The 72,089-nt window shown below is 42.6% G+C and overlaps 1 protein-coding gene across 1 annotated transcript; it reads right to left on the minus strand.

The window, feature by feature from the left end:
• Positions 1 to 324: 324 nt before the first annotated feature.
• On the minus strand, positions 325 to 38,560 carry LOC137764652 (TIP41-like protein). The gene is made up of 2 exons (XM_068543692.1): positions 37,949 to 38,560; positions 325 to 417 (listed from the first exon to the last, which is right to left on the minus strand). The coding sequence occupies exons 1-2, from the start codon at positions 38,558 to 38,560 to the stop codon at positions 325 to 327; spliced, it is 705 nt and encodes a 234-aa protein (XP_068399793.1).
• Between the last annotated feature and the right edge of the window lie 33,529 nt (positions 38,561 to 72,089).

A 72,089-nucleotide genomic window follows, 5' to 3' on the forward strand; every position in this document is an offset into this window, starting at 1 on the left:
ACAAATAATGGAAGAAGAAAAAAGAAACCTCTTCCTGGAGCAGATTGCTTTGCCCGAAATAACCCTGTAACAAACGGGCTGCTGAAATACCTCTTGATCAAACCTATGAACATTTGTAGTATTTTACGTTGAGCTGAATAATTTATTAATGTTTAATATTTCACAAGAGTAAAGCAGCAAACCTGATGAAATTTTCATATCTGCTATTATAAGCTAAATGGATTGTGAGATGCAGCTGGGAGATGCTGAGTGCCTGAAGCCCGGTGTGCACTCCCTCTGTCCCATCAGCAGGCCGAGGTGGCTGGGGTAACTTTCCTCTGCCCGTTACCCCAGAGGTGGCTGGTTAACCCACAGGTCCTGTGCGTTTGGGAGAGCCAGGCGCTTGAAGTCGTCATCAGTTTGGTTGAACAGCAGGCCCTGTTTAGGGGGTGATTTCAAGGGCCAAACCTCTCCCTTATGCCCCCAGTTTTCCTCACTCCTCTGTTTTTGATGCCTGAATTGTCCATCATTAGGACAGATTGCATTCTCTGTGAGAGAATCAACACGCATGGAAAACGTGGCTTATAATTAATAACACCATTATATTAAATAATAATATAATAATCTGAAAAGGAATATATATATATGTATAACTGAATCTCTTTGCTCTACACCTGAAACTAACACAACATTGGATAAGATTCCAAATAACCAAAGCAGTCTTGAGAAAGAAGAACAAAACTGGAGGCATCATGCTCCCTGATTTCAAACTGTATTACAGAGCTATAGTAATCAAAACAGTATGGTATTGGCATAAAAACAGACACATAGATCAATGAAACAGAATGGAGAGCCCATATATAAACCCATAAATATATGGTTAATTAATTTATGACAAAGGAGCCAAGAATATATGAAGGGGAAAGGAGAGTCTCTTCAATAAATGGTGCTGGGAAAACTGGATGTCCACATGCAAAAGAATGGAACTGGACCCCTATCTTACACCATACACAAAACTTAACTCAAAATGGATTAAAGATTTGAATGTAAGACTTGAAACCATAAAACTCTTAGAAGAAAACTTAGGTGGTAATCTTGACATCAGTCTTGGCAATGAATTGTTGGATTTGACACCAAAACAAAGGCAGTAAATGTAAAAATGAACAAGTGAGACTACATCAAACTAAAAAGCTTCTGCACAGCAAAGGAAAATCATTCACAAAATGAAAGGGCAACCTACTGAATAGTAGAAAATATTTGCAAATCATGTATCTGATGAAGGTTAATATACAAAATACATAAAGAACTCATACAACTCAATAATCAATAGCAAAAATACAAACAATCTGATTAAAAAAAATGGGCAGGGGGTCTGAATAGACATTTTTCCAAAGAAGACATACAGATGGCCAACAGGCATGTGAAAGGGTGCTTAATCATCATCCTTAGTCATCAGGGAAATGCAAATCAAAACTACAATGAGATATCACCTCACACCTGTCAGAATGGCTAATATCAAAAAGACAAGAACTAGCAAGTGTTGGCAGGGATGTGGAGAAAAAGGAACCCTTGTGCACTGTTGGTGGGAATGTAAGTTGGTGTAGCTATTATGTAAAACAGTATGGATGTCTCTCAAAGTATTAAAAATACAACTGCCATATGATCCAACAATTCTACTTCTGGGTGTATATTTATCCAAAGAAAATGAAAACACTACCTTGAAAAGACATCTGCACCCCCCATGTTTATTGCAGCATTATTTACAGTAGCTAAGACATGGAAGAAACCTAAGTGTCCATTGATGGATGAATAGATAAAATGGTTGTGGTACATGTACCACATATACACAATCGGATGTTATTCAGTCATAAAAAAGAATGAAATCTTGACATTTGTGCCAACATGGATGAATGTTGAGGGCATTATGTTAAGTGAAATAAGTCAGACAGAGAAAGACAAATAACGTATGATCTCAATTATATGTGGAATCTGAAAAAAACAAAAAAACAAAAAAACAACCCAATCTCATAGATACAGAAAATACTTTGGTGGTTGCCAGTGGTGGAGGGGTAGGTGGTGGATGAAATGGGTGAAGGTGGTCAAATGGTACAAACTTCCAGTCGTAAGTAAGTCCTGGGGATGTAATGTACAGCCTGGTGACTATAGTTAATAATACTGTATTACATATTTGAAAGTTCCTAAGAGTAGATCTTAAAAGTTCTCATCACAAGAAAAAATTCTGTATGTTATGTATGGTGAACAGATGTTAACTAGACATATTGTGGTAATCATTTCGTAATATATACAAATATTGAATCATTATGTTGTGCACCTGAAACGAATATAATGTTATTTGTCAATTATACCTCAAAAAACCACCTGTGAATTATCATAAACTTAATAATAGGACGCTGATTAGTCTCATCAGGATAATCTAAGTTAACACCCTATTTTAAGGTAGCGATGTTAATTCCCCTTTGCCAGGTAACCGAACCCATTCACAGGTTCCAGGATGAGGACGTGGATGTCTTGGAGAGGCCATTATTCTGCCTGCCACACATGGAAAAACGAGAAAGCACTGTAAGGGCTAAATCAAAACCGAAATAAAGATGGAAAACAGCCCATCACTCTCAACCAAATACAAAAAAGTTTCTTCTGATCAAACAACTCCTCTTTGGAACATCAGATTCCTGTTCTTTCTGTTTGCCCAGTGACCTCATGTGACCTCACCGGGGTGGCTACTGTCTGGGAATTCTTGACCACAGTGTGAATATACTGCTGGCCCTGCACCCTCCCCCCTTCTCCAAAAGTGCCCATCGCCCCCCCCCCCCACTCCCCACAGCAGGACGAGTGAGAGCACCACAGTCAGGCCTGTTCTCTGCCAGTGCCCCTCCCTTGAGGCTGGTGATGCTGAGAGCTGCACAAACCACCCCCAAATCTCACAGTCCCTCCAGAATCAGGCAGCTCTCTTCCAAGGGGTGACTCAGGGACCCAAGCTGCTTCCATCATATGACTTTGCCACCTTTTGCTATAACAAGGCTGGCCTGATGTCACTCAGCTGGCAGGTGGGGGAAGCGTGTGGGAATAATGAACCCCATACTCAACCAGGTCAGTCCGAAGTGACATGTATTACTTCCACCCACATTCCAGTGGCAAGACATAAGGTGCCGCCCAAACGCAAGGGGAGCTGGGAAATGTAGTCCCCGTGCCACCCAATCGCAAGGGGAGCTGGGAAATGTAGTCCCTGGCTGGCTCCCCAGCAACAACGTGGAACTTGGGTCCGTACTGGTAGGTAGCCATCTCTACTCTTCTATCTAATACCAAAACCTTCCCCAACAGCGTCTTTGACTCTCCACCTTCGGGAGAGAAACTGCATAAACGAATTCACCCTCTGACATTAATATATGATAACATTTTATTTTATGATCACTCCCAGAATATTTATTGTTTTAAAAAGAAAAATAGGAAGATGTCTCAAAGCAGTAACTCTAAATGTGGAGGACCACAACATTGTAAAGCAATCGTACTCCAATAAAGATATTAAAAAAAAAATAAAGGTGGAAGAGGTATTTTGGAATTGGGGGCACAGTGGGGGAGGGCATTTCTGCTATCTTAGATAATTTGTAGAGGAACACGCATTCACCTGTGTGCTAGGGGGATTCAGCTTCAAATCTCCAAGGCTGCCCATATCAGACAGGGGACAGAATACACCCTTTTCATAGGTTTTCAAACAAATTCCAGCACAGTTGTGCCCTTATTGGCTCTGTAGGTCCAGAGGCAGAGCTGCTGGCATCCACCTGGTGACCAGCTTGATGGGCGACACTGCCCAGCTCCATTCGAGGGGGAGGGAGATTGATCGGTGCCTCATCCATTTCCCAATGCTGATAGATTCACTCACTTGGGCCAGACATGCGTCTTCCGCTAGGCAGTAAAAATGTCAATAGCCGCTCCCTTTTTACTCTTCTTTCCAAGCTGGAGACAAGCTTCCATTAAATCCTTAACCCATGCTTTTTTGATTAAATCAAATTTACAGCCACTGGAGAGGGACAGGGTTTCAGCCACATTCACCTTGCCTTCAGTGAAGTGCTCTGGACTTGGCTTTTCAACAACTCTCAGTATTTTCTGCCTTACAGATCAGTTTCCAGGCAAAGCCAAGGACAGGTCCTTGGCTAAACTTTGGATAAAGTGAAGTTTTTCACCTTCTCTGTGGACCCTGGGTCCCCAAGACACAGGAGGGGGTGGTGGCATTGCAGTGAGAATGGCTCCTTTGGACGGAGGGCAGGTGACATCTGCCTCAGCGTGGTGACATTGGAGAGAAGGTGGATGACAACTGGGAGAGGCCAGAATCACTGACTTTTTGGTCATTTAATTTAAAACCAACCACGTCTAAATGTCTGTCATCCTCAAAGACACAGAGCTGATAGACTAATTTATACTTGAGTATGAAGGGCTAATGATAGTTAATGTTGTGTATTGATTGCTTACTCCATGTCAGTCACTAGGCTAACCAACTTACACATGACCTCACCTAATACTTCCTGTAAGCCTCTGAAGAAAGTACTATGATTATGCTCATTTTACAGATGAGGAAATTAGGCTCGAGAAGAGGATAAATAACCTTCCCAAGGTCACACACCAGTGAGTGCCAGAGGAGCCAAGATGTGAATCCCTAACCTGGTTCCAGAGTCTGTTCTCTTGCCCACCGTCCTGCTGTGTAACTGCAAGAGCTTCTTTGGAAAAGAATCTGGAAAAAAATGTATATATGTATATATATGCATATATATATATATATATATATGAAACTGAATAACTTTGCTATACACCTGAAACTAACACAACATTGTAAATCAACTATACTTCAATTAAAAAAAAAGTGAACTGAAAAAAAAAAGCTTCTTACGTCGTTGCTCCCAGGAATGGTTGCATTTTAAAAGGGTCAAGAATGAGGCCAAAGAAATAAAGCAATAGTGGTGGCTGTGTGACAGGGAGTTTTTTAGCTGGAAGGTCTTTACACACCTATCTTTCAAACCATACCAAGCTTTTGGTGCAGTTTGCTGTCTATTGATAAGCCCAGTCTATGATCACGTCCAAGATGGAGTATGTCACCCTCATTCTTTTTTTAATTGAAGTATAGTTGATTTACAATGTTGTGTTAGTTTCACATGTACAGTGAAGTGATTCATATATATATATATATATATATATATATATATATACACACACACACACACACACACACACATTCTTTTCCATTATAGGTTATTACAAGATATTGAATATAGTTCCATGTGCTATACAATAGGCCCTTGTTGTTATCTATTTTATATATAGTAGTGTGTAAATATTCATCCCAAACTCCTAATTTATCCCTCCTTGTCTTCCCCTTTGGTAACCATGATATTGTTTTCTACATCTGTGAGCCTGTTTCTGTTTTGTAAATAAGTTCATTTGTGTCATTTTTTTAAGATTCCACATATAAGTGATATCATATGGTATTTGTCTTTCTCTATCTGACTTACTTCACTTAGTATGACAATCTCTAGGTCCATCCATGTTGCTGCAAATGGCATTATTTCATTATTTTTTATGGCTGAGTAATATTCCATTGTATATATGTACCACATCTTCTTTAACCATTCATCTGTCGATGGACATTTATGTTGCTTCCGTGTCCTGGCTATAGTGCTGCAGTGAACATTGGGGTGCATGTATCTCCTTGAATTATGGTTTTCTCTGGATATATGCCCAGGAGTGGGATTGCAGGATCATATGGCAGCTCTATTTTTAGTTTTTAAAGGAATCTCCATACTGTTCTCCATAGTGGCTGCACCAACTTATATTCCCACCAACAGTGTAGGAGTGTTCCCTTTTCTCCACACCCTCTCCAGCATTTGTTATTTGCAGACTTTTGGATGATGGTGCCACCTTCATTCTTGATCCTCAGAAGCGGAATCAGAGGAGTTGAGATTAGTTTTGAGCTGGTCATGAACAGGGTGAAAGGAATGAGGAGAGATGAAGACGAGCCCCGTCACCACCCTTCACTCTCTGAATTAACATTTTCCCCACAAGAGTGTTGGTGCATTTTCATACTTTTAAAAAACCAGCATTGAGCCAGATTTTTCAATGTGTGATTACATGGGACATCCTTCCAAATGAGTATGACCACTAGGGTAAGACTACGATGTTAGCTTTGCACAGTGGCCCTTTCTGGGAGAGCACTTAGAGCCCTCACTTGGGCAGAGAGCCTTGGGGGTGGGGGCCACTGGGGAACTGAGGCGTGATGGCCCCGCCCCTTCCCAACCACCCTGGCAGCCTCTCAGGGGGAGTCTCTACCAGTAAGAATTAGCAAACAGATAACGTAAGAAGTTCCCTCCTAAGTACCTCTGGGGACATTAAGTCATTTGCCCCTGCAGCCTTATAGGGATGACAAAGGCCCAGTGGTTAAAGGTGCTGAAGGAGGTCAGAGGAGGACCCAGACTTAGTCTGGGCTGAGGTGCCAGGGCTGGTGGTGAGTGTGGAACGTGGCTGCCTGTGGGACCAGGGCTGCAGCTGGTGGCGGGGACAGAGGGGGAGGAACCCAGGTGTTGACTGTCCTGGTGTCTGCATCTGCTGCCACCTTCCTCTTGAAGCAGCTCTGGCCTGAGGTGAGCAGCCAGCCATGGAACAGGGGCGTCAAGGGTTTGGACTGGATCTTGCAGACAGCCATCTCTCTGTGTGTGCTGATATGACCTTTCCTCTGTGAACGTACACTCCTGGCATCTCTTCCTCTTCTTGTAAGGACACGGGTCCATTGGATTAGGACCGACACTTATGACCTGTATAGGGTTGTGCACAAGGACGTCAGGCCAAGCAGCACGGTGGGGGGCTCTGCTGGCCTAGACTCATACGGGCAGAGCCTGCGCGGAGCAAAGGGCCCTATTTTCTGATTTCCCTACAAGTCTTGTCCCCTCACCCTCCTGTGTCCCCCCGCCCCCTCCCCCAGGGCAGCCTTGACTCAGAGGAGGGGCCTTGATCTAATTTACCCAAAGGCTCTACCTAGACTAGCTCTGCTCTTGGTTTTGGGCATCCCAGACACTGTACATTTGGGATGGGATCCCAAGAAGTGGTGGGGGGCAAGCAAGGGGAGTGTCCACAGCTACCGTTGACCCCTAGATGGAATGGCCATTCTTGAAAAGGGAGCAAGATGTGTAGAAGTGAAAAATGTGAATTGCAGGTGTCTTGGTCTGCTAGGGCTGCCATAACAGTACACCACAGACCAGGGGGCTTAAGTGACAGAAATTTACGTTCTTACAGTTGTGGAGGCTGGAAGTCCAAGGTCTGGCTACTGACAGCATTGGTTTCTGGGGAGAGCTCTCTCCTCGCCTTGCAGATGGCCGTCTCCCTCTGTGTCTTGATATGACTTTTCTTCCATGAATGTACACTCCTGGCATCTCTTCCTCTTCTTGTAAGGACATGGGTCCTATTGGATTAGGACCCCACCCTTGCGACCTCATTAACCTTGATAACCTCCTTAAAGGCCTGATCTTCAAATACAATCACATTGGGGGCTAAGGCTTCAACATACGATTTGGTTTGGGCAAATCATATGTTCCATTTTTTTGATTTGGGGGGACACAATTCAGTCCATAACAGCAGAGAATGCCTGCAATTCTGTTAGTGTTTTTCTAGTATCAGTGATGTGTGTATGTGTGTGTGTGATTCCAAATAGACTGCAATCTTCCAAAGCAAGTCCTGTGTTTGAAAAGTCATTTTTTTTTTTTTACCGCTGTCCTCCTAGCCCCCCAGCCTTCCACCAGAGGGCCAAACACAGGAGGCACTAAATAAATGTGTGTGAACCAACCCCCAGTGAAGCTTCCTGGTGGACACGTGTTGCTAAGGCCAACCCTGACCACTCATCCATGACTTTCTCAAGATGGGATAGCAGAGGCCAGGCTGGAGAGAATGCTCTGATTGGTTCACTTTTTTAAAAAAAATTTTTATTGGAGTATAGTTGATTTGCAATATTGTGTTAGTTTCAGGTGTACAGCAAAGTGAATCGGTTACACATATACACATATCCACTTTGTTTTTTAGATTCTTTTCCTATATAGGCCATTACAGAGTATTGAGTAGAGTTCCCTGTGCTATACAGTAGGTCCTTATTATCTCTCTTTGAAGGAAGGGATGGAACTTTCAGAAGGGAAATGAGCTCTCATTTCAGTCAATTCATACTCCAGTCTCACTTTGTTAAATAACAGTAGTTATTCAATAGCCTTTGGAATTCATATGCTTCACATTTAGTGTGTCCAATTATACTCTTTATGGCATGCCTGTGAAACTTGCCATTTTCACCATTTGAACGTTGCTTTGACATGATCTCGGATGTTATCTTACTCCATAGGGGAATGGGCCTTAATAGCCCCCAGACTCCAGTAATGAGAAGGATGAGCCAAGCAGGAAGATTTTATCCATCCGCATAATTCTAGAATGTCCACCTACAAGAGGTACTAGAGGCAGCAGACTTTTCCCTTATTCAAAAACTTTTCATTCGACTAAAAATGAAAGTGTCTTATTTTTCCTGATGGTAAACAAAATTGGTAGTCCTTAAAAAGTGTAAACAATGAAGAACGATGCAAAAATTAGTGAGTTGGCTCATAATTCGGCCACCCAGGAAGAGCCTCTGGAGGTTTGACTGTGTTACCATTTGATTTTCTTCCTAAGACCATGCATGTGTATGTGTGCGTCCACCCCACGTTTTTCATAATAGAATTGGATTATATATGCTCTAAGTGGTTTCCCACCCCTCACTTTATAAATTTATTTATTTATTTATTTATTTATTTATTTATTTATTTATTTATTTATTTATTTATGGCTGCGTTGGGTCTCTGTTGCTGCGCGCGGGCTTTCTCTAGTTGCGGCGAGCGGGGGCTGCTCTTCTTCGCGGTGTGCGCCTTCTCATCACGGTGGCCTCTCTTGTTGTGGAGCACGGGCTCTAGGTGTGCGGGCTTCAGTAGTTGTGGCACGTGGGCTCAGTAGTTGTGGCGCCTGGGCTTAGTTGCTCCGAGGCATGTGGGATCTTCCTGGGCCAGGACTTGAACGGATTCTTAACCACTGTGCCACCAGGGGAGTCGCCCTCCCCTCACTTTAAAAAATCTTTTTATTATGAAAAATTCCAAATATATACTAAAACAGACTGCATAATATATTACATCTCCATTTGTAACTAATCTTTTTTTTTAAAAAATTGAAGTATAGTTGATTTACAATATTATATTAGTTTCAGGTGGATGACACAGTGATTCAATATTTATAGATTATACTCCATTTAAATTTATTACAAAACAATGGCTATATTTCTCTGTGCTGTATAATGTATCCTTGCTGCTTATCTATTTTATACATAGTAGTTTGTATCTCTTAATCTCCTACCCGTATCTTGCCCTTCCCCCCTTCTCTCTCCCCACTGGTAACCACCAGTTTGTTTTCTACATCTGTGAGTCTGTTTCTGTTCTGCATATACATTCATTTGTATTATTTTTTTAGATTCCACATATAAGTGATATCATACGGTATTTGTCTTTCTCTGTCTGACTTATTTCACTAAGCATAATATTCTCTAGGTTCATCCATGTTGCTGCAAATAGCAGAATTTCATTCTTTTTTATGGCTGAGTAATATTTATTTGTGGCTAATCTTGTTTGATCTGTATTTCAATTTACCCCCACCCCAGATTATTTTGAGGCAAATCCTAACCATCATATCGTTTAATCAGTAACTACTTCTCCCTACAAGATAGAGACCCTTCAGAAATAACAATACCCTTATCATACCTAAATAATTAACAGCACTATCTTAAAATCCTCAAATATCCAGTCACGGTTAAAATATGTCTAATTGTCTTATAATGATTTGTCTGAATCAGGATCAAGGTGTATACTTGCAATTGCTTTGGTTATGTCTCTTCAATCTTTTTAATCCATAGCTTCATCCTTGATTTTTTCTCCTTACAGTTTACTTGTTGAGGAAACTTGGTCATCTGTTCCACAGAGTTTCTCAGTCTGGATTTTGCTGATTTCTTCCCCATGGTGTCATTTATAATGTTCCCCTAAATTGCTAGTTTGATCTCAAAACTTGATCAGATTCAGATTCCATTCTTATTAGTCAACTCTACTTCATAAATGGTATTGGGTACACCCCTCAGGAGGCACATAAAGTCTGGGGTCTCTCTTTTTGTAATGTTACCTAGATCTATTATTAGGGTCTGATTTATGTCCCCCACTCCTTTTCATATGTTGAAGTCCTAACCCACAGTACCTTAGACTGTGACTGTATTTGGAGACAAGGGGGTTAAGTTGAAATGAAGTCATTAGGTGTCCTTATACAAAGAGGCGGTATGGACACAGACACACACAGAGGGATGACCACGTGAGGACACAAGGAGAAGACGGCTGTCTGCAAGCCAGGAAGAGAGACCTCAGAAGAAGCCAGCCCTGCTGATGCTTTGATCTTCTTTCCAGCCTCCAGAATTGTGGAAAAATAAATTTCTGTTGTTTAAGCCACCTAGTCTGTGGTATGTCATCAGGGCAGCCCTAGCAAACTAATACATCTATAAATTCATTAGACAATATGAAATGGTAATACTCTAATCCTACCATATCTTTTTTGTTTACCAGCTAAATATTTCTGTAAAGATAAATTTCCCCTCAACCACTATTTTTTTACCCACAGGCATAATTAGCACAGGAAGAGCAAGATAAATGCTTGATTCTTTTCCTTTATGTCCCAGTTTTCAAAATAATGGGTTGGTTCCTTGTCGTCCTCCCAAAGTGAATCATGATTTTATTTTTCTTTTTTGTTTTTAGTATCAAATAGATTTAAAAGTATTTGATGTGTTTCAGTATATCTTTCTGAACATAATATATCATAAACATCTTTCTATGTCAATACAGTTCTAAATTATTAGTTTTAGAGACTACATGGCTTTCCCTTATAGGATTGTATTAGGATTTATATAACCATTGCTTACTGTTGGACATTTACATTACAACACTTTTGATTTAGCATTTCCACTCAAGTTTAGTCTTACCCTCACAAATAAATGCATTTTTCCCTGAAGCAAGGTAATACTTTCCCTAATTTATTTGGAAAAATGAAATTAGTAGATTAATTTTTAATGATGACCATGATATGAAAGGCAGTCTGGTTAGTTGAGTGGCCTTTTTATTGAAGTTTGAAAGATCTTTTCTAGTCTGTCTATTTGAAATATCCATACCATGGGTGAGGGGAAAATCTCTTTTTTTTCTCGAGGTTTGAAGTTCTTCATTAAGGACAAAAGATAAAATAAGATTGGCAATTAAGCTCAAATAGTAATTAAGAGTAAAAACTGATGGTGGCAAGTTACTGTTCGATATATCCATCTTTGCTTGCATGGTTTCATTTTTTTTAAAAATTAATTAATTAATTAATTAATTAATTTATGGCTGTGTTGGGTCTTCGTTTCTGTGCGAGGGCTTTCTCTAGTTGCGGCGAGCGGGGGCCACTCTTCATCGCGGTGCGCAGGCCTCTCACTATTGCGGCCTCTCCTGTTGCGGAGCACAGGCTCCAAACGCGCAGGCTCAGTAGTTGTGGCTCACGGGCCCAGTTGCTCCACGGCATGTGGGATCTTCCCAGACCAGGCCTCGAACCCGTGTCCCCTGCATTGGCAGGCAGATTCTCAACCACTGCGCCACCAGGGAAGCCCATGGTTTCATTTTTGAAAATCAATGTTCTAGCTTTGAAAGAAACCACTGCTACCTTTGCTAATCCTCCCTAGTGGTAGGGGCCATCAAGTCCATGGCCAACTTTGTCCATCAATGTGCAGATGAGGTCAGCTCTGGATCCATCCTGATGTGCCTGGATTGTTCCGTTCATGCCTGTTCTGAAGCAATTCCTCATAATGTCCCCTTTCACTCTCAAAAGAGTCCTGGTGTGGACAAGAAATTATATAATCACCCTAGATATTAACGGTTCTGTTTCCTTCTATCTATTCGAATTTCTTGGTGTCCCAACTTCCTCAAAGACAAGAGAGGGCTATGGAAGAACAAGCTTCTTTCTGTCCACCCAGAACTCCCCTCTCCCCACAATCACATGGCTATAGTTAGCTTCCCCTTTTCTTGTTCATTTTTCGTTTAAGCAAATTTCTGCTTCCCATATTTGTTTTATTATAGTCCCTTCAGTAGTAAACAAAGCTGTCAGAACAGGGAGAAAATTGCTGTGTAACAGAGATCCGAATAAGATTTGGTCCAGATGGGGAAACTGAGGCCGAAGGGGCATGGTCTGAGCCAAGGCAACACAACTGGGTAGTGACAGAGCAGGACAAGGACCAGGGTCTCTGAATTTCTCTGCCAACCCATCTTGGCTAATTCGTCCTTTTAATAAATGCCAGGCTCTTTGGCAAATTTGATGTTTTGAGGAAGGTGGGACCCTACCTGCCTTCTCCTCACTTTTGCCATCAGGTGGCGAATTAGAATGAAAAGAAGCCTCCCATCTAGTTCTGTTACAGGTGCTACATTTATTATCAAGTCATATTTATTAGAAGCAGGCAAAGAAGAGTTCTACAGCTTCTTTTTGTCAGCTCAGGTCAAGTCTACACCCAGTGCTTAGGCTCTTTGACAAGCACCTTGCATAAAAGGTCCACTTAGAGGCAGAGGCAACAGTATTCTGATGGTAGACTGAGAACTTTCTAGTTGGGTCGGGTGACAGCATCTTATGCTGAGGGCAGTGGGAGAACATACCCTAGACCTGGGGCCACAGGTGAAACCTGTTGGGTTTGACAGATTATTTCTTGCAAGGACACGAACTCCCATCAGCCTTCCTAGCCAAGCACGTTCCTTGAGCACCATACATTGAACCAGTGCAAATGTATTTCTAACAGTGGAGAGAGGATGGTTCACAGCAGGCCTGCAATCTAGTCCTTTCCTTTGGGCAGGGTGCTGGGATGCCTCTGGGAAAGGAAGAAGGAAGGTAAAAGTTCTTGTAGACATGCTAATTACAAGTCACTCATGATAACATTAGTGGTAACTAACAGGGGAGTCCTTACCTGTGGAATGGTGTTAGCAGGATGTACCTGGTCTGTGTTAAAGTTGCTTATGGAATCTATGGATTGATGGTGCATGACTCCCTGGAAAGTGTCGAGTAGGCTATGTGACAATTTGAGTGTGAAAACAGAGATGTTTCCTAACCTAAACATCTCCCTTTTGCATGAGTGATGCAGCCACGTGCCATACTTAGAGACCTCAACTTGCTTGTTAATGTCACAAGAAAGGATCTGGGGAGATTATGCTGGGGGGACCCCAGACCTCTTTTTGCTTTACTTGTGCCTCACAATTACTTGTATTTTTGAAAGACAAAAGTATCAAAATTTTTGATACTGGGTAAGATTTCTGATACTTGTGAGCCTTATTTGACAATTTGACACTTTATGCTCTCATTCTTTAGGCTAAATAACGCACCCTCTGGTATAGATACAGATAATTTCTGAGAGGCAAGACTTTACTCAGTTCTGGAGTGTGGATTGATTGATTGATTGATTGATTTTTATTGTGTATTTTTAAAAAATATGTTTTATTGAAGTATAGTTGACTTACAATGTTGTGTTAGTTTCAAGCGTACAGCAAAGTGATTCGGTTATCTATCTGTCTATCTATCTATCTATCTATCTATCTATCTATCTATCTATCTATCTCTCCACTCATTTTTATATTCTTTTCCATTGTGGTTTATCACAGGATATTGAATATAGTTTCCTGTGCTATACAGTAGGACCTCGTTGCTTATCTATTCTATATAAAATAATTTGCATCTGCTAACCCCAAACTCCCAATCCATCGCTCCCTCATCCCCCTCACCCTTGGTAACCACAAGTCTGTTCTCTGTGTCTGTGAGTCTGTTTCTGTTTTGTAGATAAGTTCATTTGTGTCATATTTTAGATTCCACGTATAAGGGATATCATGTGGTATTTGTCTTTGCCTGACTTCACTTAGTATGATAATCTCTAGGTCCATCCATGTTGCTGCAAATGGCATTATTTCATTCTTTTTAACGGCTGAGTAATATTCCATTGCATATATGTATCACATCTTCTCTATCCATTCATCTGTCAGTGGCCATTTAGGTTGCTTCCATGTCTTGGCTGTTGTAAATAGTGCTGCTATGAACATCAGGGTGCATGTGTCTTTTCAAAATATGGTTTTATCTGGATATATGCCCAGGAGTGGGTTTGCTGGATCATATGGCAACTCTATTTTCAGTTTTTTGTGGAACCTCCATACTGTTCTTCATAGTGGCTGCACCAATTTGCATTCTCACCAACACTGTAGGCGGGTTCCTTTTTCTTGGAGTGTGGATTTATAATTAGATGATTCAAATGTTCTTCAACCACCCCTGGGTATAGATTACGGTTAACTTGTGTACATATATGCATCATGCCGTTCATACAGAGATATTTTAATGCATTTTACAGACAAAATAACATTACCAACGCAGGATTATGTCTCTTATGATCAGTAGAGATGGTGATGAACAGGAATGTCAGTCGCATTAGCATTGGCAGTAAGTACCAATTGCTTTGTGGTTGTTCTGCGCTGAGCCCATTACATATATTAGCTCTAGTTCAATAAACCTGCAAGGTCTCTGTTCTCATTTTACAGATGAAAAAACTAAACTTCAGAGAGCTTATGTCACTTGCCCAAGGTCACATCAGTGTGACCTCAAGTCTGTGCTACAACACTGAACTTCCCCCCACCACTGACGCAAAGTACTGGGGTGAATGCGACCTGTGGTCTTTGGTAGTTTTAGCATTACAGTGGCTTTAAGGAAGTTAACTGTGCATTTCATTGCAGGGTCCATATAACAAATACTGCTTTCAAATCTGTGATGCTTAGCAACGCTATCCTGCCAAGCCCAGTGGGACCATGGACCTATCTACATGGAAATTTCATTCAGAATTTTGAGAGTTGAGATCAGAGCTGTTAGACAGCAAAGCTAGAACAGTTGTAATGACAGGTGAGACAATCCACCAAAGGTTCTCCTTCCTGGCACCTCTGACCTTGACAACTTCCTTTCCCATGCCTGGCTAATACCGGAATGAAGAATAAAGGTGAAGCACTCCAACAGTGCCTGCCAGGGAATGGTGTCTGATAGATACTATGATTTTGGGGGATTAGCTTTGCATGTAAATTCATGAACACACTGGCAGCTGTATCATCTGGATGTTTTCCAAACCCCTCATTGGAAGAGATGTACTATGGGGGCAGGGAGTTTCTTATAGTCACTGCTGCTGTATCTCCAGTGCTCAGAATACAGCCTGTCATGGGGCTGGTGCACAGTAAATATTTATCAAATGACTCATCTCCCCAGATAGGCATTTTGTTCTGGGCTGAATATCTGTGTCCCTCCCAAATTCATATGTCAAAGCCCTCAGTCCCAATGTGATGGTATTAGGAGGTGGGGCCTCTGCAAGGTAATTAGATTTAGATGAGGTCATGAGGGTGGGGCTCTTCTGATGGTATTGGTGCCCTTATAAGGAGGGGGAGAGACATGAGAACTCTCTCTCCTCCATGCTCACGCACGGAGGAAAGGCTGTACGAGGACATAGCGAAAAGGTGGCGGTCTGCAACCTAGTCAGACACCTGCTGGCACCTTGATCTTCAACTTCCAGCCTCCAAAACTGTGAGAGATAAGTGTTTGTTGTTTAAGCTGCCCAGTCTATGGAATTTGTATAAAGCCATCCAAGTGAGGACACATTTTGGACCTCAGACTGTTTCCACTCAACCCAGTAAAAGCCCTTGGGGACTGGACTTCTCTCCAGCCCCTTCAGGCGTGTGTTAATCTTGTCTTCCAGCCTAGACAGCAGGTAGCTCAAGTGCAGGCTGCAGCCTTCTGCAGGATCCCCCAGCTGTGCCTGCATTTGGGGCACCCCCTGAGCACTCGGGGAATTTGCAAATGCCTTGCCCGGGGGATGTGTGACTGTAGGCACAGACCTGGGCAGGCTGGCAGAGTCCGGCTGCATGTGCAGGTCCCGCGTTCCCAGCTGCCTCAACAGCATGGCTGGGGGAAGGCTTGTTTGGGGTGGTGATGCGGTGACCTTTCTCTCAGCAAATAGCAATCCTGCTTCCCTTTCTCCATCCCCCTCTCATTTAATTTACAGCCTGTGCAATGGGGAGAGAGGGCTGGGGAAGTAAAGCCATTGATAAATGTGCCTCACTTCTTTGAGACGTCAGGGGATATAATAGAAAAGGCTTCATCTTCAGCCCAGGGTCCATGCCGGTGTGTTTGAAGCAGCGTGTAATTTCATTCGATGACCTTTCCAGCTCACAGATGACAAGTGAGGTCGAGTGTATGTTTTACACTTGTTTTTAAAGCTGCGAAGGGCAGAGGATTGGGAGGCGGGATGAGAGACTAGTCACACGTCTAAACTTCTCTCTTGTTGCCAGTGGACCCAGGCCCTCTCTTTCTGGGTGATGTGCTCTGCTGCGACCTTGAAGGTCTGAATGACTTGCTTTTGGATCCCAAACCTGAGTTGTCACCAGCTCTCATTTTGACCAGTGATAAAATGGCCATATGACTCATTTTTTCCAAATGTGGACACTTTGGAGAATGAAACAGAGTGTTAAAGACATGGGACAACAGGTGAAGCCAGGACTGTCCTGGGCAAACTGGGATGGATGGCTACTTAGCCCGTGACATCTAACATTTAATATGTGCAATGAAAACTTCAGGCCACCTCTCTACTTTCAGAAGTTTCCATGAACCCATGCAACAAAGGAGAAAATCTTTCCTATGGGCTGACCTAGGGGACATTGTTCTTCTCACAGATATGGACTGAGGAGATCTCTGCTGGGGATGCAGTCGTAAAGAAGACAGCCACGGTCCTGGTCTAGTGGTGCTTACAGTCTAATGCAAGTGTGGCCTCAGATGGACAAAAGATGGCCACGCATTGGGCTAAGTGCTTTGCCCAACAGTGGTGCAGCTGGATGGGGACAAAGGGGGGGCAGTTGCCGGGGAAGGCAGTGGGATGGGGTGTGGCAGCAAGGGCAGGCCCATTGCTCCAGGGCTGTTAGCCTTCGTGCGGAGAGGTGAAGAAGCAGTATAAGGCACGGTTCCTTTCCCAAAGAACTTACGGTCTTGTCGGTGGAGTTAGATGCATGCACGAACAGTCCTGGCTGACCCGCACTGTTTAGGGTGAGGACTGCCATTTCGTGGTGTGCCCTAAGTGCACTGGGACTTCGGGGGGGCGAGGGGGTGAGGGGGTGAGAGAGTTCAGGGAGGCCTCAGAGGAAGACAGCCAAGCGTGGGAGAAAGACGCGACTTCCAGTTCTGGCCATCATGCTTGACTTAATGTCACGCAGCAAGATGCCTGGCCTCTCCCACAGCGGTAATAGCTACCGAGTGCCTGCTGGGCGGGTCCTAGCTTGTTCATTGCTCATCCTCTGAGCAACACTCAAATAGATGCTCTTATCTCCATTTTAGAGTTGAGGTTCAGAAAGAATTAGTGACCTGCCAGTGATCCCAATGGAGGTAACAAGTAGGTTTGTATTTGAACCTAAGTTGATGTCACACCTGCGCTCACACGTATTCCACTAGTCTAGTGGGTCTCAAACTATGAACTGGAAGCAGCAGAGTCAGACTCATCTGGGACCTTGTTGGAAATGCAAATTATTTTTTTTCTTCTTTATTCTTTTTATTTTAATTAATTAATTAATCTAAAATTTATTTTATTGGAATATAGTTGATTTGCAATGTTGTGTTAATTTCAGGTATACAGCAAAGTGATTCAGTTATACATAGATATACATTCTTTTTCATATTCTCTTCCATTATCGTTTGTCACAGGATATTGAATAGAGTTCCCTGTGCTCTACAGTAGGACCTTGTTGTTCATCCATTCTATACATAATAGTTTGCATCTGCTCATCCCAAACTCCCAGTCCATCCCTCTCCCACTCCCCCTCCCCCTTGGCAACCACAAGTCTGTTCTCTATGTCTGTGAGTCTGTTCCTGTTTCATAGATAAGTTCAGTTGTGTCCTAGTTTCGATTCCACATATAAGTGATATCATATGGTAGTTGTCTTTCTCTGTCTGGCTTACTTCACTTAGTATGATAATCTCTAGGTCCATCCATGTTGCTGCAAATGGCATTATTTCATTCTTTTTAATGACTAAGTAATATTCCATCGTGTACCTGTGTGTGTGTGTGTGTGTATAAAAACATATATTTATGTATCTGTATCTATATATCTCACATCTTCTTAATGCAATTGTCTGTTGATGGGCACTCACGCTGCTTCCATGTCTTGGCTTGTCAATAGTTAGCTGGCTGAATATTTGGAACGTAGTTAAGGGAAGGTTCAGAGTGAGGAGAGCCGTCTGCCTGGTCGGGGGAGGGGCATTTTGGATGACTGGGCACCACACAACCAGCTGCTGCTGCTAGCAGGGCAAGGAGCCATCCTCCCATTGTCTTTAAACTCCATCTTTCCCGTCTGTAGGAGATGATCATGATCATTATTACTGGCGAGACACCTGTTCGGTGTAATGAACGTGCAGTTTGCTGCAATCAGCAATGAGCAGCTCCTTGTAATTGGCTCATAAGAATGACAAGGTGTTGAAAGCGCAGTTAAGCCCTTTCCAATTCACATGTGCCATTAGCAGGAGCTCGTTAAAGTCATGAACGAAGAGAAAGTGTAAATAAAGAAGCCTGCCCTGTGTAATTACAGCTGTACATCTGACCGCCTCCTTCCAGGGCTCGGACGAGAGGGGCTCCGGGTGTCCAGACCTCCTGGCCCCCCCATCTCTGCCTCTTTATTTATGCCATTTCTCGGGATGTGCATCTCTGTTGAGTTGTGGGAAGGCTGGGATGCAGCCTACAGAGCGGTGGTGACGCATGTGCATGGCCCAGACAAGCAACACCGGCCAGGGCACGGGGTCGCAGCAGAACCCCTTTCCCGCTGCCTCCTGGGGGACACAGCCTGGAGCCTGAGTCCGGGCTGAGTGACCTTGCGGGTCATGCGATGTGGAGTTCCCTCGGCCTGCCTTCCCTGTTGTAAAAATAAAGGTAAGTGGTAGCCAAGACTACAAAAAAAAAATGTGCTTCTACTGTAAATAAAATAGATAACTGACAAGGACCTACTGTATAGCACAGGGAACTATACTTAATACTTTGTAATAACCTATAAGGGAAAAAATCTGAAAAAGAATAGATATATGTATAACTGAATCACTTTGCTGTACACCTGAAAGTAACACAGCACTATAAATCAACTATACTTCAATTAAAAAAAATGTGCTTAATGTACAGTCAAGAAACATCTGCTGAGTGATTCCTGCATGCCAGTCTCTGTTTTGGGACATTCTGCTTTGATTTCAGCACTTTTCTAACAAGTGGTGTTCCCGAGGCCGGCTGTCTACAAAGGCAACTCAGTAAACCCAGCTGCATGGTGTGATTCAAGGTGCAGAGAAAGGCATCTTTTTTTTTTTACCAGAAAACAACAACAACAACAAAAACAAAACCAAACTGTCCTAAACAACAAAACATTCTAAAAACAACAGAAATGTCTCAGTGTGTCCTGAGGGGAAAGTGGGGATTTTTAAGGAATCCCTTGGGTCTGAGATGAGTTTTGTATGGACTCCATCCTTCTGGCAGGTGCTCACTGGCGGCTGGGCGGTCTCCTGGTCCAGGATATGACTTTTTAAAATATTCTTTTCCATTATGGTTTATTACAGGATATTGAATATAGTTCCCGGTGCTATGCAATAGGACCTTGTCGTTTATCCATCCTATACATACTAGTTTGCATCTGCTCATTCCAAACTCCCAATTCACCCCTCCCCGACAAGAGGGACAACCCCTTGGCAACCACAAGTCTGTTCTCTATGTCTGTGAGTCCGTTTCTGTTTTATAGGTAGGTTCATTTGTGTCATATTTTAGATTCCACATGTAAGTGACACCATATGGTTTTTATCTTTCTCTTTCTGACTTTTTTCACTTAGTACGAAAATCTCTAGGTCCATCCATGTTGCTGCAAATGGCGTTATATCCTTCTTTCTTATGGCTGAGTAGTTTTCCATTGTATATATGTACCACGTCTTCTTTATCCATTCATCTGTTGTTGGACATTTAGGCTGCTTCCATGTCTTGGTTATAATGCTGCTATGAACATTGGGGTGCATGTATCTTTTCAGATTATAGTTTTGTCCAGACATACAGGGCATGACATGGCATTGAACAGCACAGGTACACGGTTCACGTGCTGTATACATGTTTGCGTTTTATACACAAAAAGAGTAAGATGTTTTTCACCCCTTTCAAACATCCCCAGTGCAATGCAGGCATGTAGATGGAAAAATGATGATGGTGAAGATAAAGACTCACAGAGGGCATTAGGAGATGCCCGCAGCTGTCCCTATGCAGTCTCACTCTGTGCTGGACGCTGTCCCAAGTACTTCAGAGGCTGTATGGATTAATCCTCACAGCAATGCTGTGAAGTACTTAGTCGATGGAGAAACCGAGGTGAAGGGGAGTCAAGTAACTTGTCCGCAGAAGTGTCCATGCTTGGAGTTGATAAAAAGTCCGGGACTTTGGTTAATCCTCCCACTTCTGGTGACCACACCCAAGTGCTCCCAACAGCTGGGTGTCTGTTTTCTCCTTAATGACTTGCAGAGAAGCAGCTTCTCCAGGTTCCATCCCTCGGCTTCCCCAGCATGGACCACACCGACTTGATGTCAGTGAAACTGGTGTCTGGTGAGTGCAGTGAGCGGGCGGGGTGGGGGACAGAGGTGGAGCTATCCCTCTACCACAGCTCTGCCCTGGAAGCCGGGTGCTGGGAAGGTGGTGGTCCGTGTAGTTGATTGAGTTAAACTCTAACCTCTACATAAATGTCTTCAGTTATGCATTCTAGAAGGACCACGTCCAAAAAGTGAAACTAGCAGAGGTCCACTAAAAGTCCCCTTTTGGGTGTGGAGAAGAGGGAACCCTCCTACACTGTTGGTGGGAATATAAATTGGTGCAGCCACTATGGAGAACAGTATGGAGGTTCCTTAAAAAGCTAAAAATAGATCTACCATATGATCCAGTAATCCCACTCTTGGGCATAGATCTGGAAAATATGAAAACTCTAATTCGAAAAGATACATGCACCCCAATGTTCGTTGCAGCACTATTTACAACAGCTAGGACATGGAAGCAACCTAAGTGTCCATCGACAGATGAATAAAGAAGATATATACAATGGAATATTACTCAGCCATAAAAAGGAATGAAATAATGCCATTTGCAGCAACACGGATGGACCTACAGATTATCACACTAAGTGAACTAAGTCAGAGAAAGACAAATATCATATGATATTGCTTATATGTGAAACCTAAAAAACAGATACTAATGAACTTATATACAAAACAGAAATAGATCCACAGACATAGAAAACAATCTTATGGTTACCAAAGGGGAAAGGTGGAGAGCAATAAGTTAGGACTTTGGGATGAACATATACACGCTGCTATATATGAAACAGATAACCAACAAGGACCTACTGTATAGCACCGGGAACTCTACTCAGTATCTTGTAATAACCTATAATGGAAAAGAATCTGAAAAAGACTACATATATATATATATATATATATATATATATATATATATATATACACACACATATATATGTGTATATATATATAAACTGAATCACTTTGCTGTACACCTGAAGCTGTGTGGCTTGAGGGATCTCAGTTCCCTGACCAGGGATTGAACCTGGGCACTCAGCTGTGAGAGAGTGGAGTCCTAAGCATTGGACCGCCAGGGAATTCCTGGGATATATTTTTGAATCAATAAATGATACAATTTTTTTGGACAGATTGGATGGGAGCGTGAGGTAAAGATGGGTCAAGGATGGCTCCAGGAAACTGAATGGGAAACTGGAAGGATGGAGCTGGGACAGATCAGGACACAGCATCAGGCAAGGAATTTGAGGTGTCCAGAGCACAGCCAAGTAGAGGTGCTTTGCGGAGAGTTACAGAGGGGAGTCTGGAGTTGGGGGAGAGGGCACGGCTGGGGAGTGAGCTTGGAGGGATTGTTTCAAGCCCTGAGTCTGGATGAGGACCCTCAGGAAGAGAAGAGGGCTGAGTCCCGGGTGCTTCAGCCTTGAGAGGCTGGAAGAGGAGAAACCGCAAAGCAAGCCAAGAGCAGATTGGGTGGGGGGTGGGGAGACTAGAAGACTGACGTCCTACAAGCAGAGCAAAGAAAGAGCTTTCAGGAGGAAGGAGGGGGAAAGCGAGGTAAACGCCGAGGAGAGCGTGGTTTAAGGAGGGGGCTGAGAATTGGCTCTCATATGGAGACACAGGGTGGTCACAGGGGTTTGATGAGAGCTCTTTTGGTGGAAAGATGATGGGAATGGCTGAAGGCAGACCCTCCAGTGAAGAATTTGGAGGCAGTGAGTGCTGCAACTTTTCCCAGGAATTTTAGTGTAAAAAAGGAGCCGAAAACTGGGAAGATAGAATTAACATTAGGCTTTGCACCCAAATGTCAACAATTGCATCCCTGGGATGATGAATGTGCTTCTTAAAAAGTTTGTTGTGACTTAAAAAATAATTCCTATATTAAACATGTTAATTTTGAACAAAAAAAGTTCTAAGATCAACACTGGAGTTTGTACAATTTCTTGATAGCCAAACCCTCTAATCAGCTCAGTTCTTAAACAGAGAACTGGGAGTTGGGAGACCCCCCCCCCCCATGGATGTTTTCAAATTTCCCTTAAAAATGGGGTGGTCTTACCTTTCTACCTGGGCTGAGACACAATATTGAATTTCTCCTTAAATTACTAGGATCCATTTTATGCTGGCCTGTGTCTAGAACAGACCTGAATAAATTGATCTACCCCCTGTCAGTGAAGCGCTTTTAAAAGGATCTTCTTACCTTTCAGTCTTTTAGCATGAAAGTCAAGGGGAACTTCCCTATGTCAGGATTATTCCCATGTGACCTGTATTTAGGAAAGTATGTGGGGCAGCCACTGGTTTTACTTGCGAGGTGATTATTAACAGTGATAAAATAGTAATAGCTACTATTCACTGAGTGTTCAACAGGGCCCAGATACAATGTGAAGAGCTTTATCTACACTTGTTCATATAATCAGCACAGTAAACCTATGAGTTAGATATTCTTGTTATGCCCCTTTTCATGGCTAAGGCAGCTAAAACTCAGAGATCATATATCTGGTAGGGTCAGATTTGCCTGGTCAAAGTTCAAGTCCCAGCCCACTCTCAGGAATGTACAAAACTGGGTGAAAACTCCCTTCCCCTTGTCCAGGCCCTGCTACCTATGGGTAGGTGGAAGCAGTGCAGTGGGTCCCCCAGTGGGACAACCTCTTAGAAGTTTTCAATCAAGACTTTGGAATGAACAAAAATGGATTTTCTTACTGAAGGAAGACTTTTTCTACCTTCTGAGCTTAAAAACTAGTCAAGAAAAGTGAGCAGTAATGTCTGTAACCCCGGCCTGTGATAGGGTTTCAGCAAATCCAGTCTTCGGTGTCACTGTGAGGGGGTCAAGCCCCCATTTATCTACATCAGAGGGAGTTGCATCTTAGCAATGGCAGAAAATGTCTTAAAACAAACTCCTTCAAGAAAACAAAAAACAAAACAAAAAACAAACAAACAAAAAACCCAAAAAGCAAAATAAAACAAAAACAAACAAAAAACCAAAAACAAAAGAAAACAAACTCCTTCAGGTTGTGTATCCAAAAATTACTCCTGTGGTAATTTTATTCCCCAAATAAAAGACCCTCATACTGTTGAGTTCCATTAAAAAATGTCCCTTGTGAACCCTCTTACACTGTTGGTGGGAATGTAACTTGGTGCAGCCACTATGGCAAACAGTGTGGAGGTTCCTCAGAAAACTAAAAATAGAGCTACCATATGATCCAGCAATCCCACTCCTGGGCAAATATCCAGACAAAACTCTAATCCAAAAATATACCTGCACCTCTATGTTCATAGCAGCACTGTTCACAATAGCCAGGACATGGAAACAACCTAAATGTCCATCGACAGCTGAATGGATAAAGAAGATGTGGTACATATACACAATGGAATACTATTCAGCCATTAAAAAGGATGAAATAATGCCATTTGTAGCAACATGGATGGATGTAGAGATTATCATACTAAGTGAAGTAAGTCAGAGAAAGACAAATATCATATGATATTACTTATATGTGGAATCTAAAATATGACACAAATAAACTTATCTATGAAACAGAAACAGACTCACAGACATAGAGAACAGTCTTGTGATTGCCAAGGGGGAGGGGCTGGGGGAGGGAAGGACTGGGAGTTTGGGATTAGCAGATGCAAACTATTACATATAGAATGGAAAAACAACAAGACTCTACTGTATAGCAGAGAGAACTGTACTCAGTATCCTGTGATAAACCATAATGGAAAAGAATATTAAAAAAGAAAGAATGCACATATATATGTATAACTGAATCACTCTGCTGTACAGCAGAAATTAACACAACATTGTAAATCAACTATACTTCAATAAAAAAGAAAAAAATGTCCCTTGTTATTACACAGATTTGACTGTTTTGCCAGCCAGTGACATCCCTATAAAGTGGAAAAATTTGTACAGTAAGTTCAATAAATAGAATAGATATTTCCCCTAGTCCCCCCTTTATGAAGCGGGATGATAGCATCCCTCACAATTTAGAGCTAATGTAAGCATTTAGCACATTGACTGGCCATAATAAAGGCTCGGGTAAATGTTAGCTGACATTAATAATAAATTCTCACTAGATGACTAACATAATTAACATATCAAACACTGGCCTAAGCATCACACGCTGCTTCTTGAGCTGAAATACCTTCTTTGTAGGCAAATTGTGCTTGGGAGATGCTTAATAGTTTTCTTCTCTTAAGGAGTTACATCTTTCCCCCATAATTTGATTTACTCTGTAAGATGAGCCCAGTCAGTTATTTGGTCCCTTCTATGGAGGCATCAGTTTTGTATACCTAAATTCATACGGGTTCAACATTAGTGGAGAAAATCTGAGTTGACCAAAGGTGCTGTCGGGTGCAGACTGCAAATATACTCAGGTGTATAGAGGAAGTAGAGTTTCTTTATGTTGTCCATAAATGCAGTTTTCCTCTAAATTAACTTTTAAGTCCTTCTAGGTTTAAAATAGTCCAGCCTGATTAATTCATTAGATAACATATTCAAATCTTTAATCTCCCATATCCTCTCCAAGGTGGCATCTGGTATCCTGCAGTGAAGGAAGACATCTTGGATCCCCGCCCCTCATCTGATGCCCACATCCCTTCCACTCCCCACCATAGCCTGCCTGGAGGTCTCCTGTCCCCAGGATTCCCTGGGCCAGACGGGGTGTCTTTCCCTTCCTTTTCTGGTTGGATCTCCTTCCCTTACAGAAAAATGCTGGTCTGAAGTCTCCCAGGCCTGGTCCCTGAAGTGTCAAATAGATTCTAAAGAAATGTACTCAGCCATAAAAAAGAATGAAATAATGCCATTTGCAGTGACATGGATGGACCTAGAGATTGTCATACTGAGTGAAGTAAGTCAGAGGAAGACAAATGTCATATGATATCACTTATATGTGGAATCTAGAAAAATGGTACAAATGAACATATTTACAAAACAGAAATAGAGTCACAGATGTAGAAAACAAACTTATGGTTACCAAAGGGGAAAGGGGGGGAGTGATAAATTGGGAGATTGGGATTGACATATACACTCTACTATATATAAAATAGATAACTAATAAGAACATACTGTATAGCACAGGGAACTCTACTCAGTACTCTGTATTGACCTATATGGGAAAAGAATCTAAACAAGAGTGGATATATATATATATATATATATATATATATATATATATATATATATATATGTATAACTGATTCACTTTGCTGTACAGCAGAAACTAACACAACATTGTAAGTCAACTATACTCCAATAAAAGTTAATTAAAAAAAAAGAAATGTAGCAAATCCTTTCTCTTTTTTGCAATTCTTGACTTTTAAGCCTATTGTTTTGTGAAAGAGGTTGTGGCCTGGTCACCTTTTGCCCTGGAGCAGTGAGCCCCAGTCCAAGAAATGGGGGGTTGCAAATGGAAAAGGAGGAGATGGGGTTAAAACGCCTTGATGGAATATCGACACGATATCATCCCTGTAACCGTGTCTTGGAAATGAGTGAGAACCTGGCCATCCAAATGGCCACATTAACTTGAGTAACTGCCATCTGTAAGTGACATGCGAAAATGGAAGGATGTACCAGATGCTTCATAACTGCTGTGGTGATGGTGTGCTCACAGAATTAATGGTGAACAATGATTAGAGTGCTGACGGATGGTACTTTGAACACCAGGAGCTGCAGTGAACAAGCTCTGTCATCATCGGAAAAGAAAAAACAACAAGAGGGGATGTCAAAGTTTGTGTTCACTGAAGTTCCCATATGGATCCAAGATTGTTGCCGTGATTATTTCTGCTCCATGAGAACCATCTGCTTTCTCACACCAGCATCATTTAACATCAGAAGGACAGGGTGTCAGCCTTAAATTAGGAAAAAAATGAGTAGCTAGAACTAATGAGAAGGGGAATGTTGATCTTCATTTATTAGTTTCCATTCTCCCAGTTATTAAAATAGACCCATGTACTCTAACCCCCTACTCACCTTTGTCCATCCAACTCTGGTACCTTCGTCCCGCCCCCCCCCTCCCCACCTCCCTCCTTTCTGCCCTCTTTCCCTCTCTCCTTCCCTCCTTTTCTCTTTTCCATTCTTCTGTCATCCTGTTCCAAACCCTCTGACTGCTCCAGCTCCCTTCCCTTCGGTGTGCCTGTTACAAGTGGTCATCACTATACAAGTTAGCATTTGACTTAAAAAACAAAAACAAAAAACCGAAACTGATAGGAAACTGAAGCCCAGCAAGGCTGCCATTGAAGCCCCGCCGCCAGGCCATGAACTGACCTCCAGAAGGACACAGACAGCTGTCTTTCCTGTCATGGATGAGACGCCCAAAGCCCCGGTGGGCCTTGTGCATTTCTCCTTCTGTTGAGGGCTCATTCCTTCTCCACTTCAGTTCAAGTGGTTCTGGTGGGACTGAGCCCACTTTCCAGATGCAGGGGTGAGTCTATGACTTAAGTGACCCCATGGTCAACTTTGGGGAAAGGCTGAAAGGGACCTTGGCTCAGAGGAAAAGAGAGACAAGAGCCAGGAGAGCGACCTAGGGTCCAGATGCTACTGTTTGACATCCTGGATCCAGCTGTACCTGAACTCATCCTGTGAATTTCCCAGTTACATGAACCAATTAATAAAAACACAATGAATGGAAAACAAAATAGTGCTAGGCGCTGTCTTATGTTAGTTTAAAAATTATTTCTAATATTTTAAAGTCATCTTCTCTACAGGGTGACATATGCTTCCACTGAAAACAATCCAGTGTTCCTATTCTCCGGCATTAGTAAATGTTAAATGAATATTTCATGACTGGCTAATAATTATGAGAATAACAATAATAGTTATTTTAAAATATTGTGGCCTAAATAGTGTTGAGGGCAGAGCTTTGGTTTTTGGCTCTTGTTTTGCTTTGTTTTTTGTTAGGCCCTTTCTAAGTGCTTCATGGTATCAGGAAGTAAGTGAAGTGAGATGAGTTTGGGGTTAAGCTTGGAGTTTTGTCATTGTTATTATCGTCTCATGATCAACACCATTACCGCTCAATGACTGAACACTTAAATTTTTGTCAGATATGTTCTCCTACTCAATTCTCAAAATAGTCTTAATGACACAGGTATTACTCCTTCCATTTTGTAAATGAGAAAACAGGACTCCAGAGAGCTTACTAACTTTACTTTTAAGTCATCAAATAATAAAATTAATATTATGTGTCAAGAGTAATCTGAGGTTGTACGAATATGATCACGTGTTATTCTCAAGACAATCTTCGTGAGGGAAGGTATCTTTCTCCCCATTTCACAGGTGAGAAAAATAAGGATCTCAGTGAGCTTAGTAACTTCATTAGTCAAGTAATGACTGAGCTCAAATTTTGTGCCCAAATACTGTGCAGGATGCTAAGGATACAGCAGTGGAAAAGTCAGACATGGTTGTCGGCTGTCTGGAACTTAGTTTAGCAGGAGAACCTACAGTCTAGTGGTGGGTGATAGCGTCCTGGTTCATCCCAGTGTACACACTCAATGATGGTGGAGCTCAGCGAGTGGACCCAGGTGCAGGTGATTGACTTTGTATCCTGATGCTGCCCTAAGATTCTGGCAAGAGTGACCCAACTCTGGGCCCTATGCTTTAGAGAGTCCTGTGTATCACAGACACACAAAGTAAGTTTAATTGAGAACACATTGTGATTTCTGTCTCTTGGAGCTCAGGACTGGCATCTAGTGATTTATATCCTTTAAACATCCAATCTCACGACTAATACCTTTCAGGCTCCAGGGAAACACTCCTTTATAACTTTTATCTTCCATCCTCAACATAACAGTTGACTGTTGGAAGGTAACCAGGTCTGTAGGCTGTGCCACTGCAGATTTTGGAATGAACACTGCTTTGGGAGACAAGGAGGATCTGAGTTGCAGAAGCACTTGGTAAAGGAAAAGAGAAGTTAATTAAGTTGTCAAATTTTCCCTTGAAGACAGAGTAATTAATTTGTCAAATTCTCTGTCTCAGAACACATGAATACAGCAGAGTCTTGCAAAACAAAGTGTCATTTCCCCTAGTGTCGACACCCATTTTCTTTCTTCTTTTCATGTTCCAATTAGAAGGACTCTCCAATTAGGCCATGATTCACAAACATTGCACACGATGGCTGAGGAACATTTTGCAATATTGTATGTATGTCTAGATATAACACTGTAACACACCATACTCTTCTTTACATTGACATTTAGATAGATAGTGAATGCCAGAATCATAAATAATTTTATATTTAGATGAATCATTTCAAAGATTTAATTAACTTTTGAAAAAGTTTAAAAAGAGCTTTATTTAAGTACATCTGATTTTAAAACTTGATATTCGTTACATGTAATTTTACCTTGCCTTAACTTTAATAGATAATTTTACCTATTTTTGAAGAAAAAGAACTTTTTGGAAAGTTTAGGAAAAATAATTAAAATTTTTCATTGACATGTTTGAAGAAAATAGATTCAAATTTTGTTTACATTGAATACAATTCTGTTTTGTTTTTAAATTCCTTATATCATTACTGATAATAGAAGACAAATGATGTATAAACCTTTAACATATGATTCTTTAAAAAATTTTATTTATTTATTTTATTTTTATTTTTGGCTGCATTGGGCCTTCGTTGCTGCGTGCGGGCTTTCTCTAGTTGCGGCGAGCGGGGGCTACTCTTCATTGCAGTGGGTGCTCATTGTGGTGGCTTCTCTTGTTGCGGAGCAAAGGATCTAGGTGTGCAGGCTTCAGTAGTTGCAGCCCGTGGGCTCAGTAGTTGTGGCTCACGGGCTTAGTTACTCCAGGGCATGTGGGATCTTCCCGGACCAGGGCTCGAACCTGTGTCCCCTGCATTGGCAGGCGGATTCTTAACCACTGTGCCACCAGGGAAGCCCTAACATATGATTTAAAAAAAATAAAATAAAGAGAATTAGGAAAGTAGAAAGGGGCAGGATTGGTGGTGAAGTGAAGAGTGGGGGCTTTGCATGTTCAATAAACCAGAGCTATTTGGAGATATGGGCTCACACAATGATTTTTTTAAAATGGAAATATACCTGATACACAATATTATGTTAGTTTCAGGTGTATTACATAGAGATTTGACATTTGCATACATTATGAAGTGATCACCACGATAAGTCTAGTAACCATCTGTCTCCATGCAAAGTTATTACAATATTATGAACCGTATTCCTTACACTGTATGTTACATCCCTGTGGCTCATTTATTTTATGACTGGAGGTTTGTACCTCTTAATCCCTTTCACCTATTTCACCTCCCCCTCCCCACGTTTGTTCTCTGTATCTGTATGTTTTCATTTTGTTTTGTTTTATTTTTTAAAATTTTATTTTTATTTTTTTGGGGTGACAAAGAACAATGAGTTTTATCTTGGACATGCTCTTCTTCCTCCCCTGGGTGTCCCTGCCCCTTCTGATCTCAGGTCCAAGCTGTTTTTGTTTTTTTTTTTTTTTAAATATCTTTATTGGAGAATAATTGCTTTACAATGTTGTTCTTGTTTTATTTTTAAGATTCCACATAGAAGTGAGATCATATGTTGCCTTTCTCTGTCTCACTTATTTCACTGAGCATGATACCCTCTAGATCAATCCATTTGTAGCAAGTGGCATGATTTCATTTTTTATGGCTAATATTCCATCATAGATATATACCACAAATTCTTTACCAATTGCAAATTTAGATTCCTTCCATATGTTGGCTATTGTACATAATGCTGCAATAAACATTGATGTGCATATATCTTTTTGAATTAGTGTTTTTGTTTTCTTCATGTAAACACCCAGAAGTGAAATTGCTGGATCATATGGTAGTTCTAGTTTTAATTTTTTGAGGAACCTCTATACTGTTTTGCGTAGCAGCTGAGCCAATTTACATTCCCATCAACAGTGCACAGGGGTTCCCTTTTCTCCACATCCTGGCCAACACTTGTTTTTTCTTGTCTTTTTGCTAATAGCCATTCTGGCAGGTGTGAGGTGATAGCTCATTGTTTTTGATTTGCATTTCCCCAGTGATTAGTGATGAGTTTGTTCGATATCGAGCTGTATGAGTTCTTTGTATATTTTGGATGTCAGCCCCTTATTGAATATATCATTTGCAAATATCTTCTCCCATTTAGTAGGCTGCCTTTTCATTTTGTTGATGGTTTCCTTTGCTGCTCAAAAGCTTTTTAGTTTGTTGTAGTCCCATTTGTTTATTTTTGCTTTTATTTCCCTTGCGTGAGGAGACAGATACAAAAAAATTTTGCTAAGACTGATGTCAAAGAACGTAATGCTATGTTTTCTTCTAGGAGTTTTATGGTTTCAGGTCTTACATTTAATTCTGATTCATTTTGAGTTTATTTTTGGGTATGGTGAAAGTAGTTCAGTTAGATTCTTTTGCATGTAGCCGTTCAGTTTTCCCAACATCATTTACTAAAGAGGCTGTCTTTCCCCCATTGTATATTCTTGCCTCCTTTGTCATAGAATAATTGAACATAAAAGTGTGAGTTTATTTCTGGACTCTGTTCTGTTCTACTGATCTATGTGTCTGTTTTTGTGCTAGAACCATAGTGTTTTGATCACTGTAGCTTTGTATGATAGCTTGAAGCCAGGGAGTGTGATATCTCCAGCTCTGTTCTTTCTCAAAATGGAGATGAATTACAGGTGCAAGGATGTTTCAATATCTGTAAGTCAATCAACGTGATACCACATTAACAAACTGAAGAATAAAAATTGTATGGTCTTCTCAGTAGATGCTGAAAAGATGCTGATGAAATTCAACATTCATTTATGATAAAAACTCTCAACAAATATCAGGATAGAGAAAACACACCTCAACGTTACAAAGCCCATATATGATATACCCACAGCTAACATCATAATCTGGTGAAAAGCTGAAAGCATTTCCTCTAAGAACTAACTCTTTGTTGAAATTCTCTCTGTGTTCATCCATTCTTCTCCTGAGTTTGGTGACAATCTTTTTAATCATTTCTTTGAACTCTTTGTTGGGTAGATTGCTTATCTCCACTTTGTTTAGCTCCCTTCCTTTCTTTCTTTCTTTCTTCCTTCCTCCCTCCCTCCCTCCCTCCCTCTCTCTCTCTCTCTCTTTCTCTCTTTCTCTCTCTCTCTCTCTTTCTCTCTTTCTCTCTTTCTCTCTTTCTCTCTTTCTTTCTTTCTTTCTCTTTCTTACTTTCTTTCTTTCTTCTTTTTTAAAATATTGCACTCCTTTCTTTTTTAAAGAAATATTTATTTATTTATTTGGCCATGCCGTGCAGCTTGTGGGACCTTAGTTCCCCTACCAGGGATTGAACCTGGGCCCCTGGTAGTGGAAGCACGGTGTCCTAACCACTGGTCCACCAGGGAATTCCCTGTTTAGTTCTTTTTCTGAGGCTATGTCTTGTTACTTTGTTTGAAACATACTTCTGTCTCCTCATTTTGCCATGTTCTGTGTTTATTTCTATGTGTTAGGTAGGTCAGTTATGTTTCCCGATCTTGGATGGGAAGGCTTATGTAGGAGATGTTCTCTGGGGCCCAGCAGCATGCTCCCCTCTGGTCACCAGATCTATATGCTCTAGGGGTGCATCCTGTGTGGCTTGTGTGCCCCCTTCTGTTGGGGTGGGGTGGGCTGACTACTGTAAGTGTGCTGGTAGGCAGGGCTGGCTCCTGGCCTGGTTGGCTGTGAGACCAGGCCACATGCAATGGCCATGGGGTCACTGGAGGGCAGGGTAGGCTTCCTACATGGTTAGCTGTGTGGCCCAGGGGGTCCTGGGGCTCGTGCTGGCCCCCCAGAGGGCAGAGCTGGGTCTCCAGCACTAACAGGCTAGAGGGAAGATTCGAAAATGGTGTTTGCCAGCACTGGTGTTATCATGGTAGGGTGAGCGCCCCCAGATGGCTGCCACCAACATCTGTGTCCCCTGGGGGAGTCCCAGGTTCCTCCTGCCTCTCCAGGAGGCTCTTAAAGATCAGCAAGTGTCTGACCCAGGCTCCTCTCAAACTACCGCCTCTGCACTGGGTCTCGGAGTGTGTGAGATTTTGTATGCACCCTTTAAGGGTGGATTATCTGTTTGATGTAGTCCTCCAGTCCTCCTGAACATAAGCCCTGCTGGTTTTCCAAGCCAGTTGTTCTGGGGGCTCCTCTTCCCAGTGCAGGATTGGGGAACCCAGGTGGGGCTCGACCCCCTCACTCCTGTGGGAAGACCTCTGAGATTGTAATGTTCCTCCTTGTGTGGGTCACTGACTCAGGGATGTGGGTCCAAACTATACTGCGTCTCTGTCCCTCCTAACATCTCGTTGTGGTGTGGTTCCTTTTTTATGTCTTTAACTGTGAAAAATCTTTTCTGCTGGTCTTCAGGTCGTTCTCATAGAAAGCTGCTCTGTAAGTCGTGTAATTTTGGCGTACACTGATTTGTTGAGACCTTAGTAAGTTGCAGGATCTTTTCAGTGGTTTGAGTGTCCGGAGCAGAACTGTCCAACAGAAACAGAAAGCAAGTCACATATGTAACTTAAAATTTTATAGTAGCTACATTAAGAAAGAAAAGAGAAACAAGTGAAATCAATTCTAATAATATATTTTATTTAAACTATCAAATAGTGACTAAAAATGATCATTTATGATTTAATGAATTTTTCATCCTTAGTCTTAGAAATCTGGTGTGTATTTCACACAGAGAGCACCTCTTCACAGGGACTGGCCACATTGTGGGCGCTCAGTGGACATGTGGCCATGGCGATCGTGGTAGACAGTGTGGGTCTGGAGCCTCATTTGGAATTCTGTGTCTGAGGAGCCTTAGAGATTTATGACCCTCTGAAACCAGGATCCCATAAATGTAGTTCTCCCTGGCTTTCCTCCTGGGCTGCATGGTCAGTTAGCGCTCCTTTACGGCTGGCACAAAGTCAAATCCACAAGATGTGAGTGGCCACCCTGAATTTATTTGTCAGAGGATTTGCAGCTCCTACGAAGTGACAGACCAGGGGACCCGGAGTCCCAACCACAGAGGAGGTAAATATGTATCCAGAAATACTTGGCCCACAGATTTTTGCTGACAAACATTTCTCTATATCCCAGAAATGGCTATATGGGAGCCAAAAATTGGAAACACCTCATTTTCACAATGAGGTTGCTTATCTCAGAAAGATAACATCCTGAAAGAGGGTCTTTAGCATCCTTTTGAGTTGGAGAAAACAGTGCTTTTGAAGTGACATTCCAGAACGAACCTTCTGGTTCTGAAGAAAGTGAACATTTTCACAGTCAAATAAGGTGTCAGGAATTTGAATTTCGAACTTGACTGCTCAGGCATAAAGATCCGAATTTCAACTAGGAATGTGCCAAATCCACCTGTATCTCTCAGCATTTGCTGTGGCCACTTTCTTTTTATACACTTAAATCTTCCTTCCCTACCTTTACTCACGTTCTGGTGAATGATAATATTCCCTGGAATCTGATTTAGAAATAAATGGAATGGTTAACAGCTAGCCTTTGGAGTCAGAATTTTTTTTTTTTTTTTTTTGTAGTGGGATGATCATGGCAAGATATTTCTTCATGGCCAGGAAATAGATAAAAAGATATTTTCTCATATGTAAACTGGACAATAATCATAGTTCTTTTCTCCTAAGTTTTCATGCGGATTAAAAGAAATAATACACATAATGCATTTAGCACCGTTACTGCCCATATCAAGTTAAATAAATGTTGACTGCTATTAAAATCTCTTGGGCACTGGCATCGAACTGGTTGACTAACTGTAGGCTGATGTGAATCTACTTCTTTATATATGAAATTGGTTGATTCCTAAGTAAAAATCTTGACATCCTGACAATTTGATTCTCTCCCATTGGTATGGAGGCTGGGGGCGGGGGGGGTCACACAGAGTGAACCAGCTCAAGGTTCACCACGTTTTGCCATGTATTTATTTCTTCCTCTCCATTTGCTTTCTCCTCCTTTTCTGTTCTTCACTATTTTCCTCTCACTTTCTTTCTCTTTTTTTCTTGGTCATGACTTAGGGATGTTGGTGCCCTGAATGGGCATGGCTTCACCTCCCAGGGCACGGGCTGGAGATGACTCTCTTAAGCTGTGCCGTTGCATGTTTGTTTATTTTCTTGTAGATGATGTCCATGCGGTAATCCTGAGATGAGAGCTGAACCCTTCGATCAATCCACTGGGCTCAGTGTGGGTTTTCCAGAAGTAGTCTCTGATGATGGACTACATGATAATAATTGAAGACAGGAACGCTCTATTTATAAAGTTGGTGCAGGGCTCGCCCACCCCATCATCCTGGGAAGCGGCTTGGCCCCCAGCCTCTTGGTGAGGCAGTGTAGATGCTCCTCCACGGGGACACCTGTGGCAGGTGTGACAGGGGGCGGTGGAGTGGCTGCTCTGGGAAGAGAAACAGCGGGAAAGGACATGTAGACAAGTCATCTCAGTGAGACCACAGGTGGTTGGGAGGCTGGCAAGTGGCACAGGCAACAGGGCTGGGGATGCTGAGGCCCAACGGGGACCAGAAGATCAAAGCCAAGCATGCGGACGGGACTCAAAGGCCAAATGTCAGGCTGCAGCCGAGTGTGAGGGAGCCCTAGGGACCAGAGGTCAAGGGGAGCTGGCGGTCAGAAGTCACGAGTGTAACTAGACGTCAACCCTTCATCAGCCGTTTCCTTAGACAGGTGGCCTCCATCATGCTTCCTGCTGGGCAAGGTGCTGCTTGCCATGCGGCAGATCAGGGCATGGGGGTGGGTGGAGGTATCGGATTGACTGGTACAGGATCGGGTGAGGGCAGAGTTTGACATTTTGGTGAAAGAACTGGTATTAGATGTGGTTATAGACTGAATGCTTGTGTTCCCCCAGAATTCGTATGTTGAAGACTCTAACCCCTTGATCTGATTGTATTCGAAGATAAGATCTTTATAGAGATAATTAAGGTTAAGTGAGGATATAAGGGTGGGGGGCTGATCTGATAGGATTAGTGTCCTTATAAGAAGAGAAAGATCTCTCTCTCTCTCCCTTTCTCTCTCTCTCCTCCATGTAAGCACATAGCCAGGAGGCAGCCATCTGCAAGTCAAGAACAGGGCTCTCACCAGATCCCATCATGCTGCTGTCCTGATCTCAGACTTCCAGACTCTAGAGCTGTGAGCAATACATTTTTGCTGTTTATAAGCCATCCAGTCTATGGTATTTTGTTATGGCAGCCCTAGCCCTAGGCTAAGACAGATGTAAGGTTTAGTTTTGGGGTGCATGTAGAGAAGGGAAAGGACATGCACTTGGAGACTCAGGCAGTGAGGGCCAGCTCTCACAGAGGTCTGGTCAAGACTGGCATCTCCAGGAAGGGGATTTAGAAAAGCAAGATAGGGTCCCAGCACCTCAGAGATTTGGGAGACCACCAAAGGCAAAACAAAAGCTCTCCCCAAAGGAACTGAGTTCTCAGCATTGGAACACAAGATCCAAATAGCACAAGAGCAGGGAAAACTTGGGTCACACACTGAGGCTGGTCACAGCTCTTTAAACTTGAAATGGAGGGCCTGAGTGGGAAGGGTAAGAGGGGAGAGGGTAAAGTGGACCCAGATACGGGGAAAGTAGGGTAGAGAGGTTGAGGGTGAGCAAGGCCTGACAGCCAAAATTTTTGCCTATAGATGAGTGAAGCACATAGGAAGGGCATAAGAGAGAGAAGCTCAGATCTGTGAATGGCTGGATCCTTCCCTTCATTCAGGTTTTGTTCAAATATCTCTTGATCATTGTTTGATAATATATAGTATCTGACTATGTGTATATGTGTATCTATATATAATACAATTATAATATATGTATATGATATGTATGTATATATATACACACACACAGTGTACAGATGTATATATGTGTAGATACATATGTAGTGTTTATATAGAGTTATTTATTAATACATATATATTTCCCCATCAGAAGGCCTCTGGTCTGGGCTCAGGGAACAGTGTGGTCAGCGGATTAGTCCTAGTATGGGAGGGAGAAGCTGGCTGATAGCATCCTGTTGGATTTACAGGACTGGGGTCTGTTACTTCTTTTTTTTTTTGGTAAAACATTATTTAATAAAAGAAAAATCACAAGATTATGCTCCCTTAAAGTTTCAATCTTTTATATCAACAAAACAGATTAATGCTCATTGTTAAAAAAAATCAAATACTATAAACATATAGAGTATAAATCATCAGCAATCACAATCTCTATAGATAACACTATCCTTAACATTTAGAAATCTCTACATAAAATCTTATATAGATTCATACTTGCATTTTAAAAGTCAACATTAATATGCACATCTTTCCAAATCAGTTAAACAACTTTCTGCCATTAATTTTAATGGTTGCATATTTTTCTAATATATGGACTGTAAAAAATTAATAAACAGAAACCTCAATTAAATAGATTTGGGAGACTAGAAAGGGGAGCTCTCATACCCAGCAACCATAGCAGAGCCCAACAGAAAAAAGAAAGACTCCTCTTGTTTCCCGGCAAGGACTCAACCAATGGAAAGTCATGGATTCTCTGTTTACTATAGCACTCCCATTTTCCTTTTCCTCTCTATAAAAGCATTCTCCTTCCCTTGCCATGTGGGGACTTGCACAGGACTCACCATGGTTACAGACCTGAATTGCAATTTTCTGCTGATCCAGAATAAATCCAACTTTGCTGGAGAAATATCTGGCAGTCTATTTGTTGTAGGCCAACAGGATAAAAATGGCCATTTAATCAATGCTCATTCAATGGGCATTATAGTGCCTTCCTTCTTTCCTTTTAGCTATTATAAACAATAGCATTGCCATGAATATTTATATATATACAACTCTATACAGCTGCCTGATTAATATTTGTGGGTTACTGTATATAAGAATCTTTTGAGGATAAATTCTGAAAAAAAATCAATATTGTTGAGTTAAAGTATAAGCATTTCTAAAAATTTAGATTTCATTTTTTCTGAGGGAGTAAAGTATAGCTTATTTTTAGTAGTTTACTATCACTTTTAAAAAGAAAAAGATCCATCACAGTGACCATGTTATTTCAAAGGAAAAAGAAAGTGCAGGATTTAGGAAAATACCAATCCAATCACATCTTACTGGGCTTAAATTCCAGTTCTGCCACCTATTAACTGTATAACTTGGGCAAATTACTTAATCTCTCTTTGCCTTAGTGGCCTCAGCCATATAATATAAAGCATTACTGAATTTCAAACTGTCAGACTGACAATGTAACAACATGAACAAGTCCAATGTCAATTAGTACTTTCATTAAATAAGAATAGATACCTCATGGTAAAGTCTTGTGTCATTCATCCTAATAAGCAACCCATCAATTCTCAAGAAAAACCGCCACAGCAAGAAAAAGCTAGAAGGCATTACTCTAATTTTCACACTCAGGCTTGAAACTCCATGATCATGAAGTTCATCCTCAAACAGGAGAACTTCTTCAAAAAACTTAATCTGTTCTCTGGCTTTCAATTTCTCTGTATCTATATGATCTGTTGTAGGTACAACCTTTAGCTTAAGTGATTCTCCACGTAACGTTCCCTTATAATCTGTTGTATAGGTCCAATCATACGGTTTCACAACCTCCTTACAGTGCTCACCCTCCGTCCTGCTTTCCTGCCACTCTTCAGCACAGGCTACTTTAAGCATTCCTCGGTAGTTGTTCACACATCTTAATGCATCTGTAGCATTGAACTCAATCCCAAAGCCAGAGCCATGCTGGATTCTTAAAACGTTGTCTCCAAACATCGTTTCAGGGAGAGATGGCATATGCAATTCATCAGCTAACTTCTCCACATCCGCTGACTTCATGATGTGGGTCTTGGACGCCGTCAGCTTCCAGGGCCCGAAGGACAAGTCCTGGTGGCTGCTGTGGAAGCCGTGGCTCATCATGGCCGTAGCGGGGCCTGCGTGGGCCACACGGAACAGGCTGAAGCAGCGGCGTCCCACCGGGTCTGTTACTTCTTAAAGGTCAGAGGGGGGACTTTGTATTCTCAGAGCCCGCATGTTCCCTGGCTGCTCTCCTAAAAGCCTGGGCTGGGGGAGGTGCTGGGAGGGCCTGACCTCCTTGCAGAGGGTGCCCGTATGCACAGGTCGCCCCAAGTCCAGAGATTGAGCAGGATTCCTTGGTCTGGAACGTCTCTGCCTGGCCATAGGGTCCCGCTTTCTCTGGGATTCTCCTGTCTGTGTGTCCAGGCCACGCTTCTGCTCCGGTTCCTGGTCCTATCTCTGGCGATACTGAAACTGAGCAGGACCCTGTTGGGCTCCTGGGCATGGAAGCCTTTCAAGCGCTTGTTAATCAGGGAAGGGAGGGTGTGCAGAGACAAGGGATGACCAGTCAAAAGAAACCACAGCACAGCTTTGGGGGCAGGGCCCTGGCTCCATCTCAGTTGATGCACATAACAATATCTCTGAGCTCTTCTGCAGAGCTAAAACCCCCAGCAAAGGGAAGATGTTAAACACTCGATGAAGCATTCTTCATTCCAGAGAGAAGGGCACAGTTTGACAACCTCGAGAACCAGAGAAGCTCATCAGGAGACCACCTGAGGCCAGATGAAAGGAGTGCAGGCCCTGCACTCACCCTGATCATTTTCAGCAACCCCGCCCTTGAACCACTGCTGTAAAACTCCTCACCAGATCCTCCTGGGTTGGGACACAGTTTTGAGAGGCACGAGCCTGCTGTGCCCCCTTTTGCCTGGCAAAGCAATAAAGCTATTCTTTTCTACTTCACCCAACACTCTGTCTCCAAGATTCAGTTGGGCACCGGTGCACAGAGGCCGAGTTTTCTGCATCAATACTGCCGAGCTGGTTTATTGTGAGCCCACCATGCGCTGGCCTCTGAGCACGCTATGTGTATCGGGGCGTTTAATCCTTGTAGCCACTCAAGAGGCAGCTCCTGATACCTCCATCTTTCCACTCAGGAGAAGCCTGGGACAGAGAGGCACAGTGCCCTGGCCGAGGCTGTGCAGGTAGCCCAGCGCGTGCCCTTGGCACAGGCAGGATGGAGAAGAAGCCAGGCCCACGGCCCCTGTTGCTCAGCCCCTCCTGCCACTTCTCATCCCTGCTTTGTTCTCTGCCTCACTTTATGGGGACCAGGGATCTGCCTTCAGACTAAGTGGCTGCAGGGGGGGATGATGAAAGGAGCAGAGATCATCAAATGGTCCCTTGGCCCTGAAGGGACGGAGGGAGACGGGGCCACAGTGAGTCCTTAATTTCTGTTGGAGTCATAAATAGGAATCACAAAGGAGGCATCGCCTTATGGCTCAAATTGGAATAACCTTAGTTGAACTGTGTGTGTGGGCGTGTGTGTGCGCGCGTGCGCGTACTAATGCTTTCCATTAGCAGACTTTGTGCTGGGAGAGCCAGACTCTGCCAAAGGCTGTGGAGTAGCTCACAGGCGCCAGCACCACTGAGGAACTTTTGTCCATTTTGGGAAATAAGACTTGGTTTTGAATCCAGCTTGACCCTGTACTTGCTGTGGAAACGTGGCCAGGAGACTCAAGCACTCTAAGCTTTAGTTTTCTTATCTGGAAAATGACGATGAATACAATTTAGGGATGCTTTGAAGAGGGGTTGATCTGTGGCTGTAGAGCTCGGAGCCCCGTCCTGGCGCATGGCAGGTGACCACAGTGGACATCTGTAGTATCTGCCTGCCCAGCATCCACTCCCCCATCTATACTCCATCTGAATCCCCCTTTGGAATTCCCGCTCCCCTGCCTTCTGACACAGAAGTGGGTGAATGACCCTGGGCTGGCCAATCAGAGTCACAGAATCTGGTCCAGGGCTGGGCATGTGACCTCATGCAGGACAAATAGCACTCAATCCCGAGACTTCCACTGGAATGACTTGGACAGAGAAGAACTTGGCCAGGAGCTGCTGGTGGCCATCTGGGACCCACATTAATAGAGCTTTCCTGAGAACAAAGCTGACAGGTGAGGGAAGAGAGTTGGATGGATATAAATCCATCCAAAGAGAAAGAGACGAGCCTGATGGCATCCTTGGGCCCAGGATCCAGCTGTGCTGCAGTTAAGATGTGCCTCTGCGTTTCCCAGGGACACAGACCAACAAACTCCCGTTTACTAGGTCAGCCCCTCACAGTGGAAAGTGTCTTGGTCGAGTCAGTGCTCAGTACTATTGACAGGGGGAGAGGCGTGCTCAGAGAATCCTTTCCCCACACCCCGCCCTCTGCACCTCTTCCATCGGGCTGTTCTTGAGTTATATCCTTTTATAATAAACCATTAATCTAGTAACTAAAATGTTTCTCTGAATTCTGTGAGCTGCTCTAGCAAATTAATTGAACCCAAGGAAGGGATTGTTGGAACCTCCCATCGGTAATCCGTCAGTCAGAAGCACAGGTGACAACCTGGACTTGTGATTGGCATCAGAGGTGGGCAGGAGGCGGACAGTCTTGTAGGGCTGAGCCCTTAACCTGTGGAATCTGATGCCATAGCCAGGTAGATAGTGTCAGAATTGAGTTGAATTGTAGGACACCCTGCTGGTGCTGGAGCATTTCTTGTTGGTGTGGAAAAATCCACACACACATATTGGAATTGGGTGCAGAACCTTCAGTAGCCAAGCTTGATATGTTAAATGAAGCAATCCAGTCCAGTCTTAGTGTAATAGGGAAGAACAAATCTGCCTCCATATTAGAGCTGTTTCTTTTACTTTAACCTTTGTATTCTATTGCTTTTGCTTTTTTTTTTTTTTAAATGTAAATGACTGCTTATATTTATTTATTTATTTATTTATGACTGTGTTGAGTCTTCGTTTCTGTGCGAGGGCTTTCTCTAGTTGCGGCAAGTGGGGACCACTCTTCATCGCGGTGCGCAGGCCTCTCACCATCGCGGCCTCTCTTGTTGCGGAGCACAGGCTCCAGACGCGCAGGCTCAGTAATTGCGGCTCACGGGCCCAGTTGCTCCGCAGCATGTGGGATCTTCCCAGACCAGGGCTCGAACCCGTGTCTCCTGCATTGGCAGGCAGATTCTCAACCACTGCGCCACCAGGGAAGCCCCTATTGCTTTTGCTTTGAATTAAGAATGTTGCCTCTAGCCTGAAATATACAGGATAGCCCATTCTCAAGGCTCTGACCTTTAAGCGGATAACATGTTTCCATTCACATAGAGATAAAAAGTTGCAGAACAGAGAAAAACATTTGTCTTGTTTTAGGTTTACATGGACAAAGGATTCCTGCACCAAGAAGTTGGTAACGACCAACCAGGGCCTTGCCTTTAAAAGTGACTTGCTGAATCCCTTCGGGGAGTTCGGGGTATCTTGGGGCATGAGCCACCCATTCTTGCGGGGCCCTGCAGTAAGTCCCTCCCTGCTCCAAACTCCGATGTTTCTGTTTGGCTTCACTGCGCGTCGGGCCTGTGAACCCGCATTGGGCAACAATTTGTCCATCATTGACATCTTGGATAGCCTCAGTCAACAATTTCTTTTTCTGGTCTCGTTTTCCCACCTGTACAAGAGGTGGTTGTTCTAGGGAAATTTCCAGGGCCTTTCACGTGAAACATTCTTGCCTCATTCAGGGGTATTTACGGCCCCAGTTACAGGCAGTGGAAATTATTCTGGCAGTGCCTCTGAAGACCTATTCTCTTCCTCCTTCTATCTGTCAGCGCCCGCCCCCCTCTTCTGCTCCTCTTTGCCTGCTGCCATGCACGTCGCCAAAGGGGTCACCAGTGCTGAGTGGGCAGGACATGACAATTCCATTGCCCATCCTTGATTAGCATGGCTGTGTCTCTTAATCCAGATGCCGGGCAGAGTATGTTTGATGGCTGGCCAGCCAGGGGGTTGGTTGGAGCTGTGTCAGGGATGACTCCAGCTTGAACCAGCGAAGGCTGGAAAGTGACATCCTTTGGCTCACTGCCTGCTTGGCGGGGATGGAGAGCAGGACGTGGGGGGCCACCCAGACTGGGCCAACCGAGTGACTGACGCGTCCATTACAGTGCCAGGCTTTCATGCTGGAATGACCCAGACCTTGCTGTTGCCGTTGTTTATTTGTTTGGCCCGTGGAGACTGTGCAAACCAAATGGCATGACACCCGTGTCGGGGCTACTCATGCCGATCGTGACAGCCACGGGAAGGACTGGAGAGAAAAGGCTTCTGGGGACAGACAGTTGGAGACGGAGAAGACCTATTCCCCGTTCACTAATGACCCTAAAATTGATTCAGTGATCCAGAAACTCTAGAAGTAAAGCCATTAGTCACAATGTTGTCAGGGAGAGAAAAGAAAGAAAGAAAAAGCCGTGCGTATCATTTCGGAGCTGATTCCTCACAAGTGCCCATTCTGCGCGCCTGAGTGCCTGGGCCAAGCTGCCTGGTGTAATTATTGTTTGCCCTGCATGGGATTAAGGCAGGCACGCGACCAGCGCACCCGAGCGTCAGCCAAGGGCCAGTGCCCCGCCGAGGGAGTGTGGGGGGAAGGACCGGCCTTCCTGGCAGTGGGCTGGCGCCTGTCTCCTCGAACCATTATCCCATCAGCTTTAAGGGCTGCTGAGTACAGCCGCCAACAGTGGGGGAGAAAGAGCCCCAAAGGCACTTCTAGGACATCTCTAGGTTGAGAGGGAGAAAGAGAAGAAAATGTTAAAACAGGAATGGTGGGGCTCCAGCCATACCCCGCTGCTTGGGAGCGGCAGCCTTTGTCCTTTACTTGCTTGTCACCCCTAGGAGACTATATTTATTTATTTATTTTTGGCTGTGTTGGGTCTTCATTTCTGTGCAAGGGCTTTCTCTAGTTGCGGCAAGCGGGGGCCACTCTTCATCGCGGTGCGCGGGCCTCTCACTATCGTGGCCTCTCTTGTTGCGGAGCACAGGCTCCAGACGCGCAGGCTCAGTAGTTGTGGCTCACGGGCCCAGTTGCTCCGCGGCATGTGGGATCTTCCCAGACCAGGGCTCGAACCCGTGTCCCCTGCATTGGCAGGCAGAGTCTCAACCACTGCACCACCAGGGAAACCCCCTAGGAGACTATAAATTCACAGAGGGCAAGGCTCTTGTTTTCACTTTGCAATACCAGTAACAATAACAAGAAAAATAATGACAGTTTTTATTGATTGATCACTATCAGCCGTGTTCTTTTTTTTTTTAATTGAAGTATAGTTGATTTACAATACAGTGTTAGTTTCAGGTGTACAGCACAGTGATTCTGTTATGTATATATCTATATCTATTCTTTTTCAGATTCTTTTCCCTTATAATTTATTACAAAATGTTGAGTAGATTTCCCTGCGCTATACAATAGGTCCTTGTTGATTATCTGTTTTATATACAGTAGCGTGTGTATCTGTTAATCCCAACCCCCTAATTTGTCTCTCCCCCTCCTTTTCCCCCTTGGCAACCACAAGTCTGTCCTCTATGTCTGTGAGTCTGTTTCTGTTTCGTAGACAGGTTCGTTTGTGTCGTATTTTAGATTCCACGTACGAGGGATGTCACATGACACGTGTCTTTCTCTGTCTGACTGACTTCGCTGAGTATGATCATCTCTAGGTCCATCCATGGTGCTGCCAATGTCAGCCATGCTCTATGCGGAATTCTTTGCATTTCTGAACTCTGACCTGCATGGTAGATTACCACTTTTTGAGACAGCGAAACTGAGGTTCCGAGCGGTTAAGTGCATTGTCCAAAGCTGTGTGCGGCCGAGTTGGTATTCCAACTCATACACCTTTCATTTTCCCGCATTCCTGACTCCGATGTTACACTAAAAGTACTAGATAAATATGTGTGCAATGTATGAAGAAATTGACGGGCCATTTTTTCTCTTTTCTACGGCACTGCTATGGCTGAACACTGAATTACCTTCCTTCTGGTTTCCAACGGCAGGCAGGGTTGGCTGTTGGCAAAATGTGAAATCTCACCCTCTCCTTTTCCTGTGCCTTACTTCTTTTCTGAGCGGTCATTCCAGACTTAGGAGCAAACCGAAGAATGGATAAAACAAAATAAAACTTTGGATCTCAACAGAGATGGATGTGAATCCTGGCTCCACCAAACGCTCTGTTGAGTCAGTTAACCTCACTGAGCTTCAGTTTCTCCATCTATTTAATAAGAATAACAGACACTGCTATAGCTAGCCGTGATGAAGATTTGGTGGTGAGGGTCTGGTGGCTTGGCCCATACACGTGGTATATGGGTGCTGGGCCCAGAGAGGAACCCACCAAGGGGAAGTTCCCACCTTCTTTCCCTCTGACCCCCCCATTTTTCTCTCTGCTTCCCTCTGGGCTTCAGGAGCACATGCTAGGGTCCTGGTTCCGGGAAGATGAAATGCCACAAAAATGAAATTCTGCAAAACCGCAAAACTCAGTTCTCTGAACTTTAGTCATTTAAAATTTCACACACAAAGCTTGGGAGCTGTTCATTTAATCCAATTCAGTTCAGTTCCACAAACGCGGACACCACGCCCCTGAACCTGGCACGGAGCTGGACTGGGGATGCAGAATTCCCATCTCAGGATGCTCACATTCAGGTTCTGGCATAAGGGAGAGATACTTAAGTGAACAGTTTGAAACCTGGTCCCCTTGAGTGCAACAGAGATGTGTGTACGGAGCCCCACGGGGCACAGGGAAACCGTTGCCGAAATTCGGCCTCTGTACGCTGGTGCCGGATTAAATCTTGGAGACAGAGTTTTGGGTGAAGTAGAAAGAAATAGCTTTGCCAGGCAAAGGGGGCCACAGCGGGCTAATCCCTCCAGACTGTGGTGTCCCTCCCTGGAGGGGGTAGTGCGGTGTCTGATAGTGTTCAAGGAGCAGGGCGTGGTCAGCTCGTGGACATTCTTCTGATTGGTTGGTGGTGAGGTCATTGGGAGTCGGCATCATCAACCTTCTGGTCCCAACTGGTCTGGGGTCTACGTGCTTGTGGGCAGCATGCAGTTAACTTCTCCCACCTGGTAGGGGTTTCAGTATCTGCAAAACACTCAAAGGACGTGGCTCAGACTATGATCTGTAGCCCTTGAGGAGGAGCTAAAGGTCCTTGACTTTGTTTAATGGCTAGAGTATTATGATATTGTCTTGCTTCACTGTTTTCCTTCCTTTCTGCATTTTCTCCCTTCTCTGATTGAGTTTGCCCTTTGACTAGTTTTTCTATAGACAAAAAGCAGGCAGAGATGGGTGGAGGTCTATTCTGGGAAGGCCTCATAGGGTCCTGCTCGGTTATAAAACTAGGGTGGGTGGAAAGGCAAGTGTCTGGGTGAGGCTTCTTAGAGGAAGTAATGAATAAAGTGACTTGGGAGGATGAATACGTGTGTGCCTGGGAGGGAAGAAGGTGGGAAAGGCTTTTTCAGCACAAGAGCCAGGCAGTGAAAGAGACAGAGAGACGGTGCCTCTTGTTGAAAGGACTGGAGAATAATTTCATAGCATTATATGCGGAATTGTTGGATTGTTCTCCAAAATGTACCTAACTTTAGGACAATTTGAGAACACCGTGGGCCAGAATGGAAAGCCTCTTGAATGATATGAGCCTCTGTTAACTTAGAAGTCATTAATCCCACCCCCGCCCACAAGCACCGCCAGTGGATGATGCTGGGATAAGGTTTACATTATTTTGCAAATCTTTTCCCCTACCCCCTTTTTTTTCCCACAGATAGTATTGCAGGGTGATCCATTCTTTTATTCAAAAACCATTTTGTGATGGCTTTTGGGGTGTGCCAGGCTCTGTGTGTGTGTTGGTTCTGCAGAGCAGAAACGCATAAATATTCTCCTTAGTGCAGTGGGAGAGTGGATGTTTACGATGCTTATTACAGATGTATTACGATGTTTAGTACAGATAATTATGATGCCACTGACACATGCTAGAACAGGGGAGCCCAGAGGGCTGGACACTAGTCTACTCTAGTGGTACCCACAAGACTGAGCAGAATCTTCAGTCCTTGGTGGAAAAGTCTTTCTACGTGATTAAATGCAATTTGTATGCTAACTGCCTTACCTACTCACAAAAACAGTTTTTGGAAAAAGGAGGTGAAGAGGTTTCAGTGGGTGAGTGGGAGGTACCGTTTCTTAGGTACAGACAGTGGGGGCCTCTTACAGCTAGGATTTTATTTAACAGTGAACAAGAGACTCAGAGAGGTTAAGTGGCTTGCCCAAGGTCACACAGCCAGGAAGTGTGCCAGCCAGGTTTCAGTCTAGCTTGCACTGCCTGAGGCCGTAGCCACTAGCCCCATGTGGCCAGTGAGCACTTGAACTGTAGCTAGTGTGATTGAACTAAACTTTTACTTTTGGAGGATTTTAATTAATTTAAATTAAAAATAAAAAACAGATACTCCATTCCGTTATTGAATTTGTATGTGAATCTACTCTTCCAGGTATAAATTTGACAAACTCTAAATACGGATCAAATATTTCTTTTCTTTTTTTTTTTTAATATTTAGTGCCCATTTATTTAGGATTAAAAAAATTTTTTTAGAAAGACTTTTTAAAATTAATTGATTAATTAATTTGGTTGTGCCAGGTCTAAGTTGTGGCAGGCGAACTCCTTAGTTGCAGCTCTTGAGCTCCTTAGCTGCGGCTCGGCTCCTCACTTGTGGCATGTGCACTCTTAGTTGCAGCATGCATGTGGGATCTAGTTCCCTGACCAGGGATCGAACCCTGGCCCCCTGCATTGGGAGTGCGGAGTCTTAAACACTACGCCACCAGGGAAGTCCCATATTTAGGATTTTAAAAAAGTTGAAGTATAGTTAATTTACAATGTTGTGAGGATCAAGTATTTCTGATGCGAATTTAGTGTCCCCGTTGAGATGGTCCCGTAAATGTAAAATATACCCCACATTTTGGAGACATACTGGTTACCTGTTGAAGTGATGATAATAGTTTTAGATATATTGGATTAAATAAAAACTATTTTAAAGATTCATGTCGTCTGTTTCTTTTCACTTTCTTAATGTGGCTATTGGAAATCTTAAAGTATGCGACTTGAATTCTATTTCTCTTGGACAGTGCTGTTCTAGGTCAGAGTTTTAAATAAATGAATGAATGTTGTTAACTCATCAGGGTTCCTGTATGTAGAACAAGATAGTAATAAAACACACTCCAAAACCTTTTAGATTTCTCTATGTTAGCTCACCTGGCTAGCCCTCAAGCCATCGGAATTGGGGAGGCCTTTATTGTACACAGAAGGATAACACCACTTCACGTGGTACTTTTCAGACAGGCTTGTACAAGGCCAGGGGTCTATGGCATCAAATGTAGAACAAATTAGGGGGGTGATCAGACTGGGAGGTGGGCAGGAAGAAAGGGAAATTGATAATGACTCTTGTTGTGGTCCTCGAGATAGGTTTTGGCAGCAGCTTTCAAAAACCAGACACTTCAAGCCCGCATACACACAAGAGCCCAAATCCAAAGACTCGCAGCCCCGCAGCTCCAAGAGCATAACTGATTCCATAAACAATTTAGGGTTCGCTATTCCAGCTGATTTGAGGGCTTTATTTTTGTCTGAGTCTCTTATTAGCCTTTATTTTTTGTCTGAGTCTTTATCTCTGTCTGACTTTTCCATTACTACTCTATTTGTGAAGCTCAGATTCAATATTTGAAGTCTGAATTTTCCTTTCATGCCAAACTTTAGTGACAGAGTAATGCAGATGGATTTGAGAGGAGAGAGGGAAATGAGAGGAGATACACTTTGAAGTTAATGAAGCAAACACCAATAATATTGGGTGAGCGTTGAGTTATTTTGGTAATTTGGGAAAAAAAAGAACTGCGGTTGGTGTTCTGATTTCTTTTCGAGGCTGTTTTTAGTACTTTTCTGAGGTGCTTGCCTCTACAGCATTATTAAAGCTATTGCTCAGGATTTTAATGTCTGCATTTTAATGGTGTTTTTCTTCTGAGGGTGGGGCAGGGAGGGAGGGAGAGAGAGAGAGAGAGGAAGAGTGTGGTGCATTAATCTTGAAATAAAGATGACTTTAGACCCTTAGCATTTGGCTGATTTAATAATTTGTGCTTTCAAATATTTACTTTCAAATTACCCCAAAAGGACCCTTCATACACAGTGAATGGTCATTTTCAGAAGCAAACTGAATATGGGGTGGTATGAAGCTAGCCTTGAAGAGCTCGTGAGTGAACCCAGACAAGCCCGTGGCAGCCCTGCTCTCTTTGGTCTTGGTGTTTTTGGAGGACATAATAATCTACACTGAGGGTTTAAAAAGTCAAGTAACATTGCTAATTATTAGAGAAATGCAAATCAAAACTCCAGTGAGGTACCACCCCATGTGGGTCAGAATGGCCATCCTTAAAAAGTCTGCAAATAACAAATGCTGGAGAGGGTGTGGAGAAAAAGGAACCCTCCTACACTGTTGGTGGGAATGTAAATTGGTGCAGCCACTATGGATAACAGTACGGAGGTTCCTCAAAAAACTCAAATTAGAGCTGCCATATGATCCTGCCATCCCACTCCTGGGCATATATCTGGAGAAAACTATAATTTGAAATGATACATGTACCCCAACGTTCATAGCAGCACTATTAACAATAGCTAAGACATGGAAGCAACCTAAATGTCCATCGACAGATGAATGGATAAAGAAGATGTGGTACATATATACAATGGAATACTACTCAGGTAAAAAACAATGAAATAATGCCATTTGCAGCAACATGGATGGACCCAGAGATTGTCATGCTAAGTGAAGAAATACCATATGATATCACTTATATGTGGAATCTAAAATATGATACAAATGAACTTATTTATGAAACAGGAACAGACTCACAGACATAGAGAACAGACTTGTGGTTGCCAAGGGAGAGGAAGGTGGGGGAGGGATGGACTGAGAGTATGGGATTAGCAGATGCAAACTACTATATAGAGAATGGATAAACAACAAGGTTCTACTGCATAGCACAGGGAACCATATTCAATATCCTGTGATAAACCATAATGGAAAAGAATATGAAAAAGAACATATATATATGTATAACCGAATGACTTTGCTGTACACCAGAAACTAACACAACACTGTAAATCAACTATACTTAAATAAAATAAAATTAAAAAAGCCACTTAGTGTTTTAGCTGCACTTTGTGCATTTGATGGGAACATTGCGTGCTGTGAGCGTTCAGAAATTTGGGGATCACCAACGTCTGTGGGGACCCTTGTGAACATCAACATCAGTTCTAACTGGAAATTCTGGGAACCTCTGGACTGACAAGTGTTGCCGAGACAACTCCTTATTTATTCGTCTATGTATTTATTTTTTTAAATTGAAGTATAGTTGGTTTGCAATATTGTATTAGTTTCAGGTATGTAACATAGATTCACTTTTTTTTTTTTTTAAACGTGACGACCCATTTATTTATTTATTTATTTATTTATTTATTTATTTATTTATTTATTTATTTATTTATTTATTTATTTATGGCTGTGTTGGGTCTTCGTTTCTGTGCGAGGGCTCTCTCTAGTTACGGCAATGGGGGGCCACTCTTCATCGCGGTGCACGGGCTTCTCACTATCGCGGCCTCTCTTGTTGCGGAGCACAGGCTCCAGACGCGCAGGCTCAGTAACTGCGGCTCACGGGCCTAGTTGCTCCGTGGCATGTGGGATCTTCCCAGACCAGGGCTCGAACCCGTATCCCCTGAATCGGCAGGCAGACTCTCAACCACTGAGCCACCAGGGAAGCCCGTGATCCTCTATTTTTATAAATTATGCCTTATTTAAAGTTATTACAAAATAATGGCTATATTTCTCTGTGCTGTACAATATACCCTTGCTGCTTCTCTGTTTTATACAGAGTAGTTTGTATCTCTTAATCCCGTACCCCATCTTGCCCCTTCCCCGCTTCCTTGCCATCTGCAACAAATGGATCTAGAGAGCATTATGCTGAGTGAAATAAATCAGACAGAGGAAGACAAATATTCTATGTTGTCACTTATATGTGGAATCTAAAAAAGAAAACACACGGATATATATGTTGATGAAAAATTAATCAGTCCATCTAAGAATGAATTGGAAAATTCTTTTGAGCCAAATTTGAGGATTATAACCTGGGAAGAGCATCTCAGAAAGCTCTGAGAACTGTGCCGCCCACTAGAAGTCAAGACACAGTTTATATAAGTTTTTTGAGACAGAGGGCTGTACATCAAACGATGTATTATTGACAGTTTACATAATCTAGATCTAAGCATCATCCTGGTGGGTCATGAGACTTCTTACAAGATCAAGAAGAAATGTTATCCTTAAGGAGTTGTCTTGTTGGTGCTGGGAGAATGTTGCCATTTATGGTTGAGCAGGTATTTCTGCTGATGGGGGACGTTTGGTTGATGCATAATGTGGATACACAGTACACAGAGAGGAGGCCAAAGGGCAGAGAAGAATTTTTATGTTTAAATTTTTCTTGTTTTGTCATAAAATATGAATTTGATTTCACATATATAACAAAATGCTACAATTTTTGCATTGCTTCTCTAGAAGAATCCAGAGAAACTGTTGGCCAACTTCAGGGAAAGCAATGCAAGCGGGTGAAAACAGAACTGGGCAGGCTGTAAGTGGATGATCACATGTTGGGTTGGATGTGGGTGGTCAAAGCCTCCATCAAGCTTCTTTCTGCTGTTCTGGTCCTTCCCCCCTCCACCCTGTGTCCGGTGGGGTGTGTGCTGGGTGCTGCTTTTCCTGGGCTGGTCTTAACTAAATGTGTGCAAACTCTCTTCTGTCTCCTGGCCATTTCCCCTATGGGTTTATCTTTGTAATAGCGATGATGGAGCTGCTTGCTGCTCTGTAAACCTGCATAGTTCAGCCCATCCAGACCTTCCCCACCCTGCTTATTCATTTGTTCAATTTGTTTCCTCATTCATACCTTTATTCAACAAACATTTTATTGATTTCCTACGGTGTGCCAGATCATTCTGAGCACGGAGAGACATCTAAGACATTTCTTGCCATGTCTAGCTCTGAGGTTCACTTATTCACTTAATACATAATGTAAAAAATTCAGTAGATGTATACTGAGCACGTACTGTGGTGCTAGGCCCTGTGCAAGGCCTGGGGATTCTCCACTGAGTGTATATTAGGTTTTCCCACCTCCTTCTTCTTTTCCCAACTCCTCATCCATTGTGTGTGTTTATTTATTTATTTATTTTTTTGGCTGCACCTCGAAGCATGTGGGATCTTATTTTCCTGACCAGGAATCAAACCCTCGCCCCCTGCAGTGGAAGCACTGAGTTTTAACCACTGGGCCACCAGGGAAGTCCCCATTGTGTTCTTTTAATAGCTCCCAGGACATCAATTAGTTGGCTTGTCTTTATTTATTCTTTATTTTTTAGTTCATAGTAGCTTTATTTTTTAAATTTATTTTTTAATCAAAGTATAGTTGATTTACATGTTGTGTTAGTTTCAGGTGTACAGCATAGTGATTCATATATATATATGTGTGTGTATATATATGTATATATGTATACATATAATATTCTGAAAAGGAATATATACTCTTTTCCCTTATAGGTTATTACAAAATATTGAGTATACTTCCCTGTGCTATACAGTAGGTCCTTGTTGGTTACCTATTTTATATACAGTAGTGTGTATATGTTAATCCCAACCTCTTAATTTATCCCTCGCCCCCTTTCCCCTTTGGAAACCATAAGTTTGTTTTCTATGTCTGTGGATCTAGTTCTTTTTTTTTTAATCTCTTTTTTATTTTTAATTTTTTTGGCCATGCCATGTGGTATGTGGGATCTTAGTTCCCCGACCTGGGATCTAACCCGTGTCCCCTGCAATGGAAGTGAACAGTCCTAACCACTGGATTGCCAGGGAATTCCCTCTATTTCTGTTCTGTAAATAAGTTCATTTGTATCTTTTTTTTCAGATTCCACATATAAGTCATATCATATGATATTTGTCTTTCTCTGTCTGGCTTACTTCACTTAGTATGATAATCTCTAGATTCATCCATGTTGCTGCAAATGGCATTATTTCATTGTTTTTTATGGCTGAGTAGTATTCCATTGTATATATATACCACATCTTCTTTATCCGTTCATCTGAGTTGACTCTTCTTTAATATTACTGTCTTTAATTTACATTCTTTTAAAAGGTCTGATTAGAGAGATACATTGCAGTTCAAACACATAAAAGATAATAAAAGTGAAAAACAATGGAAAGGAAGGAAATTAGAGGAATAGTTCTTACACAAACTACATCCATGGGGCTTAGATAGTTTTCTAGAGATGGACCAAAACTGTAGCTCTGTGTTTTTCTGAGTGCCAACCCAAGAGGAAAACACAATCATTGACGCTGTCAGCTTGACAGGATTTATGGAACTCCATGAGGACTGTCATTAACCAGGTGCCAAGGGGAGGCACAGACCCCCGGCGCAAATGTCTCCTGTAGGTTCTGCTGAGAGGTCCTGGGTCCTCACTCCAGGGACCACACCATCAAAGCCATCATCCTAAGAATACAGGGAGGAGTGTCTTTTGTAGGACCATCTGTCTTGCATCCCTTATGTTGGCTGAGGACACGCCATCTAAGCTCGGTTCAATAAGAGCAAATTGACGTGGTACCAAATCAAAGACCCCCAGGTATAAAGGAGGCTGCTTTTGAACTTACTCTGAAGGTAATATACGAGCATACGGGAAACAGGAGAGATCCAAACCCAGATGCCCTCAGGGTGTGGCAGGTAGTAATTGTGTCTGTGCCTCGTGTGTGACAACAGGGAGTGATGGGTAAGGACATTCTGGTCATACTCCAATCTCTTTACAAAATACTGTAAAGGCCAACTTAAATACCCTCGAGGACCAACCTTAGCCTATTTGTGGGTTCTGATCTAGAAAAGTAAATGCACTGGAATTAGTCAGGCAAGTGTCCCTAAATACTGTTTTCTATAGCTGAGCTATTGATAAATATTGGGCAGAATGAATTCTTGCTCTTTGATAAGCACTGAGAAATCAGTGGGCACATGCAGCGTTCTGACTGATAAGTCCTTGAAATAAATGTCACATACTGGGATCACATATTATGCCCTGGCGTTACAATTGAGATAAAATATAATCTCTGCTTTCATGGAACTTCAAGGCATAAACGCAATAAATGCATAAAATGGAGGGTGATATATGCATAAGTATGAGGAGGGGGAGGCTGGCATCGAACTACTGTGTCTGGAGGTCAGTGGGTCAGGAAATCAGAGGGTCAGAGGGTCAGGGATCAGGGAAGGTTTCATGTAGGAAGAAGGCGGGATGCAGCTGGGTCACTGTGAAGTGAACACCCACCGCTCCATAATTTGTTTCTAGTTGCCACCCTGGGTGCCAAGAAGGTGTGATGTGATTGAGAAAAATCCACTTGGTGGCTCCCCAGGGCTCCTCCGTGTCAACCCTGCTTGAAGCGGGGGAGGGGCCTCTGCGGTCCTGGGTGAGGCTTTGGGTGGGCTGAGGGTAGGGAACCTTGCGGTCCACTGAACTGAATTAGCTCCCTGCTCGCGTCTGAGAGATTCTCCAACAGACGGGTCAGAGACCACTTTCGATAATCGAAGCTGGAAATGCAGATTCTCATGCTTCCTCCCTCCCTCACTCCTGGGCAGGACGTGGGATGTAGGGTATTTTCAGTCAGGAGGTGGCCCAGGCTCTGACTGGCAAGCAGGGACCCCAAAGGCCCCTCCGGCAGTGGGCGGAGGGGGGTGGGGCTATGGGTGGTGTGGGCGGGGCCAGCCCAGGCTGCACAGTCTCCGGGTTGTTCTCTGTCCCCTCCTCAGTGTTGGTCAGTCATCCTATATAACTTTTTTTTTTTTTTTCCAAATGGGTTGCAAAATTCATTCAAAAAGTTGATAAAAGTGCTGCAGTTTGGAAAGGTGTTTTAGAATATTCCAACAAAACAAGTGAGAAATTATAAACTAATTGGGAGATGTATGAAATGTGTCATCTTTTGACAACTTTAAATTTATTAAATAAAAGAAAATTCAGAGAAGACAACAGTGAATACAAAAATGTGATAAAAATGAGCTATGAAAGAAATAGATTTTTTCCTGACACCAAGAAGCCATTGGAGCCAAACTCAATAACTTTTAGTAAATAAGCTCTCTGCCTAAAGCAGTGAGGGTCAGTTTCTGTCTGTTACAGCCAAGAACCATGGCTGATCGAGTCTCCTTCTTTGTGTAGAGGTTACGGTTGAATGGAAAGAAACTCAGTTTTCTCATTGTTAAACGGGCCTGATAAATAGTACCCACTTTAGGACAGGATTGGGAAGATTAAATGAGATCATATCTGGAAAGCTTGGGATGTGATTGTCCTATAGTAAATAATGCATGTTAACTATTAGAAGTATTAACTTCTGGGTTTCAGTTTTACATTTAATCAGCAAATATTCAAAAGAGCCATTTAACCTCTTTGGCCTCACATCTCTGCAAACTGGAAATAATACCTGCTCCATCTAATTCATGATTAATGGGAATGCCCAACACATTATGACATGGGAAAATACTTTGCAAAAGTATACAATGGCATATGAATATAATACATTTCTATTATTTTTATTAAGCTCATCACCTGATTCTCTCTACCTGCCCTGATCCCTGGAGACCCTCAGCTCGTACTCATTTTATGTGATGGGTTAGTTGTGCTGCGAGGGAGAGAAGGAAAGACAGTCCAGAAAAATAATAGAAAAATTTAAAATCTTATGAAATTTAAAGTTTCACAGTGCTTTATTGTTCCTGTGAGGCCAAAAGGAAATCTAATATCCCATCTTGATCTAGACTTGCCTTGTTCTATGTGTCAAAAGTAGTTAGAACACTTAAGTCCCCTACCACCCCAAGAGGGCCGTGAGCAAAATTTTGAAGTTTGTCCATGTACCTCCCTCCCTCACTTCTTTTCATGCTCTTTTCTTTTCTTTCTTTCTTTAAAAAAAAATTTTTTTTTATTGGGGTATAGTGATTTACAATGTTGTGTTAGTTTCAGGTGTACAGTAAAGTGAATCAGTTATACAGATACCTATACCCACTCTTTGTTTTTCACCCTCTTTTCTTACCAGCCATGTGCCCATCTCTAGAAATAGTTGTTAGCTTTTTCCGGTTGAGTTAGTTTCAAGATGTGCCCATGTGAGAGAGTTACCTTCAAGCTCAGAGGGCACATTGGAAGGCAATTAGGGCATCACCAGGAGGCCGTGTCTGAGCTGGCGATTGGCCAGGGCACGAGGGGGCATTCCAGGGAGAGGGGACAACTTGAGCTGAATACGGAGGCGTGAAGCCGGGGCCAGTCCTGGGAACAGAACTTAGTGATTGAGACTTGCCAGGGATTAAGTTGGAGGAGGAGTGGGGAAGGGGCGATGAAGATGGTGGTGGAAGCAGAGTTTAGATAGCGCGAGGAAGGCGCTTACCTTTGAGGGTGATGAGGACTCAGAGGAGTGCTGCGGTCACTTCTGTGTTCTAGAAAGAGTGACCCGCAGCATGGAGGATGTGCTGGAGGGGAGGACATGGGAAGCAGGAGGACTGATAGGAGGCAGGTGCTCTCATCCAGGTTGCAGAGCGTGGAGGCTGGCAGCTGGGTGTGGCAGGGGAGCGTAGGGGGATTAAAGGTGTTTCAATGTTATGCTGTTTGTGACTTCTTTTATAAAGTCTTCCCTACCTCAGAGTTAAAGGATAGCCTGTATTTTTTTTTTTTTTTTCCTTAAAGTTTAACATTTTGCTTTTCACATTTAGGTCTTTAATTCTTCTGGTTTTATTTTTGGGCAGTTGGAGACAGAAATCAGATTTCACTGTTTTCCTTTAAATTATCAAATGTCCCATCTGCTCAATACTATGTAACAACCTAAATGGGAAAATAATTTGAAAAAGGATACACGTATATGTATAACTGAATCAGTCTGCAGTACCCCGGAAACACAACATGGTTAATCAACTATACTCCAATATAAAATAAAAAGCTGAAGAAAAAAAAAAAAAAGAAAGATAGGGCCCTATCTCCCAGTCTCTGTGGGAGGGTAGGAGCCTAACTTTTTCAATAAAGGCCAATTTGCAAGTGATCGCTTCATCGTATTGACCAACCTCATCCCAAGGTCCTCCAATACTTTTCCGCTAACTCATCCCAGTGCTTAAAACTCCTCATTAGTTAAAACTCTCCTGCCTGTCATTTCCATGGAGTTAGGTTCAATCTCTCTTGACTGTTTCAATAGTCTTGACCTCTACTGCAATACTCTTGAATAAAATTTTCCTTGCCTGTTAAAAAAAAAAAAAAAAAAAAAAGCCTGTAATCCTACAATGTTACTCCCACAAAATCAAGTGATTCACATGCCAGAAGTCTTTTTGCATTCTTCAAAGTACCAAATTCTAAGAAGAATAGATACATGTATATGTATAACTGAATCACTTTGCCGTACACCTGAAAATAACACAACATTGTTAATCAACTCCAACATTCAATAAAAAATTTTAAAAAGTTAGCAAATGTTCCAGCACCACATATTGAGTGGTCTGTCCTTTCCCTGTTGATTTGCAAAGCCAGCTCTGTCCTAGGTCAAGTGTACACATGCTTGCCTTCCGCATCCACCGTGTTGCAGTCGAAGAAATCGAGCCGTCCAGGAGGCCAGGAGATTGCTCAGTCCCAGAGGAGGTGGCGGCAGGATGGGGCAGCAGAGTCGCATGGTCTGAGGTCCGTGGATCTCCCAACCACAACAGCGAGAAGGGCAAACGCACTCTGCTGGTATTTTCTTCCTGTCTTTCTCTTTTTTCCTCCCTTTCGCCTTCTCTCAACTTGTCTTCCTTCTTTCCTTCCCTCCTTTTTCTCCTTTATCCCAGTTAGGCTTATGTTTCAGTGTTGAGACCTATTTTCATGCATGACATAGACACCAGAACACAGCTAGTCTTCAAGTGAATGTTTATTCAAAAATATGGCTGGGTAGGTCACATTTCCTCTTCATGAGGAGGGGCTGGCGGGGCTGCCCTCTCTTTCATTTAGAAGAGATAGATGTTTGGGGCTATTAAAATCTACAGCTCTTTGCCTTGGCTTCGGGTGATTCATGGCTACTAATCCCTGTGGATATATTTTTATTTTCTTGGATATACTGGATGTGCAGGTGGTATATATTGGAAAAGCCTGTTGTTTATTGACATGAGCCCAGTAAAGGCTCTGATTAATCTCAAAAATAAACAGAGAAAAGTGGAAGGTCACACTCCGGATCAAGAGCTCTGATCATATCCCCGATCCTTGAGTTATTTATCTCCAGTTGAGAGAAGTCTTCCCAATGGAGGTGTCAGGAGATGGATAGAGATTAACATGTGAAGTGTGTGCAGGGCTCCTCTTGCCCTCTCTTCTCAACCTTTACTGCTCTTGCTGCTCAAAGGCACATCCTCTAACTCAGCATTTTGGGGAGAACATTTCAACATTTTCTTTTATGACTCTCTTGTCATATAGATTGTTTTCAGTTGCTTGGAGACACTTTGTCCCTTCCCCTATACCCTTGAGGAACCCAGAGGCACGCTTTCTAGGTTCCCCTGGGACCCCAAAGGATAGGATGTGCCTGGTGAGTTTCCTGTGATGGATTCAGGACCATCTGCTGGGGATGTTCAGGGTGGTGCCCACAGGTCTCGTAGTCTCTGGTATCAGCAGGAGAGAAGTGCTGGCTGTGGGGTGGTGCTGTCTCATGTGTGCTGAGCCTGGGCATGAGAGGATGGAGTGATGGAGGGAACATGAGACAGGAAGTTGTGTTTTGAGCTTGAAGGTTGGGTGACCTCCACCCCCCAGGTCAGATGCTCACCCCTCCTCCTCTCATGCGGCATTTAGGCTCTGTCACTTTTGCCCCCTGGTGTCCCGCTGCTACCTTCTCTTCCTCCACTAGGTGGAGTTCAGGATTTGAAGTAGAGTTAATTTACAATTTGTGTTAGTTTCAAGTGTACAGCACAGTGATTCAATTACACATATACATATATCTATATTCTTTTTCAGACTCTTTTCCATTATAGGTTATTATAAGATATTGAGTAGAGTTCCCTGTGCTGTACAGCAGGGTCTTGTTGTTTATCTAGTTTATATACAGTCGTGTGTATCTGTTAACCTCAAACTCTTACACATTGCCTTTTATCTGGAGGTTGGACGGAAGTTTCTCACCAATTTCCCTGGCTCCCATCTCTCTGACAATTCAACTGCCACGCTGGCTGTCAGAGGAAACTTGAAAAACAAAACAAAACAAAACAAATGAATTGTATTACTTCTTTGGTTCAAACCCTTCCTGAAAACGGGCTGGTCTCTTGAGTTGGAGATGACTGAGAAGTTGCACACGTCACTCCCGTTCATGTCCTTTGACCTGAACTTGGCTCAGAGGGAGGCTGGGAAGTGTGGGGCTTCCCTGTGCAAACTCATGCCAGCCACAGTGCTGCAGCTGGAGAAGGACACAATCCATTTGGTGGTCAGCTAGCTGTCTCTGCCACAACACTGGTCTCCTTGACACTCCATCATCCTTTGATGATGTCCCTTGCATAGGGGGCCCTCCTCCCTTTCCCATCGGCTCCGTTTTGAGACCGTCTCAATATCACTTCCTCCATGAAGCCCTCCTTGACTTCTCCCAGGGGTCCAAGCCCCCCTCCCCTTGGCACCCTGAAGGCATCCCTCACCTGAGCACAAACCCACTGCGCGCTAATTCTATCTCCTATCTTTTGCCCCTTGGCTGGCAACTGTATCTTCTCCATCCTTTTATCTCCTGTGCAGAGCCTAGGGTGAGACACAAAATAGGGCGTCAGTTGAGGGATTATGGGTAGATTGACACTGCAATGTTGGGAGCCCCTTAGCGGTACTTGTGACAAAATGTGTAAAACACTTTTAGAAATGGCAAAGGAAGGCTCAAAAAAAGGCAGTCTTTATGATGACTTCTTGCCTTTCCCTGGTGCAGGGCTTCTGAAACCTGGTTGTGCATCTGAATCACCCGGGAAAGTGTGAGAAAGGCAGTATATGGGGCCCCAACCCCAGAAATCCTGTTGAGTAGGTGCGAGTGAGGGCCTGGGATGTCTGTTGGCAACGGAGATCCCCGTGGGATGGTGTTCCAGGCTGTCCTGGGGGAGGGAGACGTGAATTGCAGGAGCGCAAAGGAAGATGAATTATACAGGGACCCTGCGCACCTTCCATCCAGAGATCAGGGTGGGGACTAGATCACTGCCTGCCTGTCTTCTTCCCTCCCAATCTCCCTCCCTCCCTTCCTCCCTCCTTCTCTCTCCCCCTCCTCCTTCCCCTTTTTTCCCCCCAGTGATGATTTTCATTATACTCGGTAGCTCAGGGCTGAAAAATTCTAATCAGAAATGTATCCACTTCTCCTGCAGCTTCTTAACACCATCAAGTCCCCATGGATACAATCTGTGGTGATTACATTTGATGAATTGCTAATGCCTTTGTGATCCCTGCTTCAGCAGCCCCTGAGATTTGAGGCAGCACCAGCCGCCCCAGCTCTCAGCCCCCAAGGCTCTGTCGCTGAGAAAGCTGAGGGCTCCGAGCTGGTTGGAGAGCTGAGTCTCCCTGGAGTCTTCTGAGGACCCGTGAGGACCCTGCAGTTGGGGCTTCTCTTTTTCCTGCACTTCGAAGCCACCGTGTCTTCCTACAAAGGGGGTAAATAGAGGATAAGCCCCTCAGTTTTCCCTGTGATCTCCCCCAGGGCCATCCGTGGAGCCTCCAGGGGAAATGGGTAACTTTAGTGATAAAATACATTTAGGAACTTATGGTAAAAAGCCAGACTGCCAGAATGTAAAGTCATTGTTTTCCTGAATCCTAAGCAACTGGAAGGGGTCCTGCACTCTAAGGCTGAAGTGGCCAGACAAGTAACGTACATGAGTGGATTGAAGACATTAGGGAGGACTGAGGACTGTGGCAAAGTAGAAAGTGTTACCGAATCAGGTCTGGCTGCTCACCGCTCAAAAATCAACATGAGAGAAAGAGAGAGAGAGAGAGAGAGAGAGAGAGAGAGAGAGAGGGAAATGTTGGTAGAAAGGAAAGTTGCCTTTAATCAGAATGCTGGCAATATGGGGAGATGATGGACCCAGTGTCCCCACCCAAAACCATCTCTGAAGATTCTGCTTGGCCATGAAAGTTTTTAAAGGGAAACAGGGAAGTAATCTCAGTTAATCATTGAGATGGGGGGGGGGGGTCAGATTTGTCACCACCCCCCACTGTGTGCAGGCTTGTTGACTCCTTTTGATCTTTCTTTAGATGCTGTCTTGTTCACACAGTTTGTTCAGGAGATTACTGAAGGGGAAGCTAGGGAAGCGATCTGGTCACCTGTTAATTACTTATTCTTCATTTCTACTTCTTTGATCTATGGAAAGAACTAACACATTAGGCAAGGTATTGTGTGATCAAAAGATTTGAAAGGTGTGCTAGTGCCAGAGATGAGTAGAGCATGGGGGCACCTGGTTTAAGGTTAGTGACAAGAAAAAGGGGCCTCCTGCAAAGAGCTCTTTCCTGCCAAAAGCTGCTTACAAAAGTATCTAAGAGCACCCACATTCACAGCCTAAGAAAATACTGTGTTGGCCAAACCCAAGAAACATGCTGTGGATTTTTCTTATGGTCAACCGTTTGTGACGCCCAGGGCACCGGTGTGCAGCTCCCGGGACCTAAGTGTGTGTAGGGTGTCTTGGTTTGCTTTCCTTTGTGTCCCAAATCCCTGCTGGTGTTAGCAGAAATATTTACTCCTTGGGAAAGAATCAAAGATGATGCATCAGGTCCCCCATTTTGGTTGAGCGGGTGACTATTAACACCCACAGGATTTAGAACGGAAGCTGGTTGCTGTCATAGATTCAGGAAAGGTGCAAGACAGCGATGGCCCTTAAGCAACTTAAGATGGAGCTAAAGAGACAGATGCACACACAGATGAACTGGAGAGCAGTTGGGGATGGGAGTCAACTAGGTGATGATGAGAAGTGGCCACAGCTGGCCAAAAGGAGAGAGGTCAGAGGGTGCTAGAGCTGCAGAGAGGTCTTCAGAGATGGGCTCGGAATGGTCTCCTGTGAAGGGAGGTAAGATCTCGATAATAATCACAGTGGCTAGTATTTACTGGGCTGTGACCTTGATCTGACTGGTGACTTTCATCCTCCAAACACTGAAATGGTTCTATTTCTTCTTCCACTTTACAGTTGGGGTCTATAACTCTTTAAAAGTTGGCTAATGATAGCCAGCACTAACTTTGCGCCAGATACTGCTTTCAGCACTTTATGTATATTTACCTATTTAACCCTAGGAAGTGGGTTTTATTATTATTATTATCCCCATCTTACAGATGAGGACACTGAGACACAGGGAGGGTAAAAGGCTCGCTGAATATTACCCTGCCGGTGAGGAGAAAATCTAGGATTTAAACCCAGACAGGCTGGCTCCCAAATTCTTGTTCTTAAGTCCCATATTCCCTCCCTAACTTGGCTGATATCACATGGGAACTGAATGGTGGAGCTGGGATAAATTCCAGGACCTGAACTGGGGGCTCTGGGCACATTTCATGCACCACCCCCCTCCAAGAGGTAGGACTCAGCTAGAGTGTGAGAAGATGTCTTTTTATTTAAAAATATTTTTTCCTTTCCACATATTTATTTACGTAAAATTATACTTTTGAGAATTTACATAATAATTTACATGGGGAAATGTTCTGCAGAAACTTTTGTCATCAGTCCTTGTCAGAACATTTTTTTTTTTTAATATTAGAGTAGAGTTGATTAACAATGTTGTGTTAGTTTCATGTGTACAGCAGAGTGATTGAGTAATATGTATACAGGTATCTATTCTTTTTCAAATTCTTTTCCCATTTAGGTTGTTACCTAATATTGAGTAGAGTTCCCTGTGCTATACAGTAGGTCCCTGTTGGTTATCCATTTTAAATATAGCAGTGTGAACATGTCAGTCTCAAACTCCCAATCTATCCTTCCCCCACACCCTTCCCCACTGGTAACCGCAAGTTCATTCTCTAAGTCTGTGAGTCTGTTTCTGTGTTGTAAATAAGTTCACTTGTATCATGTTTTAAAATTTTATTATTTTATTTATTTATTTTCTCTATTTTTTGGGCTGTGTCGAGTCTTCGTTACAGTGTGTGGGCTTCTCTCTAGTTGTGGCGTGTGGGTCTTCTCTCTCTAGTTGTGGTGCGCGGGCTCCAGCATGCGTGTGCTCTGTAGTTTGCAGCACGCGGGTTCTTTCATTGAGGTGCGTAAGCTCAGTGGCACGCGGGCTTAGTTGCCCCACGGCATGTGGGATCTTAGTTCCCCGGCCAGGGATGAAACCTGCGTCCCCTGCATTGGAAGGCAGATTCTTTACCACTGTATCGCCAGGGAAGTCCCTCACTTGTATCATTTTTTTTCAAGATTCCACATAAAAGCGATATACGATATTTATCTTTCTCTGTCTGACTTACTTCACTTAGTATGATAATCTCCAGGTCCATACATGTTGCTGCAAATGGCATGGTTTCATTCTTTTTAATGGCTGAGTAGTATTGCATTATATATATGTACCACAAGAAGATGTCTTTTTAAAATCAGAGATTTAGTTGTAAATGCTTGTCCAATGCAAACCAGGCAGCTAGCGCAGCTAATGCGCAGAAAGAAATAAGACCAGGTCATGGCAAGTCAGATGTAAAAGGAGGGCTCTGTAGCTCCTGGAAGAGCCAGGAGGTCAGGGTGGGTACAGGGGGGCAGGTGGCAGGAGCCTACGTGGATTTGGAGAGAAGCCAGAGACAGGGCAATGGAATTCCACAGTTCATTTGAAAACAGGCATTCACCTGTTAAGTTGATTCCCGACTGTTTTAAAATATAGTGTTTTAATAGAAGATCTGAGGTACAGTAAGGCCAGCAGATCAGGGGATGGCTGCCATTGAAAGACAGTTTGTTACTCATGGTTCCCAAGAGGTTGGGCATGCTGCACCAGCAGGGCCACACAGGGAAGCACCAGGGTCAGCCAGGAGGGAGAGGGAGGGAGAGGAAAACATGGGCAGGAGACTTTATCATGATTTCCACGGGAAGAAATGGGCGAGCAGGGCCAGCAGGCTAAGGATTGCTCGTTTGAACAATATCAGTGGCTCCGGGGCAGAGGGGCTGTCCCTAGTCATTGGGCACCTGGCCCTGGGGTATTCAGGGCAGGGGGATAGTAGCCCAGGTGTGAAAGTCCTGTGAGAGCCCGATAGAGGAGGTGGTGGGCTCTGGCTTGGTTGGCTTGTATTTGAAAAGTACACTCACAGGTAAGTTGTTTATTATCTTTAGGAACTGGCCATCCCTAGGAGGGGCAGTCCTTCCAGAGTGGGCTGCAGATGTCAAACCATCAGAATACAGAAAATAAAAGACATGGTTAATATCTGGGCCTGGTCTGACTTCTTTTTTTTTAGTAGTTTTGTAAATTGAAGTACAGTTGATTTACAATGTTGTGTTAGTTTCTGCTGTACAGCAAAGTGACTCAGTTATACATATATATACATTCTTTTTCATATTCTTTTCCATTATGGTTTATCACAGGATACTTAATATAGTTCCTTGTGCTATACAGTAGGACCTTATTGTTTATCCATTTTCTATATAATAGTTTGCATCTGCTATTCCCAAACTCCCAATCCATCGCTCCCCATTCCAGCAGCCACAAGCCTGTTCTCTATGTCTGTAAGTCTGTTTCTGTTTCATAAGTATGCTCATTTGTGTCGTATTTTAGATTCCACATATAAGTGATATCACATGGTATTTGTCTTTCTCTGACTTCACTTAGTATGATAAGCTCTAGGTGCATCCATGTTGCAGCAAATGGCATTATTTCATTCTTTTTTCATGGGTGAGTAATATTCCATTGTGTGTGTGTGAGTGTGTGTATACAAACACATATATATACACACTCACACACACACACACATATATATATATCTCACTTCTTTATCCATTCCTCTATGGTCTGACTTCTCTCTAGTGTATAGTATAATTGCAGTTTTATGATCTCAATCTATTTAAAGTTAATTTTTCCAGGACTTTTTTTTTTTGCAAAGGCTATATCATGAGGACTGCACCCGCCTCCCATGTCATTATTGTTCTTGGACTTAGCAAGGATCTGGATACATGGTAAGGGGGTGCGTGGCTTTGCTGTGCCAATGGTCAGATGCTGTGCTATGCACATGGGCCCTCCTGGTGTCTGCAGTGCCTGTGACTAGAGCCTGTCCTTTGGGATAAGTACAGGCTGTTATACTATAGCTCCACACCTAAGGAGGTGCCATTCACTTGGTAGGTTTGTATGTTTATTATAAGTTTCCAGCAGATGGCAGTAAAGCGTCTTAATCTAACAAAGTCTACTAGGACGATTTTTCCGACAAGTGGAAGTAAAGTGGCTCTAAGTTGCACATGGGTCCTGAAAGGGCCCACTGCCTAGCATTCCTGGCCTCACAGGTCACCCTGCTTTATTTCACCCTGCAGGGGCTGCAATCACACCTCATCAGCCGGCAATAGAGGGGCTTCTCAGCTTAGCTCCCAGGGAAGCTCCTTGTAGTTTTAAAGCAGCCTAACTTAAAAAAATTTTTTCTTTTACTTTTAAAAATTCTTTTCCATTGTGGTTTATTACGGGATATTGAATAGAGTTCCCTGTGCTCTACAGTAGGATCTTGTTGGCTATCTATTTTATATATAGTAGCGTGTATCTGTTAGTCCCAAACTCCTAATCTAGCCCTCCCCTACCCCCTTTCCCCTTTGGGAACCATAAGATTTTCCTCTATGTCTGTGAGTCTGCTTCTGTTTTGTAAATAAGTTCATTTGTATCTTTTTTTATATTCCACATATGTGATATCATATGATATTTGTCTTTCTCTGACTTACTTCACTTAGTATGATAACCTCTAGGACCATCCATGTTGCTGCAAATGGCATTAGTTCATTCTATTTTTATGGCTGAGTAATATTCCATTGTATATATGTACCACATCTCCTTTATCCATAATGGAAAAGACTATAAAAAAGAATGTATATATTCAATATGTGTATAACTGAGTCACTTTGCTGTACACCTGAAACTAACACAACATTGTAAATCAACTATAATTCAATTAAAAAAAATGATTTTCCCTCCATTTGTCCATCAGAAGAATTTATTTTTCTCATTGTGTCCTCAGCCACAGCTACGCTGGGAAGACCCATTTGAGAAATACATTCTGTTCTTTAATAGATATATTTTTAAAGAAATGAATTTGGAATGGCTTTATATTTGTTTGTTCATCCATTTACTAATTCAGCCTCTATTTATTAGCAGCCTAAGATGAGCTGGGATCTGCCCTCGTCACTGCGGAGCCATGGAGAAGGTAGCTGCCCTTAGCAGATTTCAGGCTGCAAGAGGGATTCATCAGAGTCACAAGTATACAGCAGCAGAGGGTTGCATTTTTAGCAGCTACTTTTAAAACAAAATTATTTTTTATTGAAGTATAGTTCAATTACAATGTTGTGTTAATTACTGCTATACAGCAAAGTGACTCAGTTATACATATGTATACATTCTTTTCCATATACTTTTCCATTGTGGTTTATCACAGGATATTGAATATAGTTCCCTGTGCTCTACAGTAGGACCTTGTTGTTTATCCATTCTATATATACTAGTTTGCATCTGCTGATTCCAAATTCCCAGTCCAAACCTCTCCCACCCCCTTCCCCCTTGGCAACTACAAGTTTGTTCTCTATGTCCCTGATTCTATTTCTGTTTCATAGACAGGTTCATTTGTGTCATATTTTAGATTCCACATGTAAGTGATATCATATGGTATTTGTCTTTCTCTTTAGTAGCTACTTTTAATTTGCTTGACAAATGAATTTGCTAGACAAACTGCTGCAGAAATATCCCTGGGTAGAAGTTATTCTATGCAAGAGAAAATACAGTTCTCCTTTCAAGCACTGGTCTGATACCAGAGTTTTTGTTGAGAGCACGGAAGGTGGGCAAAAGATGAGGGTGAACCTGACCTAAAGTAAATTTTGGTGAGGAGTCTCAGGGCTGTTTGGCCTCACCCACTCTGCTTTCCCATTACTGTGATTGTATGCATTCTTAGTCTCATGCTGGTTCTATAAAGGGATGGCAAAACTGTTTTGGAAACCGAAGATAAAATTGCTTTGGAGAGCTCTCATTTTGGTCTCCTGGTGGGTTGTAAGCAAACACATTCTTGGAAGCTGAGCAATGAACCCCTGCTGTTTCAAGCCAGGAGGACTACACAGCTGCCAAGCTTGCGCTGCCCTGGGAGCCCCCGCGGTCTAGGGGTCTACAGGGAGGTCCTGCATTGGGTGCGAAAGCCAGAGCTGGGGAAATCACGTGCCCATCTGGGGCATGGTGAGGGCTCAGAGCATGCGCGGTATAGCAGCAGAAAAGGGATTGATGCACAGGGCCAGATCCTCCCCCGCCCTTTTCCTCCTAGACACACCGTGTGTGTTTTCCCACTTTAAAACTTAAGTAAACACCACCCATTTTAGTGTATAATTCTGAGAATTTTGAAAGAAGTATAGAGTTGAGTAGTCACAACCAGGATATGGGATAATTCTGCAACCCCCAAAGTTTCCCCATGTCCCAGCTCCTGACAAACAGTGATCTATTGGATGCCCCTATATTTCTGTCTTTGCAAAAATGTCATATAAATGGAGTTGTACAGTACATACCCTTCTGAGTCTGCCTTCTTTCTCTTAGCATGATGCACTTGCCACTCATCCACGTTGTATCAGTAGTTTGTTCCTTTTTTATTGCTGTGTAGTATTCCATCGTATGGCTGTAGCATATTTGGCTTCTCCATTCACCCATTGAGAGACCTTTGGGCTGTTTTCCATTTTTGACAGTTATGGAAAAGTTGCAATACACCTTTGTGTATAGGTTTTTGTGTGAACATAGATTTTCATTTCACTTCGGTAAATACTGAGGAGTGGGATATCTGGCTTGTATGATAAGTGTACGTTTAACTTCATGAAAGACAGAAATTGTCAGAATGGATAATAAAAGCAATTACCATAGATAAAAAGACACATTATATAATGACAAAAGGGTCAATTCACCATGAAGACATCCCAGATGAATAAGTACCTAACAACAGACCTTCAAAATACATGTCTTTTTATCTGTGGTTATTTTCTTTGCCCTGAAGTATGTTTTGATATTATTATAGCCATCCCAGTTTTCTTTTTAGTAGTGTTTGCGTGAAATACCTTTTCCTGTACTTTTGCTTTTAATTTACCTATATCTTTATATTTCAAGTCAGTTTCTTATGGGTAGCATGTAGTTTGGTCATTGTGTTTTTATTATCCATTCTGATAATTTCTGTCTTTTATTTGATGTGTAAAACAGTTTTGCCATCCCACTATGACCTGTGAGACAACTCTGGCCTGCCTATGGATTTATGTATAGTTTATGGCTTTTGTCATGTTACAATGGCCTAGTAGACTGGTTGAAACAGAAAGCATATGGTCCAAAAAGCCAAAAATATTTATTGTCTGTCCCTTTTACAGAAAAAGTTTGCTAACCCTTGGTTAAAACCATTTACATTTAATGTAATTATTGATATGTTTGGATATAGATTTACTATTTTATTATTTGTTTTCTGTTTGTTTCCTCTTTTCTTTTTTTTTTTGTTCCTCTGCTCACCCTTTTCTGCTTTCTTTTGGGTTATTTGAATTTTTTTTAATATTGTAGTTTATCTATTTTGTTTTTGACTATCCTTCTGTCTACATATACATATACATACATACATATATATATACATATACATACATATATATATATATATATATATATATATATATATATATATATATATATTTGCTCCAGGGATTACAATATACATAGTTCACTTTTCAGAGTTTATTTAGCATCACTATATTATCACTTCAAATGGACTGCATTAGTCTTACCACCATATAACTCCCTTTACCCTCCCTACTTTGTGCTATAGTTGTGTTATGTATTATATTTATTCACACTGAAAACTCATCAGATAATATTCAGATTTTTTTCTTTCAACCCTGCAATGTATTTTAAAGTACTCAAGAGGAAAGAATAGTCTACTATATTTACCCCGATATTTACCATTTCTCTTTCTTTTTCTTCATTCCTGGTGCTCTAAGTTGACTTCTGGTAGCATTTCCCTTCTGCTTGAATAACTTCCTTCAGCAATTAAAAAAATTTTTTAGTTTAGGTGTAATTGACATGTGACATATGTTAGTTTCAGGTGTACAACATCATGATTTGATATGTGTATATATTATGACATGATCACCATGATATGTCTAGTTAACATCTATCACTATACGTAATTAAAAGCTTTTTTTTTCTTGTGATGAGAACTTGTAAGATCTATACTCTTAGCAACGTTCAAATATGCAATATGGTATTATTACTAACTTTACCCATCATGCTGTACATTATATGCTGTGACTTATTTATTTTATAACCAGAAGCTTGTACCTTTTGATCCCCTTCACCCATTTCCACCCCCATAAACCCCATCGCTGGTGACCACCAATCTCTTCTCTATATGTATGAGCTCGGTTTTTATGTGTGGTTTTTTTTTTTTTTTGGTTCCACTTATAAATGGGATCATACAGTATGTCTTTTTTCTGTCTGACTTATTTCACTTAACATAATGCCCTCAAGGTCCATCCATGTTGTCACAAATGGCAGGATTTCTCTCTTTATTATGGCTGGATCATAACAATTCTTTTAAAGAAGTTCTGTTGGCAACTGATTCTCTCACTTTCCCTTTACCTTAAGATGTCTTTATTTCACCTTCATTCCTAAAGTATATTTTTATGTATACAGAATTCTGGCTTGGCAGTTCTTTTATTTTCCCATGTTAAAAATGGCTCTCCACTTCTCTGGCCTTCATGGATTCTGATGAGAAATTTGCAGTCATTTGAATATTATTCCCCCATAATTAACATGTCATTTTTCTCTATCTGCTTTCACTTTTTTTTTCTTAGTTTTAGTTTTCAAAAGTTTGATGATGATGTATTTGGACATGGATTCTTTTAGGTTTGCTGAGCTTCTTGAATCTGTGTATTTATGCCTTTTACCAAATTTTGAAAGTTTTCAGCCATTATTTCTTCATATATTTAACTACTTCTTGGAGCATTTTCTAATAGTTGTTTTAAAATCTGTGTCATCTTGGTGTTGGTGTCTGTTTGTCTTTCCCATGCAAATTGAGATTTCCCTGTTTTATTTTTTTTTTGGAATATAGTTGCTTTACAACGTTGTGTTAGTTTCTACTGTACAGCAAAGTGAATCAGCTATACGTATACATATATTCCCTCTTTTTTGGATTTCCTTCCAATTTAGGTCACCACAGAACACTGAGTAGAGTTCCCTGTGCTATACAATAAGTTCTCATGAGTTGTCTATTTTATACATAGTATCAGTAGTGTATATATGTCAATCCCAATCTCCCAATTCCTCCCATGCCCCCCTTCCCCCTTGGTATCCGTATGTTTGATCTTTATGTCTTTGTCTCTGTTTCTGCCTTGCAAATAAGATCATCTAAACCATTTTTCTAGATTCCACATATATGAGTTAATATACGATATTTGTTTTTCTCTTTCTGACTTACTTCACTCTGTATGACAGTCTCTAAGTCCATGCACATCTCTACAACCTGGTTCTTTATATGCTGAGTAATTTTGACTTATGGCCTTAATGCTTTGAATTTTCTGTTATGAAACTCTGAGCTGTATTTAATCCTATGGAGAATTTTGCTAGTTTTATTTTAGGGGACAAAAACCTGGTTGGGTTTAGGCTGCAAGTGCCGACCAGGCTTCTGGGAAATGTGGTTTCAATTTCAGGTTCATCTTTGGAGGCTTTGTAGTGCATTTCACATCTGTCCCATGTGTGTGCTGTGCACTTGCTGGTCTGGGATGGCAGTGGTGGTCTATTTCTTAACGCAGTCTCAAAGTCTTTGGTTTGCTATTTAAGATCCTATACAGACATGTGCAGCTCAGTTGTGGGCCTATCTTGAACTTTCCTGGGCATTTCCCTCTCTGTACATCATCTCTCTGGTACATTCTGGTTCCCTGGGCCTCTTCTATATGGTCTTCTGGTCAGAAAGCTGTGGCTTTAGTCACCAACTCTGCTGTGTACTTCCTATAACTGCCATTGCTCCTGGGGTCAAGCAGTAGGACAACAGAGAGTGAAAAAGCAAAGGGGTTTTGCCCCACCTTCTTGGGTCCCTAGCTCCTCTGATCAGAGAGGAGGGTTCTCTTATTGGAGAACTTTGGGTTCTTGTATGACCTGTGTCTGCTGCCATGAGATTCCCTTGTGGCTGGGACATGGGAGATTGGAGAATGAAAAAGAGAGAAAAAAAGAAAAAAAACCTGGGAGATTCGCCCCCACTCTCTCTGAGCATGAGGAGACCTATTTCCCACTCTTTCATCCAGGAGTAGAGGGCTTTGCCTGGCCCTCTTTCTGTTCATGTCCCAGTGTCCACCTCTAGATTTTTTGAGTGTAGCCTGGGGGAAACTGGAGGAAAAATGGGGAACTCACCACCAACATGGTGGTACTTTGAATTCTGATCTTCCCTAATTCCCCTGCTACTATTTAGTTTTTTACCGTCCTCACATAACTGCTCTGTGCATTCTGTTTAGGTTTTATAGCTTTATTCAACAGAAGAGACATGGCTGAATGGGTTTGCTCCACCTTGCTCTGAACTGCAATGGGCACCATTGGCTTTTAACACCCTTATTGCAACATTTCATATGCATATGATTTAAAAGGATGAGGTAAACCTTTCCATAATAAGATGGAAAGATCATGACATATTGAAAAAAGAAACAAAGAAGGTCACAGGGCACTTTATGTGCTATGTTCCCACTTATGCATAATTTGTCTGTATTTATGCATAGAAACTTTAGTGTTTTAGGATGCTTGCTGCTGCCAGTAAGACAATACCCAATCAAAAGTGCCTTGAACATTAGGGAAAATTTATTATGTTGCATAACAGAAAGTCTGAGCATGGTTGGTTCCGAGGTTGGTTAATTTGTCCACTCAAGAATGTCAGGGCTCTTAGTTTCCTGTTCAATAATCCTTCCGACTTCCTCTAAAGGTTATAAGATGACTACAGCCACCCCAGTCTTCCTTCCTTGTATGGCAATGTTCAAAGTCAGAAAGAACCATCTCTTCTTTTGTTTGTCTTGTATGAAGAAGGGAAACTTTCCCTTAAAACAGCCTAGCATACATCCCTTAAGCTAATTGACATGAATCATACTTGAGCTTAACCAGTCTCTAGCACCAATAATGAAATTGCCAGGTTGAACTATACTAGTCTGTATTTATCCCCTGGAGCTGGGAAGGGAACTCTGAAATCTGCTGGACTCCCAATGCCAAATCAAAATCAAATTTATCTTCACAAGATAGAAAGAAGGGAAACTAAAGAAGACACAAATAAATGGAAAAATACCTTGTGTTCATGGATTAGAAGACTTAATAGTGTTAAAACGTTCATACTCCCCAAGATGATCTACAGAGTCATTGCAATCCCTGTTAAGATTCCCGTGGCATTTTTTACAGAAATGGAAAAAACTATCCTGAAATTCATATGGAATCACAA

Source organism: Eschrichtius robustus, chromosome 5 (genome assembly GCF_028021215.1).
Source record: "Eschrichtius robustus isolate mEscRob2 chromosome 5, mEscRob2.pri, whole genome shotgun sequence".
Taxonomy (NCBI): Eukaryota; Metazoa; Chordata; class Mammalia; order Artiodactyla; family Eschrichtiidae; genus Eschrichtius; species Eschrichtius robustus.

Coding starts and splice junctions, on each gene's coding strand:
- LOC137764652 (XM_068543692.1), bottom strand. CDS start 38,560: ATGATGAGCCACGGCTTCCACAGCAGCCACCAGGACTTGTCCTTCGGG. Junction 418..37,948: donor ACACAAGACTTTACCATGAG/GTATCTATTCTT, acceptor CCCCCTAAACAG/GGCCTGCTGTTCAACCAAAC.